This window comes from Lissotriton vulgaris, chromosome 2_1 (genome assembly GCF_964263255.1).
Source record: "Lissotriton vulgaris chromosome 2_1, aLisVul1.2, whole genome shotgun sequence".
Classification (NCBI taxonomy): Eukaryota; Metazoa; Chordata; class Amphibia; order Caudata; family Salamandridae; genus Lissotriton; species Lissotriton vulgaris.
In genome coordinates, this window is record NC_141687.1 from 1156931558 (window position 1) to 1157003646 (window position 72089).

Genomic DNA, 72089 nt, shown 5'->3' on the forward strand with positions numbered 1-72089 from the left:
TCGAATATGATTCCGACTAGTGCTTGCCTACATGAGGGCAAAAGGAGCGTCTGAGGTTCCGTGACAATTGTAAATGGTGTTTTCGACTCGCACGAATATGGTCGAGTCTGGTATCTATGAACCGCAAATGACGAGTTTAGTAAGTGTGCGCAGTTTCGCTGTGCTAACTTAAACCGTTTGTTTGTTATGTGGGTTTTTCATCTGTACCCACGGGTTCCATCTTAGATACGGCATCCATTTTGTCTCTTGCCCTCAAGTAGCCAGCGAACGGACGCTGTCCGCTTCGCGACCCTGGGACTCCCAAGATATTTGCGGAAGACACATGTCCTTTGTAAGTGTCTTTATGACGAGGGGGATGATACTGTAAGGCAGATGGCCCTGCTCGAGGCTCATCTCGCCGTGCTGGTTTATTGTCTCAGCCGTGCATCTCATTAGGCACGTCCCTTTGATGCCTGTATCTCGTGTTTCCCGATACCTCCCCTTTTACACCCTTTCCGATCTCCCCACTGTCTCCGTCTTCCTCTGCACCTGTCTTTGTTCCTATTTCGATCTGTTTTACTGTCGATTGGAATGCACTAATGTTGGGAAGATGGGTTTTTACAGTTGGGAACCGCCAAATGTTTCCGCACTTATGTCCCGGACCTTATGTGTATCAAAGTGACCAAAGCGACCCCTCTGGGGGATAATGGTGGGAACCGGGTTGTAAACCTTTGTGTGCCATGTTGTCTTATGGGTAAAAACTGTATAAAAGGAGCGATCCACAGAACCAATTTGAAGCAGTCTCCCCAAGTTGCACGAGTTGTACTTGTCGTGATATCTGTGTTCCCTGCAGCAAATAAACCTTGAATCTTTGACGCCGAAGGAAGTGTCCCGTGTCTCTGTCATTTGTACGCCGGAGCAGGTTACCCACGAAGGTTTCAGGTGTTGTGCCCTGGCACCGCTGGGTCTTAAAGAACCCAGTCCTTCACGTCGCTGTGCTCTCCAGATCAGTTAAGCAATTTTTTAAGTACTCATGGGGGCGCACCAAAATGAGAGTCCAAAAAGAATAAATAGAAAAATGTTCTTTATTTATCTTTTTTCAGAAAAAAAGCACGTCAATAAAACATGTAGCGAGATCAGCCAACGCGTTTCACTCCTACCAAGGAGTTTCTTCAGGGCTGAAAAAACAATAAAAGACAAAATATTCCCATCAATTGCCTGCATGGCCAAGTGTGTACATATTTACCCTTTTGACATTACATCAATGGTGACTCATTTAGGGTACATGGTTCCCTAGGAACCAGGAAAAACAAAGAAAAAACACAGTAGCCTATTGTCAGGGAAAGAATGAACAGCGAATATTTGTTAAATTTAAAACTTTAAAAACATCCCTTTCTAAGCGGTTACTCCCACGGAAGGGGGAGGGTTTTACGTGGAAGACCGGAAAGAAAGGTTCAAAACATCCTTAATGCAATATGTATATCCGTCTGCTGAGGTCCTACTTCTAATTTTAAACATCCCCAATTGGGGAGAAGAGTTAACCGCTGTCAGTAGGAGAAAGCATAATTTTCACTTCACAATAACACAATCACATTTAAATCTACCATCATCATTGCATAGTTGTGAATAGGTAATATTTGAGTAGTTTTCTTATTTTTACCTCATCGGTAGGATAGAATAAATCAAGAGTACAATTTGCTAGGTTTTTTAGTCCAGTTATACCATATGGTATGAGAGATTAGTAATATATGTATATAAGTATGACACAACACAACTAAGCACTCAACATCATATTTTCTCTCCTTTCTAGTATTTGCAAAAACAGACCTGCCCACTTTCAAAATAGACCATCCTCCTCTCCATTATATCTAATGAGATGTGATTTGTTGTCGAGGGGTATGGGAGGGAAAGGACAATAGTATTGTGAGACACAAAAAAACTTTAGCAGGAAAAGGTATACTGTCAAGGCTATGATTCTTACCGCTGCAAATATTTTGGTAAAATGTTTTGTAAGGTCCCTCTATAGTCACAGTGGTATATTTCGGTCGTTTTCTTATTCCAAACTGGTTCTAGTCAGTAAAGAGAGACAATGTTTTATATCCAATCTACATTTTATTGTAGTTTTCCTAAGGTGTCTTTTTTGTTGTGCATACCTTAAAATTCTTCTGGTGTACCTCTCTTCCCTTGTCTCTTCTTGTTAGCGTGGACTTTATAGGTCATGTCCAAAGAAGTAGTTCTGGTACTCCAAAGTTTACCCGTCCCTGGTCGATTTTGTATTGGGTGGGCAAGGCGCTAGATGGTAAGAAGAAGTAAATCAGTTTAGAAATCGACATTGAGTCTCGCATGTGTTCTTAGATCGACAGGCTGCTAGGGGCTTACATTTATGCAGTCTACCCTGCCTGATATTCCATAGTCATGGTCACCCATCTTCACAAGTGGTAAGACCATCATTGCGATGGGGATATGGAGTCAATTGCACATAGTATGTACATATACCTCAGTGCTCTATCGCTGTATTGGTTTATCATTTTATCCGTGCAGTTTCTTACCCTATCATGATGTTGCAAATAGTTTGCCAGAGGTCATCTTACCCAGGTATCAATGAGTCCCAGAAACACTAGTATATATCGACCTATGTTCCCAAAAGGAATCCATGTTGGAGGGCTAGAGAAACATATATTTATTCTAACCAACATAGCAAATTTAGATTTTAAAATTTAAAATTTAAAAAAGGGGGGGGGGGGCACCCTTCTCCTAGGATTTACAGAATTGTCTTTCCGTTTGGATAGTTAAGCTAATTTAATACACTTAGAGTAAAGAAGGGAAAACTTTGAAGTTTCCACAGTAATAATGGAAGATTACTTAGTTGTGTAGCAAGTGTATGTTATCACTGCTACTTTTCACCTATCCCTAGAATCCTAGCGCTTAAGAACCCAGTATATCTGTTCACTACCTTCCTGCCCCAGTCTCTTACCTGTAATGGCATTCGTCAGTTTCGGCGTCTCGGCATGGCTGGTTCCAGGCTGAGTTCGCCATTTCATAGAACCGCCTTATATACAAATAGGAGCTGGCCCATTGGCCGGTGTATTTTTGCCCCTGTAGTTATTAACAGTGGACAGGCTTTTTTTCTCGGGCGCCATCTTAGACTAGGCAAATTTGCATAGCGATTATGATATAAAGCGTTATATGTACATGTAGATGGATATTAGGTGCAGTATGGTTCAGATACGAAGTGTAGTTACCTTTCTATATATTATCGCTCGGTATCAGAGACCTCTCATGTTATCGATCCTTAATGTAAACCTAGCTCATCTAATTTCATATTACCATTGGTGTATCAAACTGTGACCAATTCGTCACTCAGTAGTCTCTTGGTCTTGAATATCATTCTTTTTTATTCTCTTTAGTTGTGTTATGTGTTAGGTCGCGCATGTCCTTATTTACCGCCCGCGCATTAGACGGGCGCCATTTTGGAATGGGTAACTGTCCTCAATTAGACCTATTTCTTGGTTAATGTTGCCATCGGTTTGCCGAAAAAACGACCAATTCGTCGCTCAGTAATCTCAAGACCCTTCTCTTTTATATTTGGTGGTAGATCGCGTTTGTACTAGTACAACACTTGCGTGTTAAGAGGGCGCCATCTTGAGATGGATAAAGCCCTCCAATACATTCTAGTCTCGAGTTTTTATTGCCATTAGTATGACGAGCTATGACTAATTGTACACTTAGTAGTATCATAGTCATGAGTATCAGGGCCCTTCTTTTTTATGTTAAGTAGTCGATTGCGTATACGTGTAGTTTGCAGCTTGCATGTTACACGGGCGCCATCTTGGATAGGGTAAATGACCTCCAAAAAGCCTATGTCTCGAGTATGGTTCGTTCAATCTTGAGGGTTTCTAAGACATATGCAGGTGTATTATTTCTCTATCCGAAACTGTCACCAGTGTGTGTCCTTAAAGGACAGGACATTATATCAGTGGTACCTAATTTTACTATATGGGGGAAAATATAGAGAAGAGGATGTGTCTATATTGAATTACAATCTAGACATACAGTTGGCACATTCATATTGCATTGTTGTTAATCCCCCAGATAGCGAGACATGCAAGGATGTAAGTACTAGACAGTTTTGATAATGTATTGGCTCCGAGCTTTACACAGTATGTTCACTCAGTTTTTTGGCAAAGTATTAGTTCTGAGCAATACATGTTATTATATCATCATAAAAAATGGTACATTTCACTGTCCAAGTTCATGCCATACTTTATACTTTGTAGTTTACATATCCATCTTGCCTCTCGCTGTCTAAGCAGTACCTCCCGGTTACCTCCTCTTAGGGGCAGTTGTACATGTTCCAAACCATGGAACCAAAAATCTGGTTTCCCACTATGTTTTTCCCAGAAGTGTTTCATATGGACGTATCTGGCATCTTTATTCAAAATTGCTCTCCTGTGCTCTTGGATTCTTATCCTGAGGTTGCGTTTCGTGCTGCCCACGTATATTAATCCGCAATTACAGCCCAAAATGTACACTACAAAGGTGGTCGCACAGTTTATAAAGGATAGAATTTCAAAATTTGGTGAGCCATTGAATGTAAAGTGCTTGGTTTTATCTTTGCCATATTCACAGATGTTACAGTCCCTGCATGTAAAGAAACCTTTCGGTTTCTGTGGCAGCCAGTTGGTGCCAATGTCTTTGTTTGGTTTGAGGTAGCTAGGGCATAGTTGGTTGCGTAGTGTTCTACCTCTACGGTATGTTACTGAAGGATTATTTCTCACATGTAGTTGCAGTCCTGGGATCTCTTTTAAAAGATGCCAGTTGTTTTTCAAAATTTTGGATATGCTGCTGTTATGCCTGGTATATTTTGTTATGAATCTAACATCTGTGTTTGTTTTGAGTTTCTTACGTGATTTGATTTTAAGAGTTTCGTCCCTAGGGATCTTATGTGTCCTGCTCTCTGCTCTGTGGATGACATCTTCACTGTATCCCCTAGCTTCAAAACGACTCTTAAGCGTTTGAAGATTGGTATCAAAGGATTCCGTTTCCGTGCAGTTCCGCTTTAGGCGTACCATTTCTCCAAATGGTATATTATTGATTGTGGAGCTGGCATGTGCACTACTTGCATGCAGAACCGCATTGCAAGCAGTGTCCTTGCGGTAAAGGGTGCTTTGGATTTTGTTGTTCCTGATATAGAACTTCAAGTCCAAAAAGTTTATATTCTCTCTACTATATTCCATCGTAAGTTTTACGTTCATGTAGTTCTTATTTAGATAATCAAAATAGTCCACAAGATCAGCTTCAGATCCAGACCAGAGACAGATGATATCGTCAATGTACCTCCCCCAAAACACGATGTTGTTGGTCCAGGGGGAGGCACTCTGGTTCCATGCATGCTCCCTTTCAAATTGTCCCATGAAAAGACAGGCATACGATGGTGCAAATTTGGTCCCCATCACGGTACCCCTCTTTTGGTGGTACCACATATCTTCAAACAAAAAATAATTTTTTGTCAGTACTGTCATGTGCTTATCTAGGTTCCTGATCGATACTGTGACCTTATGCCCCTATTCGGCTATAAAGCCCTTTATTCCCTATATTGGCATAACCGTTCAAGTGCGATTTTCTGTAAAGTCATCTCTGGCCTCACACGAGCAGAGCCACAGAGCCACATTCCAGCATGACTCTCTGCTACTTCCTTTGCGACCAATTAGTGCAATGACAGAGCAGCAGTCACTATCTGATATTCCTAGATAACACTCCGAGTTCTTCAACAAGATAAAAACTTAGCAAACCTGGAAATCCCCGCTTGCTATGTTTTGATTAGTAATGGAACTCTAATGAGCAACTGATAACTATCACTTCCTAGTGACATCTTTAATTGACGTCTTATGTCCAGCAAACTTGCGTCAAACCCGGCACCTGTCAGGTATAAATATTACCAACGTTGCCTTAAGCAAGGAGCGAACATGTTGCTGATGCCAGCTGCCTGCATGACCCCGTGTTGGTAACAACTAGCACTCTGTCGCTGCAGCCTGCTATCCTGTGGTGGTGAAGCTACTGATTACCATTATCGCCGCTACAGCGCGACCTATGGTGCAGTACGCTTGAGGAGCCGTGCAGCCGTCCTCTGCGAAGACATCCAGCCCAGCTGCCTGCGGACGCTGTCACCCCTCCTTCCTCGACGCGCTGAGAGAAGCCGCTGCCTTTCTCGTGCAGAGAAATCCAGTCCCGGCGCTTCCAGTTTACCCTCGCAGGTGACTGGGATATCGAGAGAGACCCCTGAAGGAGATACCAATCCTCCATCATTCTATTCAGAGGTATGGTGTTGACTAAACCCTTAGACGAGAATTCTTGAAACAAACCTTGGCAAAACCAACTTAACTTAAGCTACTTACTTACTCCCCCTTCTCACGTGTTAGGCTTAGGTCAGGCACACAGGGGTAGGCTTAGTTAGAAGCACCAGTTGAGTATGTTAGCCTAATGTATATATGACTGTATCTATGTTTTATTACTTTTAAACCATTGTATGGCTAAGAAACCATATCAATGCTTTTACAGTTCTATTTCGCTATTCTTATCTTACTGTACGTACTTTTTATAATAACAGTTATTGCAATTGTGGCAATACATTACTCTTGTATGAGAAGAAAGACTGTTCAATAAATGTTAACCCTTTATTGATAAACGCCCGTCTCTCTATTCTCTACATACCGTGAAAGTAAACTGCACTAGACTGACTGAGTGAAATCTATGTCTATTGTTTCACACGACCCTAGAGATTGACTCTTGATCTGAGGAGCAAAGTTGTCATGTTGCACGGTTGTTGGAAAGCTGAATCCCTTCTTGTCTGTGCCAAGGAAGCTGATCACTTCCTATGCAGAGAAGAAAGTTTCCAGTGACCTCTGAGCTAGTTGGTAACACAACCCAATTAAGTTTAGCATAGTCAGTGGAGGCCTGGAATATAGCCAGTTCCACGTCGATACTACTGTTTATGTTATTCCAATGCGCAGGGCCTAGTGGGAAACTAGGAACTACACTACATGGCGCCCAACGTTTGGTAAGGCGATAAACTAACGTAAGACTTGTAGAGTAACTCAGTCGTGCATATTTCACACCCTTTCTCCCGTAAATACTCCAATAGACGTCTGGAGTGGGTGAAAGGTTAAAATCCGCCCGACCTTAGTAGGAAGAGATTCCTATGTAAAGCTCTGGTTTATTCAACGTTGAAGGATACAGTGTTCCAAAATATTGTGCATCTAATCTTTGTCTCCTTGGAGACCTACTCTGCAAAGCCTGCATTTCTAAAGAAATGACAGACAGTGAAGAAGAAAGGGAAGCAGTTAGACTGGCATCCCAGCTAATGGAGGAAGACACAAGTCTCCTAGAAACAGACCCGGGTGCTATTATCATCCCGGTCCAGTTAAGAAGATCTATAACTTTAAAACTTATAGAAAACGGACTGCCACCTCAAGGTGGTACAGTAATTTTCGTGATAGAGGCTCACGAGTATCGGCAGACAGAGGTATTCTATTCATGGATAAACTTTCCAGCGGTAAACGCTATAACACAAGAGTTTCACTATTACAAAATAGAGGAACCTCCGGGAGAGTACGCTCCTTTCGAGGAGGTTGAAATCCCACTTAAATTTCAAGAGCACCTGCTCTGGTTTAATGGCGCCCTAAAACACAATGATCACATAACCAGGCTCGGTCCACTAGGTAGACCAGGAGCAACGTGGCCGGTTCTAGCCAGCTACACACCACATCCTGACATTGCAAAAATGTCTAGAGAAGAGCTGTTAACACAGCTAAACACATTAATAAAAATACATAGGCAATTAGTCCAATATGTAATACGGACTGCAACAGTCCAGCCAGCTGTTAATACTCCACAGCTGACCCCTCATCAGGGGAACACAAATAAAATTACACCACAGAACATACAGTCATGTCTTGGTAAAACACCCGTAAAACGGGAACAAATTCCTTTCTGGTTAGCCCAGAAAATCACTCAAATAGAGGCAGTATTTCCTGATACTACCCCTATTGAGAAACACAGAATCTTGACCATCTGCCTTCCTATGGGAATCGCACCACACGTGGAGGACTGCGACACTTGGGGTACAGTCTTTGCTTCCATTTACACAAAAACACACGGTGTTCCGTCTATGGCGGTAATACCAGACGTGCTAAAACAGATTCAAAATGAATTCGGTCCAGAGCCCGCTTTAAATCTAGGTATGAAATTACTGAAAGATTTCAAGCAGGTCACGGCTATATTATTAGCCAATGTAAAGGGAGAAGCAGCATCTGTGGCGATTCGCCAGAAGTTGAGGGAAACAGATATAAAAGATCCTGTTGAGCTTGCAAAAATCATAGAAAAATGCTATGAAGAATTAGGTAGAGACAGCTTGGGTGGAAAACCAGTTAAGCCCCAACTGCTCGAAAATCCAAAAAAATTATTTATTAAAAATAATTTAAACACTCCTAAAAAGAGCTGGGATGGAAATAAACAATCCACTCCCAAGGAAAAAGTTTTCCAGTCCAGAGGAAGGTCTCCTCGACGGAGGGAAAGAACTCCGACTCGAGAACGCCAGTCTCCCCAACGGGAGCCCTCTGAGAAAAGATATAACCTTAGAAATAGGGATAATATAAAAAAACCTGATAGATATCAAAGTATTGATACACGTCCCTCTCGATCTTTTCCACAGAATTCGGAAAGAAGAGGACGGTCAGACCCAGGAGAGCACACCAAGTCCAAAGACAAGGAACCTGCTCAAAATAAGAAATCTCAATTTCAGAAAAAGAAGGTAGCCAGTATTAGAGTAATCAACCATGCCGAGAATACTGAGGACACAGTTGAAAAACGGGGAGTGGGCATTGACAATGTTGGACAGTGCAGCAGAAATCAGTATAGCGCGCAAGATCTTGATGAGTCATCTGGAGACAGTGGACACGAATGAATACATTCAGGTTGAAACTGCCGACGCCAGGCTTAGCGAGCCCCATAAAATATACGAAATAACATTGCGTATAGAGGGTGATAAGACTAGGAAAATTAAGGGTCTATTTTGGGATAAGCTCTCAAAAGGCTATGATATTCTGTTAGCTGAAAAAGATTGGCCCCCAGAGTTTGTCAGGGAGTGCCCTCGTGGCGAAGAAGTGATTATGCCTGCCTTCTCGAATCACATACCGATTCACAAAAAATATACATATGCAAGGAAATGGGCAGTGGCCCAGGCACCTGCATTATATAAAAATCATGTAGGATGGGATGAGGATTCACCGCCTCACAAAATCCAACTAAAAAATGAACCAACTGCCCAACGGCAGTATCCCATAAAGCAAGAAGCTAAAAAACAAGTCAGGGAGATCTTAGATCAACTTGAGTATCAGGGGGTGATTGAAACCTGCACCTCTCAAATGAACAATCCTTTGTTTCCTGTCTCCAAGCCAGACAATTCATATTGTCTAGTTTTGGACTACAGACACCTTAATACATGTTGCAAAACTTTTGCAGTACAAAACTCGCATAGTGCAGCCCTAATGAATAACATAGTTAGGAAAAAATACAAAACAACATTAGACATTTCTAATGGTTTCTTTTGTCAAAACATTGCACCAGAAAGCAGATACTTGACCGCTTTCTCCGCATTTGGGTCACAGAAAAAATTCTGTCGACTCCCACAGGGGTTCAAGAACAGCCCAGGACTATTCTCAGCTAGGGTAACAGAGTTACTACAAATCTATGATGATGAAGCGTTATCTTACGTAGATGATATTTATCTCACAGACGACGACTTGGATACTCACTTGAAAAGAGTGAACACCATTATACTTGGGTTCGCAGCAGAGGGTTACAAATTCAACTTTAAAAAGTCTCGAATTGCCCATCTGACAGTACTGTTTTTAGGGTACGAATTATCAAGTGAAGGAAAAAGCCTAGCGGACAACTTCTTAGAGAAGTGCGCTGTACTCCAAGCTCTAAAAACGCTGAAGAATTTACAATCAATACTAGGTTTTCTGAATTTCGGAAGAACTTACATTCTAAATTACGCAGAGAGGGTTAAACCTCTCTACGAACTAATAAAACCTGATTTAAAACAAATCAATTGGACTCAAAAACACACAGAAATTTTGAGATCACTGCAAACAGACATGTTAGCAAAAACAAAATTAGATACACGTGACAACACACGTGATCTTGTAATCCGAGTCATCCCAGGAAGATGCGGATTCACGTACCTAACCTCTAATGAGGGAGAAAAGGTACCAATAGCTTACAAATCACATTTGTACACAAGGGCTGAAATAAAATTCAGTTCAACGGAAAAAATTCTAACTGCGGTTCAGACTGCTGTAGCGAAAGAAAGGCCCCTAGCACAAGGTAAACGAATAATAATCGTAACACCTATACCGGCTTTAGAAGCGGTAACTAAAGCAAGCATTCCTAATGCTAAAGCTTTGCATCCGAGATGGATTCAGTGGGTTAATTCTCTGGCTGCAACAGACGTAGTTTACGAATTTGATCCTAACTTAAAAACACAGGAATTTTTACAATATGAATACGAATGTCCTCTGCCAATTGAAATCCTGCCTCTCGAAGAATACGGAAGTATTATATATACTGACGGATCAGCACAACCCGCAGTTGGGGGTAAGCAAGCTTACAGTGCTGCGTGCGCGATTGTTAAAGGTCGCTGGCACAAAGGAAAATTTAGACCATTGGTCACTAAAACACAATCTCTAGGAGATTGCTCGGCTCAACGAGCTGAATTAGTAGCATTTAAGATGGCGCTAGAAAATACTGATCGCGAATTCCCCACACTAATAGTGTGCGATTCTTTTTATTGCGTACAATCTTATAACAAACTGCAGAGTTGGATCGAAAACGACTACAAAGATGACACAGGTGCCACAATAAAGCATAAAAAGCTCTGGAACGAGGTAGCTCTTTTACACAAAGAACTACAAAAGACTCACGTGATTCACGCACAGAGTCTTCAACGTGATGGCGTTCACGTTGCAGGGAATTCATTGGCTAATACAGCCACCACGGAAGCAACTAACCCGGCTTCCGTAGCCACAAAAAAGCGTACAGATAAGTATATAGGCGGGGAAACCATGCTGGCAGTAAAAACGACCGTAAAGGGCGACTGTGCAGCACTACCCGTAAACTATCCACTCAATTATGCATACATAATCGATGCAAACTCCGTTCCTTTTGCTCGAATCCCTGGAGTGGGGGATAGAGTAATTCCAAACACGAACAGGAGAATATTTTTAATAGCAGACGCACACATGGGTTTGGGTCTAAGGCACAGAGAGATCAAGGAATCACTGACTGAATTACAATCAGTATTCTGGTGGCCGGGAATGAGTGTAGAACACCAAATATATGCAAACAACTGTGAGAACTGTAATAGGGATCGCAGTAGCGAACGTTGCTACCGGCTACCAGTCAGAAAGAGCGTAACGCTGCCTACACCCCATCCTGCGTCCTATTAATAGTTAAGACGAAATACACTTAAAAAAAAAAATGAGGCCTCCAGCACTCGGCTGACGCTAGAACGGTTATAAAAGATTTGCGAGTCTATATCGGCACATACGCAATTACCACGTTCCAATCTGACCAGGGTCCTGCTTTCAGCTCTCGAGCCTATAAGGAGGCCATGGCCAGCATGGGAATTGGGTTGCGGTATTCTTGTCCGTCGCACAAGTGTGGTAGAAAGAAAAAACCGGGACATAAAGCAATCTATAACAGCGAAGGTATTAGGTTCAGGCGCTGGGTGGGTCAAACATTTAATAAGTGTCCAGACTAGTCTTAACAACATGCCAAGAAATTCTCTGAAAGGTTTCAGCCCATACGAACTATTGTTCGGAATTAGAATGAACGTTCAGGACCTCGATAGTCAGATGTCAGTGGTACAAGAAGAAACAAAGCAGTTTGAAGTAAAAGACCGTTTGGCTGTTTTACAGGAACTGAATGAAACAAGAAAATTATTAAGCAACATAAAGTTAAAGCAACAGCCAAATACCACTGACGAGGCACCACCCGCAACAGCCCCAGCAAGGCCTGTCTGGATTCCAAAGATTGGGGATCTAGTCAGAGAAAAGATCGCGGTTAAGAAGGAATTTGGGCCTTCTTACAGAAAAGCAGTACCTGTCTTAGCAGTCACCGGAACAAGATCAGTTGTGCTACCGCCCCTTGCTGGTAAAAAGGAGAACAGAGTCGTGTCCATCGACCTGGTAAAACCACAAGCATGTGGCCTATAATCAACAGTAGGCCCAGTGGACTCCCAAGAAACAACAGAATACCCAAACGTGCAACAATCCAAGAGGTTCAAACTGAAAGACTAATCACATTCGATCAGCCTGCAGTGCACAATGAAGGACTATGCAATAATGCCATGGAACTCGTGCCTCTTGAAACACAGATTGAAACAGTTCGTCAAGAAACAACACCAGTCTACAATAATGTGGCATCAGAAAGTGCTACCGAGAGACAGATTGAAAGAACAATCCCATCAATTGACAGAACTGCCTCTGGTTATTTCATCAACTTCGACAACTTCTCTGAAGATTTAAATGACCCCGAAGTGATGCCAGAAACAAAAAAGTCTTTTAAAGAAAAAGCAACGGAACTCTTTCATCAACTGAAGGAAATCTACCTCATTTCCCCTTGGCTAGAGTTCTGGTTCGGTCTAGGTGTATTTTTCCTCCTGCTTTGGCTCATCATGGTACTGTGTTTGGGAAAATTCATTGAAGGAAAATATATTACAATGGACACAGCAAGTCAGAACATCAACCTAGTCCTGAAACCACACAGATCATCCCACGTGAAGAAAAGAGAACTGTCAACAGTAAATGTCACAGCAATTCCAATACCTGGTGGGGTAGTATGGGAGAAAACAGACTATGAGATCTATGGTCCGGTCGAAATCCTGAAGTATCCTCATCAACTAAAGGTTTCCTTAAGTGACTTTGTGACACCAAGTACATTCTCTGATGATTGGGACTTTAACAGTATTAATGACATGATGTCTGATTTAGTAATGTCAGCTAGATTCACAGATCATGATTATTTACAAGGTTCATCCAGTTATGAGCAGTTATTCTGTTACACCCACTATGGGGATCATTACTTGCATAAATCTGCACAGCCTAGAAATGTTTTTTATGTATAATCAATGGGAACATTGTTCTACACCACCTAAAAGCAGTTCTAAAGCATTTTTTGAGAAATTCAAATATTTTTCAGGGTTTAACACCAGTGATGCAGAAACGTTTTATTATAAACTGTTAGATAAAACAGGAATGAAAACAATGCTGACAAATTCTAAATTGATATATTCAGAAGCATTTTATGACAAAATGATGACATTTGGTTTTGATTATTGGAAAAATAATATTGAAACGAAATCAATTTGGGGTACAAAAGATTGGCAGGTGCAAGGCATAGAAGCACTATTTAGAACCTGCATGATACCAGAACAAATGTTATTTTTAAATGACACTGTACACCAAACATCTTGTCTTGGCCTGGCTAAGAATAAAGAAATGAAAACACCGTCTATACCAAAGCCAATAGCTGAGAATACAACTGCAGATAATGAGTTAGACGTGTCACACATTTTACATTTCAACAGAACACATCCTGATTGGAAAAAATGGTTAATCTGGCCTACAGACACAAATAGCTGTCAAGATCGATTCCTGAATAAAACACAGGGGTTAAAAATGACCAGATTAGACTCGAGATATTCCCAGAGACAACATCCAGGAATTATAACCACATACAGTGTAGGCAAACTCTGCCTAGAATGGCTAACTACATCCACACTGGCTGAAATTAAGCAACACTTGTCTTTATTAAAAGATGGTGCTGATTTGCGCGACTTCATTCTTGGACCACGCAAACAGCGTCAAAAGCGTTTCATAGCGACCAGCATCTATGCTGCTTACAACGAGGCTTGGAAAGTAAAGCAAATTGAAACTGCTGAAAAGATACGAGAAATTGATCGTATTAATTTGGAAAAATCACTTTCTGTGGTAGACAATGGGTTAATGACTCTGTCTTCCAGAATATATTCTTTGGACAATATTGTATCCTCTGCCTTTGATGTGATAGACAGAGATTTGCTAATGTTACAACATGGCCAGTCTCAATTACGCTCTATTATAGAACTAGGCTGGACGCTGCAAAATCTTCGTTCAGGCTATGTGCCTTGGCGTCTGATAAACACAACGTCAGTATTTTCCATTTTTAACCTTACTGATAAACAGATCAGTTTGGCACAGAAAGGAGCAGACTATACAATCTTGAGCATCGAGAAACTCGAGAGATTACCATTGACAATGTCAGAGAGCCCTGTCATTGAATGGATAATACACGGAATTATCACAATTCCGATAACAACTTTCCGATTTCATAAATGCCTTGAGTACATACCTGCTGGCCAATATGAACAATTGGGTAAGGGATATGTAAAATCCGAATGGAAATTACCATACACTCATTCTTGCTATAGTGACAGCGACAAAAATGTATTTCTTAGTGGTGACAACTGTAAACACTCACTAAGCGGTATACTTTTGTGTCAGGGTATTAATTTACACGGAGCATGTGATGGCAATTCAAACAACCTCTCATGCCACCAGCTAGTCACACCTGCAACTCAGATAGAGCCCTTCTTTATGCAACTCGCAAACGGGAGTTACATTCTTAGAACGGATCACAGGTGCTGTGGCCTCGCGCCCGGAAAAAGTTATCTAGTACAAGTAACGTCCATGGTCAAATGTTGCATGCAAGCATTGTTCCCGAGCGGGCCTCCAGACATAGTGACTCCCCTCTGGCCTCGTCTGAATCTCTATTCTATACGAATTGATACATTAAGCAAAATGAAATCTGTGCTTTTACAGACAACAGTGCCTATAACGTCATCTAAAGAGACGTATGATCTTCTAGTCGCAAGGACGGCTACTGAGGTCCATGACCTTTTATCAACAAATTGCCCCGTGCATTTCGTAGAAATGTTCGACCAACTCCTTAACATGTCTAGTGCTACAAGCATCCCAGGCATATTTAAGACAGTCTTTACGGGACTGCTAACACCCTTCCAGGCAATTTTGGGAATCTTTCCTAATTTTGTGCACTCCATCTTTGGTGGTATTCCACTATTTTTTGGACTCATCGCAGGGATTCTATTTTTGACCCTTCTGCTACGTTATGGCAAGCCTCGGCTCAGACATAGCTCCCATGGGAATGGAAGAGACAATCCTAGCAATGCGCTACAGGGACAGGATAACTAACGTCCTCGGATTGGCCAGGCTGAGAGATCTAAACATGACCTGGTTCCTTTCATTCAGACCGATATGGCAAAATTGCATTTTACCTGTGCTACGGTGTATGCTTTGCGGCGATGAATGCGTGTTGGACATCTGTCTTTCACTTCCATCAGCAGTACCAATGGACGTCGATACTTTGCTAAGTCCAATAACGGCTCACGCATTGTGTTGTCCCCAGCGGCTACCAATCCTGATGACGGCATTCGTGGAGACTCCTGTACTACAGCCAAGTGGTAACAGTGGAGCGAGTGACAAAAGCAACATCATCCAGGTACAGCGTTCTGTGAGCAGTCCTGTCTTCGATGACAGCAATCATTCTCACACCTGCCAAGTTTCAGCGCTATCTAATTTGGTTGAACTATCACCTGATTTTGTAGACCAATTCTTTGCGAGCCTGTCTGATACGATGTTCTCACCCACAGAGAAACAATAACTTTTGAGAAGCTTTCCGACACACGGCGTTCCCATGAACTCTGAATTCGGCCTTCAGTTTTGATCAACAAAAACTGCCAGGAGCTTCGGTAAACTGATTTTTCTTTGAATTGGACAATTTTTCTAATATTGACCTTTTTTGGCACGAACAATTCTTTGCTTAACGTAAAAACTATTCTTAGAGAACAGAAGCTTCACACTTCTATTTCTAAACACATCTAGAGACATAACAACATAACACCAGCCTCTAGCACACATGTTATTACAATGCATTTTTATGTGATGATTTATCTCGCATTTCTTCTGTCAGAGATACTTCATGTGTAATTCTTATGCATAATCGTTCATTGATTTCATATGCAATAATTTTTTGAATGATTACTATGCTTTTAAAACTACGTACAGTACCTAAAATTCCATGTATTACAAGTACGCCTATTTCGAATGCATTTATGTATTTTGGGGTGGGCTATGTTACACAATGTTACACATGCATCTAATTGCTTAGTTTTAGTAATTTTGATGGACATGAATTCGTGGAGTGGGTGTCATGTGCTTATCTAGGTTCCTGATCGATACTGTGACCTTATGCCCCTATTCGGCTATAAAGCCCTTTATTCCCTATATTGGCATAACCGTTCAAGTGCGATTTTCTGTAAAGTCATCTCTGGCCTCACACGAGCAGAGCCACAGAGCCACATTCCAGCATGACTCTCTGCTACTTCCTTTGCGACCAATTAGTGCAATGACAGAGCAGCAGTCACTATCTGATATTCCTAGATAACACTCCGAGTTCTTCAACAAGAAAAAAACTTAGCAAACCTGGAAATCCCCGCTTGCTATGTTTTGATTAGTAATGGAACTCTAATGAGCAACTGATAACTATCACTTCCTAGTGACATCTTTAATTGACGTCTTATGTCCAGCAAACTTGCGTCAAACCCGGCACCTGTCAGGTATAAATATTACCAACGTTGCCTTAAGCAAGGAGCGAACATGTTGCTGATGCCAGCTGCCTGCATGACCCCGTGTTGGTAACAACTAGCACTCTGTCGCTGCAGCCTGCTATCCTGTGGTGGTGAAGCTACTGATTACCATTATCGCCGCTACAGCGCGACCTATGGTGCAGTACGCTTGAGGAGCCGTGCAGCCGTCCTCTGCGAAGACATCCAGCCCAGCTGCCCGCGGACGCTGTCACCCCTCCTTCCTCGACGCGCTGAGAGAAGCCGCTGCCTTTCTCGTGCAGAGAAATCCAGTCCCGGCGCTTCCAGTTTACCCTCGCAGGTGACTGGGATATCGAGAGAGACCCCTGAAGGAGATACCAATCCTCCATCATTCTATTCAGAGGTATGGTGTTGACTAAACCCTTAGACGAGAATTCTTGAAACAAACCTTGGCAAAACCAACTTAACTTAAGCTACTTACTTACTCCCCCTTCTCACGTGTTAGGCTTAGGTCAGGCACACAGGGGTAGGCTTAGTTAGAAGCACCAGTTGAGTATGTTAGCCTAATGTATATATGACTGTATCTATGTTTTATTACTTTTAAACCATTGTATGGCTAAGAAACCATATCAATGCTTTTACAGTTCTATTTCGCTATTCTTATCTTACTGTACGTACTTTTTATAATAACAGTTATTGCAATTGTGGCAATACATTACTCTTGTATGAGAAGAAAGACTGTTCAATAAATGTTAACCCTTTATTGATAAACGCCCGTCTCTCTATTCTCTACATACCGTGAAAGTAAACTGCACTAGACTGACTGAGTGAAATCTATGTCTATTGTTTCACACGACCCTAGAGATTGACTCTTGATCTGAGGAGCAAAGTTGTCATGTTGCACGGTTGTTGGAAAGCTGAATCCCTTCTTGTCTGTGCCAAGGAAGCTGATCACTTCCTATGCAGAGAAGAAAGTTTCCAGTGACCTCTGAGCTAGTTGGTAACACAACCCAATTAAGTTTAGCATAGTCAGTGGAGGCCTGGAATATAGCCAGTTCCACGTCGATACTACTGTTTATGTTATTCCAATGCGCAGGGCCTAGTGGGAAACTAGGAACTACACTACAGTACCAGTTTCATCATTTCTAGGACCATTTGGTTCTTATGGAGCAAGTCCGCCCCTTCTCTGTCTAAATAAAATTCACTAGCTTTGAGGCCAATGTCGTGTTGGATGGAAGTGTACAGGCTTGTAACGTCAAAAGTCACAAAAAGGAGATCATTTGACCATTCAAAATCTTGTAATTTGTTCAGGATATCCTTACTGTCTTGAATAAAAGATGGTAAGTTCAAGACATGTTTGTTAAGTTTCAAGTCTATATATTCTGATAGTTTCTCAGTTGGTGAGCCTATTCCCGAAATGATGGGACGGCCTGGCGGGAATGGCCCACCTTTGTGTACTTTGGGGAGAATATATATACAGGGGGATCTGGGGTTGGACACTAGTAGGTATTGATATTCCTGGTCACTGAGTAGTCCCATATCTTTCCAATCTAACAATTTGGAGTTGATTTCGATTGTTAGTAGCCCAATTGGGTTTTGTGTCACTTGCTCATAGCAGTCTTTATCAGCTAGCTGTCTCTCTATCTCATGTGTGTAGTCTTTTCTATTCATAACCACAATGTTTCCCCCTTTATCGGCCTCCTTGATTACTATGTTAGGGTCTTCCCGTAGTCTTTTGAGGGCATCTCTTTCCCCTTTAGTAAGGTTAGAGTCTTTAGAACGTTGTAACATACTTTCCCTCTCAAGTTTGTATAGGCCAGCAGAGACTCGCTCGTTAAATATATCAATGTTTTGATGGTATACATTGGGGAGAAACTTTGATTTAGGATGTAATCCACTATCATCAGACATGTTTTCTGTAATCCTACATTCAGAGCGAATAGTGTCTAAGTCAACTTCCGATTCCTCATTAAGTGAGGTTAGACATTGTAGACCCTTTATCTCAGCGATAGACATGTTCACAGGTTCTACTTCAAACCCCAAATTCCCAGGTAGTGAGTTACACATAGGTTTGTTGCAAAAAAATTCTTTTAATTTCAGTTGCCTTGTGAATTTAAACAGGTCCACATGTACATCAGAGAAATCACCCTCCTGCGTAGGACAAAACCCCAAGCCTTTACACAACAAATTCTTTTCATCAGAGTCCAAACATCTATCTGACAGATTGACTATTCTCAATTCTGAATGATTATTCATTTCTATGTCATCATCCTTTTCCTTATCATCTATTGCTTCGCTTGTTCTTTCGGTTTGTTCTTCCCTCTCTCTGATCTCCTCACTTGCTCCTCCCCCTCTTCTCTGGTTGGACCTTTGGTACCTCCTGCCACCTCTCCTTGTCTTTTTTGCTGTTGTACTTTTCTGGCCTGGTTCCCACTTATCCTTAGTTTCTCCATTTCCCTCTGGAAAGTGGAGGGGCCTGCTTCTAAAGGGAGCCCACCTGGGGCTGTTGCAGAGGATACGCTATCTAGCGAGGACAGAGAGGTAGTGCTCACTGATCTTAACTCTTCACTTTCCTCCCTCGTTCGTTTCCTTGTAGAGTCATCTGTATTTATGTTATCAAATTTTTTCGCAAAGGTGTATATACGACCATCGCGATAGTCTTTATCATCCCTCTTTATCTTTCTTAATTTCTTATCTTTTAGATACATTTGATGGTTGTCAATTACTTTTTTCAAGATCTCATAGTTTTTTTCAACTAAATCCCGGTTTTCACAGGCTTCAATTTCTTTTACTACATTTTCTATTTCTACCAATAGTTTTGCCCCCTTCTCTTCAGCATGTTTGATTAATATTTGCATCATTACACATGAGGCACCCTCCAAGTTGGTTTCCCAGTCTTTTAGTAATTCCTCACTCAGGTCTTCAAAAGTCGGAAAGATTAGGATGCGTAACCCTCTTGGTACCTTTTTCTGGTGGATGTATTGTTGTAAGGTTACGCCATCCCACCATCGTGATAGTTCTTGTCTCCTCAATCTTTCCAATTTTTGGAACAGTGCCTTCAATCCTCCAGTTATTGGCGCATTTGGTATATTAGAATTTGTACGAGAGTCTTTCCCAAATAGGTCCTGTGCCATTTCCTCGCGTTTGTCGTCAAATTTGGACATGTTCGTTGTCTTTCTATAGTTGGATGGCTGTTAGTGCTTGCTGGTCCAGGTAGCAATTAGGTATTTGTACGAAAAAGCAGCAGCGGACCTTGAAAGTGCCGCACCTAAACTCCAGTGCCAATGGTGTCTATAATCACGTCAGTTAGATATTTGTGCAGCCAACCCCGACACCAGCTGCTGTTTGGCGTCGCTGTGCTCTCCAGATCAGTTAAGCAATTTTTTAAGTACTCATGGGGGCGCACCAAAATGAGAGTCCAAAAAGAATAAATAGAAAAATGTTCTTTATTTATCTTTTTTCAGAAAAAAAGCACGTCAATAAAACATGTAGCGAGATCAGCCAACGCGTTTCACTCCTACCAAGGAGTTTCTTCAGGGCTGAAAAAACAATAAAAGACAAAATATTCCCATCAATTGCCTGCATGGCCAAGTGTGTACATATTTACCCTTTTGACATTACATCAATGGTGACTCATTTAGGGTACATGGTTCCCTAGGAACCAGGAAAAACAAAGAAAAAACACAGTAGCCTATTGTCAGGGAAAGAATGAACAGCGAATATTTGTTAAATTTAAAACTTTAAAAACATCCCTTTCTAAGCGGTTACTCCCACGGAAGGGGGAGGGTTTTACGTGGAAGACCGGAAAGAAAGGTTCAAAACATCCTTAATGCAATATGTATATCCGTCTGCTGAGGTCCTACTTCTAATTTTAAACATCCCCAATTGGGGAGAAGAGTTAACCGCTGTCAGTAGGAGAAAGCATGTTTTGCTGTGTTCGGTATGCTATGCTGTGTTTTGCTATGCTGTTATATGTTTTGTTATGTTTTGTTAAGCCATGCAATGTTTTGTTGTGTTTTGTTATGCTATGCTATGTTTTGTTGTGTTTTGCTAGGCTATGTTTTGTTATGTTTTGCTCTGCTATGCTTTGTTCTGCTATGCTTTGTTCTGCTATGTTTTGTTATGCTATGCTATGCTTTGTTGTGTTTGGTATGCTATGCTGTGTTTTGCTATGCTATGTTTTATTATTATGTGATGCTATGTTTTGCTGTGTTTGGTATGCTATGCTGTGTTTTGCTATGCTATTATATGTTTTGTTATGTTTTGTTAAGCCATGCTATGTTTTGTTGTGTTTTGTTATGCTACGCTATGTTTTGTTGTGTTTTGCTAGGCTATGCTTTGTTATGAGATGTTTTGTTATGCTATGCTTTGTTATGCTATGCTTTGTTTTGGTATGCTATGTTTTGTTATGCTATGCTTTGTTATGTTATGTTTTGTTATGCTATGTTTTGTTATGCTATGCTAAGCTTTGTTTTGTTATGCTATGCTATGTTGTGTTTTGTTATGCTATGATATGCTATGTTTTGTTATGTATGCTATGGTTTGTTGTGTTTTGCTATGTTTTGTTTTGCTATGTTTTGTTATGCTATGCTTTGTTATGCTATGCTTTGTTATGCTATGCTTTGTTGTGTTTTGCTATGTTTTGTTTTGCAATCCTATGCTTTGTTATACTATTCTATGTTTTGTTTTGCTGTGCTTTGTTTTGTTATGCTATGTTTTGTTATGCTATGGTATGTTTTGTTGTGTTTTGTTATGCTATGCTTTGTTATGCTATGTTATGTTTTCCTATCCTATGCTTTGTTTTGTTATGCTGGTGAGGGTGAGTGAGGGTGAGTGAGGGTGGGTGGGTGAGGGTGGGTGGGTGAGTGAGGGTGGGTGAGTGAGGGTGGGTGAGTGAGGGTGGGTGAGTGAGGGTGGGTGGGTGGGTGAGTGAGGGTGAGTGTGTTAGAGCGAGGGTGAAGGCGAGAGGGTTGTGAGGTTGTGTATCCTATGCTTTTTTTGTTATGCCATGCTATGTTTTGTTATGCTATGCTGATGAGGGTGTATGAGGGTGAGTGAGTGAGGGTGAGTGAGGGGGTGTGAGGGGGTGTGAGGGTGAGGGCGAGGGTGTGATGGTGTGTGAGGGTGAGAGGGTTGGGAGGGTGAGGGGGTGTGAGGGTGAGGGTGAGTGAGGGTGTTTGAGGGTGAGGGTGTGTGGGGGTGAGGGGGTGTGAGGGTGAGTGAGGGTGTGTGAGGGTGAGGGTGAGTGAGGGTGTGTGAGGGTGAGGGTGTGTGCGGGTGAGGGTGTGTGCGTGTGAGGGTGAGGGTGTGAGGGTAAGGGTGTGTGAGGGTTTGAAAGGGGGTTTAAGGGTGAGGGTGTGAGGTTGAGTGAGGGTGCGTGAGGGTGTGAGTGAGGGTGTGAGGATGTGAGGGTGTGTGATGGTGAGGAGGTGTGAGGTTGAGTGTGGGGGGTGAGGGTGTGTTAGGGTGGGTGAGGGTGTGTGAGGGTGAGAGGGTGTGAGGATGTTTGAGGGTGAGAGGGTGTGAGGATGTGTGAGGGTGAGAGGGTGAGTGAGGGTGAGGAGGGTGTGAGGGTGAGTGAGGGTGTGTGAGGGTGAGTGAGGATGGGTGAGGGTGAGTGAGGATGGGTGAGGGTGTGTGAGGGTGTGTGAGGGGTGAAGGTGAGTGAGGGTGTGAGGGTGAGTGAGGGTGTGCGAGGGTGAAAGGGTGTGTGAGTTGAGAGGTTGTGTGAGGGGGTGTGATGGTGAGTGAGGGTGTGTGAGGGGTGTGATGGTGAGTGAGGGTGTGAGGGGTGTGATGGTGGTGCGGGTGTGAGAGTGTGTGAGGATGCGGGGTTGAGGGTGTGAGGGTGAGGGGGTGTGAAGGTGGCTGAGGGTGTGAGGATGTGAGGGTGTGTGATGGTGAGGCTGGGTGACGGTGAGTGAGGCTGGGTGAGGGTGTGAGAGGGTGAGAGGTTGTGAGGATGTGTGAGGGTGAGTGAGGGTGGGTGAGGGGGTGAGGGAGGGTGGGTGAAGGTGTGTGGGAGTGAGGGTGAGTGAGGGTGTGTGAGGGTGTGAGGGTGTGTGAGGGGTGAAGGTGAGTGAGGGTGTGTGAGGGGTGAAGGTGAGTGAGGGTGTGAGGGTGAGTGAGGGTGTGTGAGGGGGGGAGAGGGTTTGAGGGTGTGTGAGGGTGAGGAGGTGTGAGGGTACCAAGTAAATAGTGGCAGGACAGACATCGTAAGAGAGAGAAACACAAATGTTAAGATAACAGTGCTCGAAGGGGTTGTGAGAAGGTGCATGCTGAAGTCAGACAATGAATCCTATATATGGAACCCATTTCTAGAAACCACAGATGCGGCCTTTCCTGTGTTAGAGGGGGCACAGGTTCCTACTAAGCCTGACGTCCTTGTGAAGACTTAACCCAACATGAAACAAGTTGACTAACACTTCTAGCATATTGATGCTCTGGGCCAATATTTTGCTCTCTACAAGTAGCTCACCCCATTCCATTCAGATGTCAAAGTGCTATTGGTGCTGTAGGATGAGTATGCAAGATGAAGGTTTGCATGGACTGTTGACATGTGGGTTGTGCTTCTCTTCAATCAATAAATCAATCAATCAGGTAATTGTAAACATGCTGCTCACCCGTGAGGATCCCAAGACACTTGTAGGGGTGGGGGGGGTCGATGCAGCCGAAGAGCCAGGTCTTCGGTGTAAGGATTGTTGCAGAAAGTAGCAGAGTTGATCTTTGAAAAAAATGTCATGTTTGCATTCTTACTCTGCTTAGGGTGGCCTGAAAGGAATTGAGCTCTGACAATATGGCGGCAGCTGTGAGTGATGTACCTGCAGGTTTGTAGAAGGCTAATCAGTCATTTCACCACTGTGGGCCTCGTGCTCCCTGGGAGGTGCTTGCAGGGAGTCTGATTGTCTAATGGGAATCCAGTGGAGTGTTCTTCGAGCTTCTTCCATCACAACAGCGTTTAACCAGAAAACACTCTTCATGTGGAAATCTGAATTTGTAAGAGTTTGTTTTGGCGCTTTTGCTTACGGTGTATGGAATTCGCATTCTGGTGGCTTGCCCTGGTTTGCCTGTAGTGACATCCGTGTTTGATCTGGGCGGCTGAGCAGCACTCGCCTCACTCCAGCCGAGTGAATCCAAGTTCTGACCACTTTGCAGGAAAGATTTATGGGTCTGAGTCCAGGGCTCTATTTTAATGAAGTCAGAAAGTAGGTTAATAGCCTGCTCATAGCTGATGAATGGACAGTGCTCATGTTACAGTGCAAAACTCTGCGGAGGAGGGGCGAAGCAGCAACATGGCTGAGCAGTTATATCAACCGAGGAGAGAAACCAGTGAGACGCACTCTGCAACATCGGGCACAGAGGCAGGCACTCGGGGCAGACGGGGACAAAGAGCGGCACAGACGGAAGGAAAAACGGAGTGAAAAATAGAGATGAAGAGGGAAATGGAAAGAGGGAGATGGAGACAAGCCCTGCTGTAAGGACGATAAATAGAGATGAAGAGAGAAATGGAAAGAGGGAGATGGAGACAAGCCCAATAAAAAAGGCGGGACATGGATTTGAAAAAAAGACACAAGGGCTTAGATTTCCTCAGCACAAGTGATGAGAGAAGGCCGTGACTAATCAGACTGTACAACCAATCAACATAATATCCCATTAATTTTGACAGGAATTGATTTCTCCAGCAGTAAGGCGATAAAAGTAACGAGGACGCAACATAGCTTAACCAGGAAGGGCTGTTGTAGACAACTCCAACGCATTTGACTCCCAAATTAGAACAAGGCAGCGCTGGGAGGGCGGCTGGGCACGAAAGAAGGAGAAATGTGAGTCACGGCGGCCGTGAAGTGTGAATCAGATCCCTTTGAAGCTCTCGTAGGCAGGAGCCAATGGTAAGGGGAGGAGGAATGCTGCTGGGGTGAATGCCTGAGGCCAAATCCGGATCGTAAAAGTCAGCTTTGTGGATGGACGGCATTAGGTCTCTCTCTACGAGACCTAAAAAAGGTCAAGGGAAAAGATGTGTTAACTGGGAACAGATATATAGCCCTAGCATATGCGGAGCAAGAGGAAGATGGGTGCCTTAGTGAAATTGATTGGGAATTTGGGACGTCACACAGCCTGGCTTTACTATCTTGGAATACAAATGGATACAAAAAAATAGCTCCCCAATAGAGTTTTAACAATATCCTTAACAGCTCTGACATCGTATGTTTACAGGAGACTTGGCTGTGTGACGAAACCCTAGTCACAGAGGGGTTTGCCCACCACCTGATAGCAGTAAGGAAGAACCCAATTGGTAGACCCTCAGGAGGACAAATGACGTTGGTATCCAGAAAAATTGCTGGAAAAATAGAATACCATGAACTAAAATGTCAGTGGGCGCTAGGTAGTAGCGTGCTGACACTGAATGATGACCCTTGTTATGAAGGAATATGTATTTTTAATGTATATATTCAGAAGGGAAAGGAAGAGGTTTACAAGGTGGACCTGGAAAATTTTAAAAAGGACATGGGGATTAAATGTGATATCTACCCGAAGGATGTGTTTCTGCTGATGGGCGACTTTAACCACAGATTAGACTGCTGTAGAACTGATTTATGGTGCAGTGATTTATTAACCCCTTCGATGCTCATGATGAGCTCAGCTCGTCATGCAGTACACTGGTCGTGTGCTCATGACGAGCTGAGCTCGTCATGAACAATGGGATTTTTGAAAGAGCAGCATCCGGGATGAATTGCTGCAGCATTCAATGTGTTAAGAGCATATAATATAGAGACTGCAAAGTTTCCCCCCGGTGACATTTCCCCCCAAGTTGTGGCTCTTGGTCAATTGCTGGGTTCCATTAGCTTGATATGTGTAAATGGTTGAACGGAAGCCGACAGGACGGCCAAGCGAGCATTTATTTTAGGGCAGCAACCACACCCGATAGACTACGTGTTTACACATGCTTGGAGCTTTGAATTATTCAAGCATTTTGAAGTATTAAAGGTGGAAGGTAGCGATCACTACCCCTTGTTGACTAAACTTTATGCAAAAAAGGGTAGCCAGAGGGAGACAGCCCTCCAAGTGCATGTAAAATACCCAAAGCGGCTCACAACCCATATTTCAGATGAGCATATTTGAAAATTAAGTTCTGTTCAGCAGAACCTCCCTTTAGAAAAAAATGACATCTGAGGATGATAACACGTGGTATGCAAACACAACAAGTCAACTAGTAAAATGCCGAAGGGTATAAATTAAAGGTGGTTAACCCGGGGCAGACATTAATAAAAGATTACACACCAAAAAAGTCCATGGTTTGATGAGGAATGTCGCAAAGCAAAAGCTAATATCAGGCAAAAGGAAAGAAAACTTGAGGAAGGTTTAATGAAGAACTGTTAACTAGCCTTGGGAAACTAAGGATAAAATATAAAACAATCATCAGGAATAAGAAAATAATTTATTAAGACAGATGCTGGGTATCCTTACTAGAGGGAATTGAAGACAAAAATGTGAAAGTTTTTTGGCGCCTGGTACAAGAAAGCACCAGTAAAGTGTCAAGGTCTCTGCAGTGCTTGGTTCCCTCAGGATAAATGGGTGGATTACCTGGAGGAAATCTATGGGAAGTGGCCAACAATAGATAAAATAAGTACAACAGCATGGCCAGGTGTGAGGGAGGAGTTAAAAGAACATTTGACCCCTAGCCACATTAGGAAGATAATATCTAGACTAAACTTGACCCGGGCAGCTGGCCCAGATAATTTGCTGGCAGTTATTATAAAAACTAAGCCAGAATGGTGGTCACAGTTTCTTGCGAATATGTTTGAGGGGATTCTGGAGACAGGAACTGTTCCAGATAACTGGAAAGGAGCTATCGTTAGACCAATCCACAAAATAGGCGACGTAAATGCCCCAAAAAACTATAGACTAATAAACCTACTAGACATAGGTGAAAAATTATTCGCTAAAGTAATTTTGGGATTACTTAAAGACTGGGTGGAAAAAAACAGATTATGCCCCCAGAACAGGGAGGGTTTAAAGAGGGACACTCAATGGTGGACTATTGCTTCGACCTCTGGGCAATTGCGTGGAAGTTGCTCAAGCAGAAGGGTAGCCTGTTTTGCTGCTTTGTGGACATCCGCACAACATTTGACCTGGTGGACAGGGAGCAGCTGTGGTTGACCTTGATAGTGTACAATATCCCGGGGGATCTACCGAGCTTGATTCCAGCCCTGCATATAGAAAATTGGGCCCAGATAATTTTGGATGTAGAGGGAAGTTTATCGCAGAAATTCCAAATTGGTAATAGGATAAGGCAGGGGTGCGTACTTTCCCCCTGCTCTTTTCCTTGATTATCACAGACTTGCCCCTAATCTTAGGAAACACAAAAGGTGCAAGACCAAAACAAGGTGGGAAATATACTTTGTGTTTACTTTACGCGAACAAATTGGTAATCATGGACCAGATGGAAATTGGTTTACAAAGGAAATTAAACATGTTTAAAGAAAACTGCCAGGTCAAAAGACTAGTGGTTAACATGGAGAAGACTAAGATCTTATGTTTGGGTAGAAGGAAAATAAGGTTTTCTTGGTATTTGGGGACTGAAAAGTTGGAAAAAGTAACAGAACATAGATACCTGGGGATGTGGTTTGAGAGAAGCTTGCAAATGCATACCCATCTCGATGCACTAAAACTGAGGACAGCGACCTCAGTGAAGGGTTTAAAAAGATTTAATAGTGTGTATGGTGAAATGGCCAACAGACAGGCTCTAAAAGCTTATTCTGCAAAGGTTCCACCCCAATTTTTGTATGGCGCAGAAGTTCTTTACTTGAATGGCAAAAATCGGTTGAAATCGGAGGAGGGAAATAGCTTGAAAAATCTATTCTCTCTTCCTAAATCATCAATGGTACAGGCAGCGAGGCTAGAACTGGGAATCACCTCATGGGGTATAACAGCTTGCATGGCACTACTACGCTTTTGACAACGTTTGGGTTTGGGTGATAAACACAAAACCTCACAATGGTTTAGGAATGAAATTGTAAGCAGTGAACTAAATTGGGCACAAGGGACCAGAGACATTGTCAAGAAAGCGTGTAGTATGTTAAAGCTTAAGCTGTGCCCCCAGTCCCTTCAATTCAAGATAGACAAGAGGGAACTTAGGATCCTGGGAAAAGAAACATCTCGAGTACAGGACCAAGATTACCTCTTGAGGAAAGCTCAGTTCTCCAAATGGCCACAGCTTGGCAAAAGGAAGTACACTTCCCCTATACTGACAGGCTACCTAGCTGCCCATTAAGGAGAGAGGTGTTAAGGCTATGAATTGGAGTAAACTCATGTCACGCGAACAAAGGGGTAAAAAGTTCCATGATAAATAATAAAGGAAAATGCACTTGCACCTAGGAACAACATGTGATATTATACATATTTTATTATATTTTCAGAAGGTTTTAGAAATTCGAAGAGAGCTTTTATGTCCGATTTTTTAAGAGTATGAAATTAAAATTAGAATGCAAGCAGTAAACCTTTTAGTGGAAATGATTAACTTAGACATAGCTTGTGCGATGGGTAAATATATGAAAAAAAGTTAAAGAGTTCCTTAAATTAATTGAGAATTGAGAGGACCAGGTGTTATATGTACGAGGAGAATGAGCCACTAAAGGATAGAAGCTATGTAGATAGAAACACAGTACTTGAGGATATTAAAATGAATTTGTGTGTTTTAGAAATGTGATTTTAAAATTGTATACATCTATTTTATTGAATGCTATGTTAATAATTTGTATACTTTTATGGTTGTAAAAGACCTAATAAAGTTTCTATTGAACTGAACTGACAATGGAAAAGAAACAAAGAGTAATTAAGGTATATCAATTAAAAATAACAAGAGTGTAATAAAAGTTATTGAACATTGTAAGTATAACTATAATACAATTGAAAAATATGGTACTAAACATTAAGAAATAAAGAACCAACTAAACATCTGGTAATGAAAAGGCAAAGGGAGAAAACTAAGGTGATGTCCATACATCATCTAATACATTTTTAGAAGCAACAATTGAAGAGGCAGTTACAGATAAATACGTTTTTACAGAAAGCCAGAGGAAATCCCTTTTGATTGCTAGAGAAATGGGAGATTCATAGTGTAAAGCCGATGATGGAAGCAAATAGCCATCCACCATGATCCAAAAGTGACTTTATCAGCTTGTTTCCAGTTTGAGGTTATTAGATGAAATGCAATAGCTAAAAATAAATCTAAAAGTTTTAAACTTAGTGGTGATTGAGGGCATTGAGGAGATAAGGTTCCTAGAAATATATTTGTGAAGGAAAAGGGGATCTGAACTTATCTTAATTTGGGACCAAACCGATTGCCAAAATTGAAGGATGGAGGGACATTCAAACAACATATGTTTTAGGTCTGCAGCAGGACAAGGACAAGTCCAACAGGAAGGCGGCGTTTCTGATGAAAAGCATGCTAGTGATACTGGGGAATATAGCAACCAATGATAAATGAGGTATTAGCAGCCAGAGAGGTTTTGTGAAGTTATTGCACATGTGGCAGTTTAACCCCCTGGCTGCGGCCGGAATTCTGCGCCTGTGCGTCACATTCCGATCGTGGGCGTGGTCATGACGGCTCCCGGCCGTCATCAGCACACGCCCATCATAACTCATGACGGCCGGGGGCCGTCATCAGCACTGAAGGGGTTAATAAACACAGAGGTTTAATGGTGCGCGCTAAGTTTCGTTCAGTAAAGAAGACAGAATCTTCGCGGTGCACAAGGTGAGGGAAATCCCTTGGCACCCGTAAATGTGGACCGAGGTCCTGACAAGTGCAAAATAAAGCCGGTGCATACGCTACAATGTTAAATGAAAGTTCAAATGCGTACATACTACAAAGATTAACTTGGTCTAAAGGCAATACAAAGACACCTTAACAAGAGAGCAGAAACATAGTGGCAGCACACCAACATGCTGATGTCAATGAAGGAACTGATTCTAGAGAATAATGTCTTCCTAATGTCTTCCTGTTTGTACAACATTGGTATAGACAGAAATGGGGAGTAGCCATTGGCTCCAAATTTTCGCCTTCCTTTGCGAACCTCTTCATGGGCGGTCTAAAGGAAGATTGGATCTGAGGTAACAAAGTTAGCCCTTACAGTGACTCCATCATTTTCTGGGGGCGCTACATTGACGATTGTCTCTTAATCTGGTCGGGCACTCAGAAGAAACTCATCCAATTTTGCGCATATCTTAACACCAATTCCTATGACATCAAGATCGCTCACACAATCAGTGAGGTTAGTGTCACTTTCTTAGATGTAGAACTATATGTTAGGGAGAATGCACTCCACAGCCGCCTTTTCCGCAAAGACACTGCCTGCAACGCCATCCTCCATGGCCCAAGTGCACACCCGCCACATCAGAACTTAGCCATCCCTTTTGGTGAATTCACCAGGGCCAGAAGGAACTGTGGTAATGATTATGACTTTGAGTCCTGCCTTGCAATCATTAAAGTAAGGCTTAAGAATAGGGGATACACACAACCTAACCTAGCGAGAGCAGAGAGCAGGATCAAGAAAACATGTAGGAAAGACCTAATCAAAAGCAGAGAACAGAAGGTTGTGGATAAGCATCCAGTCAGGCTAATCACAGACATCAGCAACCTTAGCACTGTCTTAAGCAAGAGCCTCAATAAACACTGCAGGTTACTCACAGCTGATAGCTCTCTTAAAGCCCGCATAACCAAACGACCACAGATCACAAATAGACGAGGTAGGACATTAAGAACTAGAATGATCCCAAGTTTCCCCACAGAAAAGAAGACTACGACTTGGCTAGCACAAAAATCACTAGTTTTTACAAATGCGGTTCCTGCAGTGTATGCAGGTGGGCCAAGAGCAACTTGAAAGATTTTGCTGGAACAAACAACAAAAACAATACCATTAGGTCTAACATCAACTGCGGTACCAAATATGTGATTTATGTACAAGAGTGTACATGCAAACATCTCTATGTAGGCAGCACCATCAGAACACTCAAAAAAAGAAGTAGCGAACATGTGAGAGCCATTAAACAGCAAGATTCCATGTACCCCATGGCACTTCACACAGCAGTCTGCCTAGCTCAAGGAACACACAAATGTTTTAGGTTTTATGGAATTATTGCATCCAACATCAGAGGTGGGAATATTGAACTGCGCTTTAGGCATATTGAGGCAACTGGATCATGCGTTTAAGTGGGGTTGAGCTAGGACTCAACAGCGACCACAAGTTGAATTATTTTTCAGGTGACTAATGTGTATGCTCATAATGCATCCGGTGTGTGTTCCCTTGCTTGGTACATTTCCAATTGTCAAACTGATTGCGGCAGGTCACCCCACCCCATTGATCCCTGATTACAGTTTTGACAACTGGCGTGGGGCATATGTGTATGTCATGTGCACCAACTGTGGACATATTATGCACATCTTAGTAGTATCCCTTTGTGAATTCTCTATCTTATATGGCTAATTCTACATGTTGCTACACTCCTTGCAGATCCCCTTGGGCTAACTGTTGGTTTCCTGCATTATGCAATACAGAATATTGTCTGTTTTCTGTTTAATCCTATCTAATTTGGTGTCAATTCAATTTTTGCATGCCCCTGCGCTCTACGCTGACACCAGGGCCTACATTTTGTATCATGTATCATCTTGCTAATGTCGCTGTATACACATAATTTTCCTAGGACTTGGGATTTGGGATTTTTCCGCTAAACACCGGTCTGCTTAATTTTACCCACATGTATCGCTGTCCTTATTTTTGTTTGGCTTGTGTTTAGCTGTTGGTTTTCACCTTCCATTCTTAATGTTGCGATACATTTGTTAACTTGAGTGCATACTCCATTAGAACTGCTCTGTTTTACTGTATTGACTCTCTTGTCATAATATGCCAACTGTGAATTTTATTACGTTACCCTGTGCGCACCGTCAACCATCACTAATGCACAATGTATGCATGCACACTCTTGAAACTATATTGTGATATCTGTTACTGGTGGTGTTCTGTCTCTCCTTTTTCTTTTCCTCACTGCTACACACACATCACAATGAGTTAACACTGCAATTACAATTAGCACATCAGTATTCTTAGAACGACCTATACTACTATTGTCATGGGGGTTGGGCCTTGCATTTACATTGTGTTAAGTTAGCATGAGCTTATTAGAAGTTTAAACGCCATTTTCCTTTCTGCTGCCTTTGCACACGGCACACCTTATTACAAATGTTTAGAGTCTAGAGGACTGTTTTGCTTCACACGAGAATAATATGTTTTTCTATACTAGCAGCTTGGCTTGGTAAGCTTTGGCTGAACAGTGAGTGCCGAGGCCTTCAAGGTCTGATCAGAGCACGTTCTAGACTTAACATATATGCAGCTGTGCTACCTCTGATTTTGGCGGGTATAATAATGCACTGCGCAGGCATGTTCAAACACACTTTGGAAAACATTTGCATGCAGAGGGCTGGTGTAGAAAATGATGTGATCCATTTCTACTATGACCAGAGGTATGGGGCCGCCCTTGTAAACCTAAGAGACCTTCTGTAGATATAAATTAACCTAATAGCAAGGGAGTGTGAAATCTAGGTGTAATCTAGTCTATTTCCATTTAGCATTTTAACATGCTTTCTCCTTTTGTATTTTATGGAATAGTAACTATGCTGAGAATAATGTTGCTTATAATATGTCTGCTTGTATTAGCTAAGATACTGCGCTTGAGAACACGGCATTAGAAATAAATATTTCAAACTTGCACGGGTCTTCATTTACTCCCCGTTTTGGATTAACATGAGTGTATAACGAAAGAGTGTTCATGTGTTCCACATTGCCTGAGGTATTCTAAGTTCCATGTTTCTGGGTTGTCTAATCATTGGGTGTATGGAAGAACCAATGAGACACTGATTGCTAGTCTGCTACTAAGGTGAGTTTTGGCACACCCTAATTCACTGAGGTTCCAAGTCTCTGTGCACAGTTCTGTGTAGAAGCAGAATCCCTGCTACATGGCACCCAACGCTGGTGGGCTTACTACATGACGCTTGAGTAGTACATCATTCAGTCCTTAACCCCTTCTCTATTGTTTCCGGATAACAGTGGTATTGGACAAACCTACCCAGGCCCGGACTGGCCATAGCGGGCACCGAGCAATCCCCCGGTGCGCCGCAAGGGTGGGAGCCGGTTTTGAGCCCCTGGGGGCCGATTTGTTACAGGGCCGTTTTTGCAGCAAAATCGGCCCTGCAACAAAATCGGCTGAAAACTGGCCCTAGCAAAGCACTCGGTGGCAGCTCCAACCCCCCGAGTGGGGAGAGGGGGCCGGCCGAGCACTTTGCCAGGGCCGGTTTTGGTTCCCAGTCCGGCCCTGCACCTACTGCTGCTAATCCCTCTGAGGCGGAAGCCGGAGGATATTTAGAACTATTAGTGTAACGCAAATGTGAGAATCATCGTTTTTTAAATATTGTATATATTTTAAAAAGTCTTTTTTAGAATATTTGCCCCCACCTCTAGGCGAGATTACTTCGCCGAGGACCTTGTATTGTGCCTCCCATAGCGCCACTGTTACCTGCGCTGGGAAGGCTTGAGCACCACTTTGGGCGCCATCTTGGAGAGGGAAGGCTGGCCGGCGAGCTCGGCGCCCCTCCCACCCTCCTGCCGCCCCCGCCACGATGTATATAAACAAGGGATCCGCCCGTCCGCGCCTGGCCCGGGCCTAGGGCCACCCCCCCTGGTGCATCATAGCCAGCTCAACGCCTTTGTTATTCCTCCACCCAACTCCAGCTCCTACGTCCCCCGACCAAACAGGCCTGCCTTATATGCAACCCCCACTCTCTGCTCATAAACCCTATCGCGCACTGCCCAGAGTGCAATGCTTCGCTACCCTTTATCCATCAACTGCGGACTGATAAGAAACACCCTAACAACAAAACCTATTCCATCGGACTCTCAAATGTCCGCTCACTGGGCAAGCATAACCAGGATATTCACGAGTTGATTCAGGATCATAAATTAGATCTCCTATTCATGACCGAAACATGGTTGGATCAGGTATCTGATCCAGATCTAGTTATCGCCCTTCCCTCTGGGTTCGCCATACATAGACTTGATAGGCAACTAAAGAAAAAAGGCGGTGGAATCGGCATTATTGCCCGCGACACCTTTTCGGTAAGAACAAAAATCATCCCTCTAACTTCCTGTGAAGCTCTAGAATTCGCGATTACACTATCCCCTTCCTACACCTTTAAAGGAATTCTTTTATACCGACCCCCTGGCTCCAGGAATGAATTTATTGTGGATTTCAGGACCACGCTGGAAGCATCCGCCCTTGACAACTCCATCACCATTTTGGGTGATTTTAATTTTCACTTCGATATCCCAGATAACCCTGACTCCGCCACTCTCCTAGCTGATATGTCCACATTTGGCCTCACCCCCCTGGTACATGCTCCTACACACGACGGGGGTCATATACTAGATGGCATCTTTACTAATGCCCCGGGTCTTCAAGTCACCCAAATCCTCCCTCTCACCTGGTCGGATCACCATTTTATTCTAGCCACTCTGTCAGCACAGGACACACTGCTCAATAAAACCAGCACCATATCTCCTCAACCCTATCTGGCATGGGACGATATTGATGCAACTAGGTTACAAACCCTGTTGGACGACACTTCTCCCGCTCTGTCTGCCGACCCAAACACTGCTACCCTTCAATTCTACAAATGGGTCAGCTCGGCAGCCACAGCTCTGGTTCAAACTAAACAACGTTCCCGTAACCGGCAAACCCCCTCGGCCCCATGGTACTCTGAGGCACTACGCACCCAAAAGCAACTATGCAGGCATAAAGAGAGACTATGGCGGAAAAACTACATTGATGAAGCCAAACTTAGCTATAAGGAGTCAGTTGCCACATATAAAACCATGATCTCCGAGGCAAAGAAAAAATACTACTGTGACAGGATAGAATCAGCTAAAAACTCTAACAAAACCCTCTATGAGACAACTAAACAATTAGCTGGTCTGTCCGTCGATCTCGCCCCTCCTCCCTCCCAGACGCTTTGCGACGCATTGTCCAACTTTTTCTTTTGCAAAGTTGATGATATTTATAGGGTTTTCACCAATATTTCTTCTACCCCCCCCCCCGGTAGCCACTACCTACCACCAGGGTCATACCCTCTCCCAGTTTCATGAGGTCACCCGTTTACAGGTACAGAATACAGTGTCATCTATTAAATCCGGATCAGCTCTAGACGCTTGTCCCCTGAAGGTGCTACGACCAATTATGGAAACAGTCATCCCTGCCATAACTGAAATCTGCAATTCTATGTTTTGCACCGGCATCTTCCCAGAGACACTGAAAAAGACCTTAATAAAACCCCTCCTTAAGAAGCCCACCCTTGATAAGGAAGAGCTGAAAAACTACCATCCTATTGCTAGTCTCCCATTGATGGCTAAAATAGTAGAGAAAATAATGAACCTCCACCTTTCGTCCTTTATCGAGGAACATAAACTCTTGGACGAATCACAGTTCGGGTTCCGCCAATTCCACGGCACGGAGACCGCTCTGGTCAAAGCGGCGGACGACATAAGATCCATCCGGGACGCCGGAGGTACAGCTGTTCTCATCTTGCTGGACCTATCGGCTGCCTTTGACACAGTCGACCACACCACCTTGGTCGACCGTGTCGAGAGCATTGGAATTCAAGGCAAGGCTAGGAGTCTCCTTGCCTCTTTCCTGGCAAATAGATCCCAGGTCGTTACTGTCGGACCTTTCGAATCCTCCCCCTTGTCTCTGCCATGTGGAGTTCCTCAAGGCTCATCCCTAAGTCCGACACTTTTTAACATTTATGTGTCGGACCTTGCTAAAGTCATCAGAGCACACGGGATGAGCCTAACTTCCTATGCAGATGACACTCAATTGGTCCTCGCAGTTAAGAATGACGGTCTCAAAATAGCGAACACCTTCAACCAAGGCATGTTGGCCATTGGAAGTTGGATGGCTCAAAACTGCCTGAAATTAAACTCTGATAAGTCAGAGGTGGTAATTTTTGGCAACCTATCCCCGCAATGGTCCCCCCTCTGGTGGCCATCATCTATGGGCCAACCCCCGGACCCAACAAACAAAGTGAGGAATTTGGGGAGTCCTTTTCGACGACCATCTAAATTTTCTGCCACATGCTAACCAAATCTCTTCCTCAGCCTTCCATAAACTGCGGCTCATTAAAAAAATCCTGCCTTTCCTGCCGGAAAGTGCCGGCAGAACACTGGTGAGTTCCCTCGTCTTGTCGACCCTAGATTACTGCAACGCACTGTTCCTAGGTGCCCAGGAGAGAGTGCTTTGGAAAATGCAGGCCATTCAGAATGCTGCTGCTAGGCTTTTAGGGCGCATCCCCAAACATCACTCGGCCGCACTCACCATAAGACAGCTGCACTGGCTGCCAGTGAGAAAGAGAGTCATGTTTAAGTCCCTCTGCCTGGTTTTCAAGGCTCTGAAAAATGTTGGACCGGCGTTCTTTGTCCAAAACCTTATCCCTTACCGTCCTCCAAGAACGCTACGCTCATCCTATCAGCATGATTTAGTGGTACCCCGAACCAAATTTGTTTCTTGGGGGGACAGAAGATTCATGGTAGCCGCACCTAAACTGTGGAATACATTACCAGAATCGATCAGAATTAGCCCCTCCCTCTGGATCTTTCGCAAGCAACTAAAAACCTGGCTCTTCAACCAATGAACTTCTGTCCTATGAGGCTTAACACACTGCAGTAACTCTAGCACCGAGATGCCCAAGGGCCGTCGTTCGCGCTCTATAAATGTTTTTATAAATAAATAAATAAATAAATACCTATAGTTATATAGGTCTTTTCAAGCTTGAATCTATTCAAAAAGTTTCCTTTCGAATTACTACCCAGTTGTGCTACTGAGTTTTACATTGTAGCTTATTGTTCTCTGTGTCACTATGGCTGACATTGTTATACCGCAGCACAGTCGCATTGCGGTTCGCAATATTTTGAAAGCATACAATGTTGGTTTGGAGGGCATGGCAGTGATTTTGGTAGTAAGTGCTGAGGTTACTTACCCGTTTGAGATATTCTACTCTTGGGTGACGTTTCCTGCAGTGGAAGCAGCTACGCAGGTTTTTCACACTTAGGCTGATACACAGGGCCCGGGTCGTTGGTTTCCTTTCATATAATGCTTTTTTAACTTTACATTGTTGATACACATTTTTTTAAGAATTTTATTCATTTCTACGTGTATGAATTTGTTATGTATTTCGAAATGCCCTATTTTATTGAGTGATTAGACATAGAACAAATGTTTTTAACCATTTTGAACTGAATACATTTGATCAGACACATATTTTAATTGCATTTGATCTGTTCCAAATCCATAAACGAGTGGTGTGTATGAGGTGTTACTATAGTGATCTAGTCCATAGGGAAACTTATTTTAACTAAACTACGTCCCTTATAGGACACAGGAAATTCCGAATTCTGTATGACAGCACCGTGTTTGATTTGATGGTGCCCTTCCCCATAGTGTAACGGCAGCTAGATTGGGTCCTTTGTCCATTCCAGGCCGGTTTTGGCTGGATTCACCCCGCATCCTCGTGCGTGGCAGGTCACTGTTGCTGAGTTACGGACCCTATATGACTCTTCTATTAGTATCATGCGGGCCCTAGTTCAATATATTACTCGCAATTTCCAGGGCGGGGCCCCTGGTGTTGCAGCCCCCCCCAGCTGGACCGAGCGGAATGAAGCTTAGTCCCGTGATGATCAATGCGGTGATGGGCAAGTGTCCCCAAGATAAGGATGATATGCCTTTTTGGCTTGTTGAGAAATTTGACCAGCTGGAGGCCGTTTTTCCTAATTTGAGTCCCGTGGAAAAACACATGATTCTTACAATTAGTTTACACAAGGATTTTGTTCCAGAAGCTGGTGACTGTGAGTCATGGGGTAGAATTTTTGCGGCAGTGTACACAAGGTGCTTCGGCACTCCGTCAATGGCTGTTCTTCTAATGGTCATTTACCGTGTTCAGGACGAACACGGACCGGAGGCTGCGGTGGAATTGGGAATGAGACTTGTGGGCTCATTTGATGTGGTTTACGATCTGGTCCTTTCTAATATAAAGGGTGCTGCGGTAAACTTGCAAGTGGCTAATGCCTTACGCGAGGTCCCCGATGCCAACAAACCCCGACAGTTACCGAGAATTATTACGGCTGCGTATAAAACCATTGGCCGCAATAGTTTAGGTGTCAAGCCCATTTCTGCTAAAGAAAAAAGCAAACCCAGGGTGCGAAGTCTGAAACAGACGTTCAACCCACAGCTCCAAAGAAAAATTGGAACAGAAATTAAAAACAGGGGAAACAGCAACAGAAACTGGAGTCCCGTCCTGCATCACCACTGCCTGAGTCTACTGAGCGTGTTTATAATTTGCGCGACCGCACTACGATTAAGTCGCCTGATCGCTTTCAGGTTCCTGATCAACTCTCTCCTCGTTTTTTACAGGACACATCAGCCTTATCGTCCGATGGTGGAGGTGGCGGCAGAGGTCGGGGTGGCCAGCAGAGTCGCAACCAACCCCGCCCGAAAGACGGAAAAGGCAAGCAGGACGATTCTTCACTGAAAAGACCCCAGTTTCAGAAAAAGAAAGTTACTGCATTAACAGCGAGATATGCCACAGATAGTGAGAACGTAGCTTCGTAATCAGACAAGGGTGCTGACATTGTTGGACAGCGCAGCGGAGATTACCATTGTGCGAGAGGCCCTACGTCCACTACTGAAGGTGACAGCGACTGACCGATATGTTGTTGTGGAGACAGCTGATGCCAGAGTAGCTCCCCCTGATAGACTTTATGAAATAGTCCTTTTGATTGAAGGTGACATACAACGTACCATAAAAGGGGTATTTTGGGAAAACCTATGACATTTTGTTAGCGGAGGCTGACTGGCCCCCACCTTTTGTTCTCGCAACCCCGAGAGGGGAGGAGGTGATCCTCCCTAGTTTTGCACACACGGTCTCGAAGGAGCATGCATTGAATTTGCAGAAGAGTGGGCTAAAGCCCTTGCGTCGGCTCTGTACCATACGCACTGTGGTTTGGATACATTTTCCCCACACCACGAGATTCCCTTATGGTCTCTGCCACAGCCTCAACCTCAATATCCCATACAACGTGAAGCTAAGGCTTCCGTTGCGGAAATCCTTGAATAATTGGTGTAAAGGTGTAACTGAAACTTGTGTGTCACCGATGAATAACTAACTTTTTACTGTAACCAAGCCAGACGGTATGTACCGTTTGGTATTGGATTACTGGCATTTAAACTCGCATTGCTGTACCTGTACAGTACAGAATACCCACTGCTCTGCTCTAGTGGATGGTCTTGTGCGAAACGGTTTAAGACCACACTTGACATATCCAATGTTTTTTTGCCCACGATTTGGATGGTCTAAGTTCCCAATGGACCAGTTTTACCTGTGGCGGCAAACAACACCAATTTAAACGCCTGGCGATGGGCTATAAGAATAGTCCAGGTGTGTTTGCAGCCCTTATTGTCTCTCTCTTGGAGAGAGTCGACCCAGATGCGTGTTCGTATGTGGATGGCATCTATCTCACAGACAACTAAATTTGGACGCATCTGTGTTGCGTTGACAGCATAATTTGTAACTTTACGGACTTCGGTTACAAATTTAACTTTGCAAAGTCTCACATTGCCGAGTACACAGTGTTGTTCCTGGGCTACGAGCTCAACAATGAAGGTCGAGGATTGGCTCCTCACTTCTTGGAGAAATGCGCACAGTTGCGCGCTCCTACAACACTGAAAAATTACAGTCCTTGCTTGGATTTTTGAATTACGGGCGAACTTACATTCCCGAATATGTCCAGTGTATCAAGCCTTTGTATGCTTTGATACAACCTACTTTCAACAAATCGTGCTGGCTGCCTGAGCATTCAGCCATTTTGTAATCTTTGCCGGCTGATCTTCTAGAATCTAAATTCTTACTGACTCGTGATAACCACACCAACCTGGTGATAAGAATCATCCCTGGGGCGGTGGGTTTCACTTACCTTACTTTTAATGAAAGAGACACAGTACCTATTGCTTACAAGTCACACTTGTACACTTCGGCAGAAATGCGGTTTTCCACTGTGGAAAAAGTTTTGACAGCAGTGCAAATGGCGATTCTTAAAGAACGTGCACTGTCGCAGGGAAAATGCATGTTGGTTGTTACCCCGTATCCTGCACTAGAGGCAGTGACGAAGGCCAGTGTATCAAATTCTAAAGCTTTGCACCCAAGGTGGATACAATGGGTAGCATCTTTGACGCCTCCGGATGTCACCTTCATTTTTGATGCCTCCTTACAGTCACAAGAGTTTTTGCAGTATGAGTTTGTTCATCCTGCACCGTTGACTATGCGACCTATGGAGGATTTCTATTGTATCATTTACACTGATGGTTCAGCGCAAGTTGCGCATGGGTCTAAGCACGCATACGTCTCAGCTGGCGCCATTGGGGTAGGTACCATGGTAAATGATGAATTCACGTCCAAAGTCGTGCACACGCAGACTTTAGGGGACTGTACCGCACAATTGGCAGAGCTCCGTGCTCTGATGCTCGCATTGGAGTACACTGATCCTAGTGTGACAACTCTGATTGTGAGTGATTCTTACTACTGTTATTGTTATTGTTATGTTGGATTTATATCGCGCCAATCACCTGCGGGTCTCTAGGCGCTCGGAAATCGATGGAATTCATACAATAACTACGTACCACACAAAAAGATAGTGCAGCAGCCAGCCTACATTGCACCCAGGACCCTCCCAAACAGCAATGTCTTTAGGGACTTTCTGAACCGCAGGAGATTCACCTCTCTGCGTGGCCCCTCAGGCAGCTTATTCCATAGCTGAGGGACCAACACAGAGAAGGCTCTCCCTCCCTTGGTTACCAGTTTGTACCGAGTGCAGATCAGCAACTGAGAATCAGAAGATCTAAGTGTTCTTTTTGGACTATACACTTCCAGACGGTCTCTAATATAAACAGGTGCATGGCCATAAATTGCCTTATGGCCCGTGCATAGACTCTTGAACTCTACCCTCTCTTTTATGGGGAGCCAATGTAAGCTCTGTAATAGGGGAGAAGCCTTGGTCCTTCTGGGGAGTCTAAAAATCAGTCGCGCCGCGTCGTTCATCACAACCTGCAATCTGTTCATCAGAGTTTTAGGGAGGCCTAAATAAAGGACATTCCCATAGTCCATTCTTGACATGATGGTCGCCGCTACAATTGTTCACAACATGGTCTGAGAAAGAACGGGTACTAGCTTACGAAACTGCCTGATGATGTTCGTGCAGCTCCCAACAACAGCGGAGATTTGGCTGCCCATTGACAGATCACAATCCAGCTTAATCCCCAAGCTCTTTACATTTGCACTTGGCTTCGGAGTTGACCCTAACTCCTGTGGCCAGTAAAGATCGCTCCAAGGTGAGGTGGTAGATGGAATTACCAATACCTCAGTCTTGTCTGGATTGATCTTCAGCAGATTTCTCGTCATCCACCCGACCGTATACCTCAGGATATTCTGCGCTTGAAGCTGCGTGGCCTCAGTGTTATCGATACTGAGTACAAGCTGAGTATCGTCAGCGTAATTAAAAACTCTGCAGCCCATACTGGCCAGAGACGCAATCAGAGGTTGAAGGTATAGATTAAACAGTAGTGGGGACAATGTGGAGCCCTGAGGCACCGACACTCTAAAGTCCCCACGTCTGATATCAAATCCCCCAGTTGTATCCTCTGTGTTCTTCCCAAAAGAAAGGATTTCAGCCAGTTAAAAGCTACGCCTTTAACCCCAAAGTTGTCTAGTCTTTCCAGGAGCAGGGCATGGCTGACGGTATCGAACGCCGCCGACAGATCTAAAAGAATCAAGGCGCTCGGTTTCTTAATATCATCCATGCCTCTTAATTCATCCAGCACCGAGAGCATCACCATCTCGGTGCTGTGATGTGCTCGAAACCCTGCCTGTCGCTCGTGGAGTAAACAATGAGACTCCACGTGAAGAGATAGAAACTTCAGGACATGCTACTCTAAAATCTTAGAAAGAAAGGGCAGCTGGGAGATTGGTCTATAGTTCTTCAAGACCGCAGGATCCGCGCTGGGTTTCTTCAGCAGGGGCCTAACTCGCGCTTCCTTAAATTCAACAGGTAGATACCCCGTTTCTAAAGATCTATTAAGGAGAGAAATGATACGCTCCTCCAAAATGGGACGTGCCACACGAAATACACTAGGGGGGCATGGGTCTGCTGGGGAACCAGATTTAGTTCTACCCATTAATTGCTCCAAGCTCAACACATCAATCTCTGGAAACTCCACGATAGTACAGTCCGTGGAATTATGGAGATCAAGGTGTAGGACAAGTCCATTCACCGTATTACTTTTCATTTCCGAGATTATGTTCTCCACTTTTTCTAGGAAATATCCCTGAAAGGTATTACAATCTATAGTAGTTTCTGAGCTTTCCGGTTTCTTGCTCAGCTCAGATAAAATTTTAAAAGTCTCTTTCTGGACATTCCCAGCCTTATTTAGGCGAGACTCATCGTGCTCCGCCTTTGCTTGCAATATAAGTTTTTTGTACCTATGAAGGGAGGCTTTATACTGATCCCTAGCTATATCATGTTTAGTTTTCCTCCAGGATCTCTCCAAAGCCCGAAGCTTCTGTTTGTGCTCCCTCAAGAGCGGGGTGAACCATGGAGCTCCTTTGCCTGGTTTTTGATGGGCTTGGTCCTTTCAGGTGCTATCAGATCGATAGCTTGACACAAGCTCCACGTTAAATCCATGTATTCCAGGTCCAGGTTGCTTCCAGCACCAAAGGGTCGGGCCACTTTCGGAAATGTCTTGGTCAGGGTTTTTAAATCAACCTTATCCCATTTACGGATTTTCCTGACTCCCCGAGACGATCACTTAAGTGTCCATCAATATGGACCTCACAGTTCACTAAATAGTGATCGGTCCATATGCATGGTAAAACACCTCTGAGAGTTACTTTTGGATCTGAGGTCCATACAAGATCGAGGGTATGACCCTTGATGTGCGTAGGTACTTCCACAAGTTGTTTGAGGCTCAAAGAGGACATTGTAGTATTCAGTTGGCGTGTAGCCAGATCCTTGTGAGGATTTTCCCAATGTAGATTAAAATCTCCAGCTACCACAATGTTTTTGTATCTCGTGCAGAGGTCAGACATAATGGGGGCAAATAGATCATTGAATAACGGGGTAGAATTAGGTGGGCGGTAGACCGACAAGACTACCAAGCAAGAGTTATTCAAGGTGATCTTTACCCCTAACAGATCGGATAAATCCACTGTTTCTGACAATAATCTTACTACTGACAGATTATTTTTGAACAGAATCGCTACTCCCACCCCACATGCACTTCCTGCACGGTTATGCCATATCGCGTCATAATTGATTGGGAGAGCCGCAATAATATCTGGCATGGAGTTATAATTCATCCAAGTATCTGATAGAGTCAGGACATCGATATCATTATCCTGAAGCAGGGTAAAAATCTCCACATAGTGTTTATGGAGTGACCTAGTATTTAGGCTAGCTAACTTTAACAGAGAGGACTAGGTACTAGGCTTGCCATTATCGAGACGTTTAATGGCATACTTATTCAGCTTTACTAAAACTGCAGGGTCTAATGGCTGCTCACCATTATCAAGTTGGAACAGCTCTTCCGACGAGTAAACTAGCTGATGGTCAGAAGTCCTGGCCCGAGCGCGGACGGGCGCAGACGGGCTGGACTCTGGCGTGACTCCGGCAATGCTCTGGCGAGCCCGCAGCGCGTGACCGCTGCGCGTCAGCATGACCGGTTTAAGTACCGGTCTAGCATCCTTGTGACGACTATACCGTGCGAAGCTTCTGTGCCATTCACCCCCCACCCAAGATGTCCGCCACAGTGCTGCTTGAGGGAGAAAGGACCCGCACCAAACACAGTGTACTTCAAATTTTACAGTGCAAGTAAGTGGGCGAATTAAAAGCAGGGTATAAAGCAGAAATTAGCACCAACAAAAATGACAAAACGGGGGTCTTTTAAAAAGCTTGCAATAGCTCCTATGAGCGCACTACGCTCTGCGCTTCTCCTTGTAGTTCAGGATAGTTTCCAATACAGACCGCCTAATTTACCCGGTTTAAGTACCGGTCTAGCGTCCTTGTGACGACTAGACCCTGCAAAGCTTCTGGGCCATTCACCCCCCACCCAAGATGTCCGCCGCAGTGCTGCTCGAGGGAGAAAGGACCCACACCAAACACGGTGTACTTCAAATTTTACAGTGCAAGTAAATGGGCGAATTAAAAGCAGGGTATAAAGCAGAAATTAGCACTAACAAAAATGACAAAACGGGGGTCTTTTAAAAAGCTTGCAATAGCTCCTATCAGCGCAGTACGCTCTGCGCTTCTTCTTGTAGTTCAGAATAGTTTCCAATGACAGGCCGCCTAATTTACCCGGTTTAAGTACCAGTCTAGCGTCCTTGTGACGACTAGACCGTGCAAAGCTTCTGGGCCACTCACCCCCCCACCCAAGATGTCCGCCGCAGTGCTGCTCGAGGGAGAAAGGACCCGCACCAAACACGGTGTACTTCAAATTTTACAGTGCAAGTAAGTGGGCGAATTAAAAGCAGGGTATAAGGCAGAAATTAGCACCAAGAGAAATGACAAAACGGGGATCTTTTAAAAAGCTTGCAATAGCTCCTATGAGCGCACTATGCTCTGCGCTGCTCCTTGTAGTTCAGGATAGTTTCCAATCTACTGTGTCCAGTCTTACAATGAGAACCTGTTCTTTTGGATTCAGAATTATTTTCGTGATGCCAAGGGTAACACAATAAAACATAAAATGATCTGGGTCAGAGTGGCTGAGCTTAAACAGCAGTTGCAACTCGTGTATGTAATTCACACTCTTGGTCATCAGCGCGTAAGAGTTCACTCTGTTGGCAATTCTTTTGCCGATGAAGCCGCAAAATCAGCAGTATCGACATATTTGGTTGCAGCAGTTACACGTTCCAAGAGTAAGATTGCTGATGATATCTTGGCGGCTGTAGCCACGAATTAAAAGGGAAGTAAATATCCTAAGGGGTTCCCTTCAAAGTATACATACCACTTAAGTCCTGATAAAGTTCCTTATGTGAAAATACTGGACGTTGGTGAAAGGTTAATTCCCAACGCGGACGGGAGGTCAACACTGATTACAGCTGCCCATGAGGGTGTTGCGTCTGCGCATGCGGGCGTTTCGGCTACTGTATCTCAGTTACAACAACGTTTTTGGTGGCGGGGACTGTACAAACAGCCGCGTGATTATGTCCTTCAATGTGACATTTGCCAGCAAATTAAACCTTCAACTGCTGCACGTCCGCCCCAGACACAGTTGTAAATTTCTAATAAACCACTTGGTTGTGTTTATTTAGATCACTGCAGTCATTTTTCTTCTGATAAAGCGTATAAGTACATCTTAGTAACAGTTGATTCATGCACACGCTTTGTGTGGGTGTGGCTACACCGCAGCGCTGATTCACGATCTGTCATAAGAGACTTGCGTGTCTTTGTAGGGATTTTTGCCTGTGGCACCATCCATTCGGATCAGGGTCCTGCTTTTGCCTCTAAGGCGTATAAGGATGCCATGGCTTCGTTGAGGGTCCAAGTCAAGTTTTCGTCTCCATACAGACCTGAGGTTAATAGTGTTGTGGAAAGAATGAACCGAGATTTAAAGCAGTCTTTGGCAGCTAGGGTTATAGGCACTGGCAGGAACTGGCTGGCCCACCTCAATAGCGTGCAGCGTGCCCTTAATAATCTTACTAGAAGGTCTCTGGGTGGGCGGACCCCATACGAAATGCTCTTTGGTATCAAGATGTTTGTCCCGGACATTGACGGTCTAGACCAGGCGGCAGTTGCTGCCTCCTTTGACGTAGATGAACATTGCAATATTTTACAAGATCTACAAAAGATGAGAGACAGTCTTGCAAAGGAACACTTGCCCTCCACATCTGATGATGCTTTGCTGATTCCGATAGTTTGCTGGCTACCCCAAGTTGGAGAACTGGTTCAAGAGAAGATCGAGAACAAGAAGGAGTTTGGTCCCTCGTATCGAGCCCCAGTTCCAGTGCTTGGCGTGAAGGGCACAAAATCAGTCATTTTACCACCGCTTCCAGGTCGTACAGAACAGAGGTATATCTCCATTGACAATGTCAAACTACAGAGAGTGGCCGATTCTTCCTAGTATGACTCCGGCGGTCTCATGTCCATTGATTTTGAGAAATTCTGCTTTGGCCCCGGCTACTAATTCCAGGCCTGATGTTGCCCTCGAGATGCCTGCAATTTCGAGTCCTTTATTGAGCTCATTACCTGGTGCTCACCTTGATGAGACTGAATATACTTACCCCACTGACTTATCGATGCCTGATTTGCAAACTTGTTTGGCTACAGTAACCAGATTTTCATTTGACACTGACTCTCACACATCGAAGACCCCTTCCAAGGTTTCTGTTCTTGGAACACTGTTTAAAAAACATTTTTTGATTCCTCCTTGGACCTACATTTGGTTGGTGCTTTTTTTGATTTACCTGTTCATGTCTATTGGAATTGTGGTGTATTTTTTCCGCCTTGTCAACGGACACTATGTTGAAGAAAGAACATGCATTCGACATATTAATGAAACATTAGCTCCCCATTCCTCATCACACAGATTGAAGAGGGACCTGGCTTTTGTTAATATCACTGCTTGGCCCGTCTTAGAAGGGATTGTGTGGGATGCTGTTAGATTTCAAATCCATGGGCCCACTGAGGTTATAAATGTCCCAAATGTTCTAAGAGTTTCTATGGGGAATGTAATTAAACAAAATATACATTCTGATGATTGGGATGTTCAGGCCGTTGAAGCTTTGTTTTCTGATTTGAAATATTATGCTGCTTTTGATGCTGATGATTTGTATCTTGATTCCGCAAATTATGGTGATTTGTTTTGTTATCAACATTTTGGAAATCACTACCTGCATAAAGCAAATACCAGGAGGAATACTGTTAATTATACCCAGTGGGAGCCTTGTCCCACTCCTGTAGAAGGCAGTTCCACTTCCTTTTTAAAGAGATTCACTTACTTCACTGATTTTAATCAGTCAAATCATAATGCATTTTATTTTAAAATGACTGAAAAGTCCACTTCCAAGGTTAGACTTACCCACACAAAATGATTGTATTCCAAGTCCTTTTTAGACCAATTGGCCGTAGGGGGCTATGAGCTGTGGAAAGATACTATCGATCTTAAATCTGTTTGGGTTCTAAAAGTTGGCAAGTGCAAGGCACGGAGGCTTTGCATCGTGCATGCCTCATCCCGAACCATATATTGTTTTTGAATTTTACAATTTCACAAACAACTTGCTTTGGATTGGCTACTACAAAAAATTAAATGCCCCTTCCTTTCCTCAGTTAGAAGAATATTCCGGTTGGAATAATAATACCACGTTTTCTATCAGAGAATTATAGACTCTGTTACTGAATTCTTCCTTTAGCATATCCAGTTTGGATCCTAAGGTTTGGTTGCTTGCTGTGGCACAAAAGTGCTGATTCATGCCAACATCGTTTTCTGGGTTTAGCTCCAGGCTACACACAGGTCAGGGTGGATCCCCGTTTTGAAAGTGGCCATTCTGTGACTACCTATTCTGTAGGCAAATTATGTCAGAGTTGGCTCAAACATTCCACTTTGGCGTCAGTTAAGCTGCACTTATCTAAATTGACTGACGAAGTTTATCTGAATGATTTCGTGAAAGGCCCGGCTTACGGTAGATCTAAAAGATGGATATATGCTATTTACAACGAACTCTGGAAACTGTCCCAAATTGAAGCGGCTTCCCGCATTAGAGCTATAGATCAAGCGAATTTAGAGAAAATGCTAGCAGTTGTAGATAACAGCATTAACACGCTTTCTTCCCGCATTTACACGTAAGATAATAATGTATCATCTGTTGTTGGTTTTGTGCAGGATGAGGTGTCTGTTTTGTATCATGGTCAAAATCAATTGCGTTCTATTATGCATTTTGCATGGACCTTGCAAACTCTGAAAGCTGGAAAAGGGCCATGGCATTACGTGAATACGTCATCATTATTTGCTCCATTTAATTTGACTGAAAAGCAACGTTTCATGTCAATGAAAGATGCAACTTTTTCTATGTTACACGTTGAAAAGTTAGAACCATTACCATTTTCTTTAGCTGAGACCAATTCGGCAACTTGGATTATCCACAGGTTAATAACTCTACCTTTTCCTCTTTTCAAATTCCAGGCGTGTATGAAGTACTATGCAAGTGGCATATATGAACCTCTGGGCACCGCTTATCTCCATGAGGCTTGGTTGCTACCATTTACCTATAGATGCCTTGGGGATGGGAAAGAGGTTTTCTTGAATGGTGAGGATTGTACTACAATGCCTGATCATTCACTACTGTGTAGGAATATCAAATTGCATGGCTCTTGTAATTAGAACAAGCCGAATGTAGCCTGTATTTTGAAAGGCACACCAGCAACTGCAATCATACCAACATTCACATTACTGGCAAACGGGAGTTATTTACTTTTAAATAATGAGGATTGTTGTGGGATGGTTGCCGGAATTTCTTATCTGGTTATGGTCAGTGAGCGTGTGGTTTGCTGTAAAAATGTAATGCTCCCGCCTCCGCATAGGAAGCTTGATGTTTCCATCTGGCCAACGATTCCGACCTTTACAGCAGAGTTCAACAAGATGAGCCGTGTAAGAGCTCTATTGTCCCAAAAAGAAGTCGCCCTCACTTCTGTTCGTGAAACATTTGTCCTTCATGTGGCAAACACCCGCACAGAGGTACATGCTTTGTTAAATAGTGATTTGCCCTTGCATTTCAGTGAGTTAATCCACACTATCTTTAATGCATCCTCCACCACAGGGCTGGCGCACTTTTAAAAAGTTGTTAGCAGTGATCTTGTAACTTCTTTTCAAACTATATTTGGTGTATTGCCGGCATTTTTTCATTCGATTTTTTTCCAGCCTATTTGGTGGATTTCCCTTATTGCTAGCTCTGGCTGCAGGCATACTTCTGTTGTTTTGTTTATTTCAAAATGGATGCACGTCCTGTGTTGCGAGAAGGTCTCTGACGACTGTTGCTACTCCGCAACCGAATGCTTGAGTATTGTGGAGCTACATTGAGTGCAGCTTATGGATTATCGTTTTGATTTTCCTTCTCTACATGCGTTCAGCCTGTCTTTCATTGCCTGAGTTGCGATTTCGACTGGGCCCTGAATTTGTGTCTCTGCAATACGGTGTCTCCCAATGCAGAATGTGATCAGCTTATGAGCCCCTTAGTTGCTCATGAATTGCTTTGTTCTGGCAAAGGGATTATGGCCTTTGCAGCGATGCATGGAGTCCTGGGACATTGGAATGTTTTCGCAGCGGCGCAAGATTTCTTAGCGCGCAGCTTCGTTGAAGAAATACTGAGTTGCCCTCTGATGGTGCTAGAGGCTCCGGTAATTGAGGAACATGTATGTTCTTTCCCTTTGCTGAATTGGATGGCTGACATGTTTTTGGATGAGAACAGTGACTTCCTACTGGAGGCTGTTGCTAAATTTTCTGCATATACATTGTTGGATTGAATGGCTTCTCTCTTTCTTCCATGACCGAGGTCAAGAGTTGGACGTCGGATATATATATTTTTTTCTCTCTCTTCTGTCAGTTTCAAATTTTTTTCTGCCCAGACCTATTGACTTTACCATGTCAATGGCTAGAATTATTTGATTTGAAGTACATTCAAATTATGAAGTTGTTTGTTCCTGTTTTTCCCTGTGGCTATTTGAGCTTGGTTCTGACAGTCGTCCTTGAACTCTGCTTTCCAAATTTGCCTTGTGTCTTACCCATGCTCGGATAAAGGGAGGGTGTCATGGGGGTTGGGCCTTTCATTTACACTGTGTTAAGTTAGCATGAGCTTATTAGAAGTTTAAACACCATTTTCCTTTCTGCTGCCTTTGCACACCTTATTACAAATGTTTAGAGTCTAGAGGACTGTTTTGCTTCACACGAGCATAATATGTTTTTCTATACTAGCAGCTTGGCCTGGTAAGCTTTGTCTGAACAGTGAGTGCCGAGTCCTTCAAGGTTATTTCAACACAGTGGTTGTTGTTCGGTCTGATCAGTGCACATTCTAGACTTAACATATATGCAGCTGTGGCCACCTCTGATTTTGGCGCGTATAATATGCACTGCGCAGGCATGCTCAAACACACTTTGGAGAACATTTGCATGCAGAGAGCTGGTGTAGAAAATGATGTGATCCATTTCTACTAGGACCAGAGGTATGGGGCCTCCCTTGTAAACCCAAGAGACCTGCTGTAGATGTAAAATTACCTAATAGCAAGGGAGTGTGAAATCTAGGTGTAATCTAGTCTATTTCCATTTAGCATTTTAACATGCTTTCTCCTTTTGTATTTTATGGAATAGTAACTATGCTGAGAATCTTGTTGCTTATAATATGTCTGCTTGTATTAGCTAAGATACTGCGCTTGAGAACACAGCTTTAGAAATAAATATTTCAAACTTGCACGTGTCTTCATTTACTCCCCGTTTTGGACTAACATGAGTGTATAACGAAAAAATGTGTTCATGTGTTCCACATTGCCTGAGGTATTCTAAGTTCCATGTTCTGGGTTGTCTAATCGTTGGGGATATGGAAGAACCAATGAGACACTGATTGCTAGTCTGGTAGGGGATTTTGGCTACTAAGGTGAGTTTTGGCACACCCTAATTCACTGAGGTTCCAAGTCTCTATGCACAGTTCTGTGTAGGAGCAGAATCCCTGCTACACTATCTCCAATTTTGCTTATCTTGTGACCTATGTTTCCTGTAGACATATTTTCACCTTGCGTTCTAGAGCTTTATGAGATGAACAGTATATAAGCACTTCAGGGTCTTTTCCCAAACAGCATCCGGTCTCTACGCGTTCCCAGGAGTGCTTGGTTTATGGTCATAGGTACATTTTGCAGTCTTTTTCAGTCAGTAGTTCTGGCTTTCCCGTTTGTTTAATACTTTAGTGCAATATAACTGTTTGTCCATTCCTACAGAATGACAGACTTCATAGGCATATTCCGGCCTCTATACTCTTCCGCCTGACTTTTGACTTTCAACCCACATCGGGTCGCATTAAAATAGATGAGGCCCTTTTACATTTAAAGGTAAGGGGACATGGGGTTTTCACTCTCATAATATGACCAAATAAAATCAGACCTGATGTGTTAACTTTTGTTTGCAATAATCAGCATCGACAGATCGTACTCTTTATAATTACAGATTCATGAAGCTACTTCGGAAGATTCATTTAGAGCTCTCCGATGCCCTGCCGGGTTGGAATTATCACCGGCTTTTAGGTGAGGTATTTACCGTTCCAAAGTGACCTCTCGTTACCTCACTCTAAGCCCTCTTGTTTTATTCTCCAGAAATAGGTTAAATTTATACCTCCAGATTCACGGAGTCCATACTACAAAGATCCTCTTGGATTTGACTGTGACCGGCCGGGTTAGAATCATCACCGACTTTTAGGTGAGGATTACCTTTGGGCAATACTCTATAGTACGTCCCTCACCTAATGTTTTCAGCATATGAATTAGTCCTTTTGCATCTAATCTTCCCAGGTCTAAGTCATTCCGTTCATGTGACAGGCATGCGTCCTCCTTGCCGTTTACAGTCCCTTTTTAACTCATTTTCAGTCTGTTCTCTTACGTTTAGGTTATCAAGCTATGGTTGCTTCCTTTGCATGTCTGTTCTGCCATCTTGACTTGATAGCAGTGAGTCCTATTTCCACAGTGACATTGACTATCTATCATCAACCAATGACTCAGGAGCATGCATAGCTAGGTATGTAGGTGGAAAAACAGAAAAGGTTGGCTGGTCAGGATGATTAACAGAAATTTCTGGAACCACGCAGCCAATATGTACTATGTGACCAATGGAATTGTATTCCAAGAAAATGTATTTTCATTTAAACTTAGATTTCATAAGTTTCAAAAACAACAGACAAAAACGGGAGACTGTCAGTACAAATAGTTCAGCAACATGCAATCGTGTATACAATATCTACAAATATACAAATTTACAAATGTACAAACACTTAAGGCGAAGAATCAAACAAAACACATATTATCACACCAAAAACAATAGAACACATACTATTCCAAGTTAATTGCAAAGTACAAAATGCTATTAGAAACAGTGCATTGTTCATGCATGGAAAAAGAAAAACCGGGAATCCAGTCCTTAGAACTAAAAACCAAAAGACAGGCGGAACTGAGGTGGAAAAAGGGTGCCTGCCTGTCTCACAAGACCTGTGGTCGAATGTTTTGTAGGATTACACTGCTAGAGCCCAATGGAGTGGTATGATTTACACCCTAGCTGCACCCTTTGGTCTTGCCACAGGTTGGGGATGTCAACGCGTTTCGAACCTTTGATGTTATAGGTTCTCCTCAGGACAGGGACGGTTTAATCTGCACAGCGGGCACGGAGGTTGCCGTAGTGTAGGTGTACCGCAGTTCAAAATGAAGGTCTGTGCTTCACAAAGTAATAGACTGAAGACGCGATGCCCGCAACTCGGTGCACACTCAGGTGGGAGGGCAGCTCACATCTTTTGGCGCTGGTGTTGTTGGCTGTGTTTGAAAAAGAATACTGGGGGCGTCTGGTCAATGAACCAAATTCAAGCCAGCGAGCGGGGACCATTCAACCTGCCGCTCCAAGGAAAGTTCAGTCAGGGGCTGACCCACTGACTGAACTTTCCTTGGAGCGGCAGAGCTACTTCTTATACACGACGGGTTGCGGTTGAATGGTCCCCGCTCGCTGGCTTGAATTTGGTTCATTGACCAGACGCCCCCAGTATTCTTTTTCAAACACAGCCAACAACACCAGCGCCAAAACATGTGAGCTGCCCTCCCACCTGAGTGTGCACCGCGTTGCGGGCATCGCGTCTTCAGTCTATTACTTTGTGAAGCACAGACCTTCATTTCGAACTGCGGCAACCTAATCCTACAAAAAATTCGACCACAGGTCTTGTGAGACAGGCAGGCACCCTTTTTCCACCTCAGTTCCGCCTGTCTTTTGGTTTTTAGTTCTAAGGACTGGATTCCCTGTTTTTCTTTTTCCATGCACGAACAATGCACTGTTTCTAATAGCATTTTGTACTTTGCAATTAACTTGGAATAGTATGTGTTCTATTGTTTTTGGTGTGATAATATGTGTTTTGTTTGATTCTTCGCCTTAAGTGTTTGTACATTTGTAAATTTGTATATTTGTAAATATTGTATACACGATTGCATGTTGCTGAACTAACTGTACTGACAGTCTCCCGTTTTTGTCTGTTGTTTTTGAAACTTATGAAATCTAAGTTTAAATGAAAATAAATTTTCTTGGAATACAATTCCATTGGTCACGTAGTACATATTGGCTGCGTGGTTCCAGAATTTTCTGTTAATCATCCTGACCAGCCAACCTTTTCTGTTTTTCCACTTGTTGAGATCCGGGCTGGTCAGATGTAGGATCCAATACCTTCACTGTTCCACAGATAGCTAGATATGTAGGCACTAGCATACACACATTATTTCACGCATGCTCCCACAATACCAACAATGCGACACAAACGCGCATTGCATATTCTTTCTTCTCCTTTCTCCCACGCTAATCACTTGGCCTTTTGCTCACGCCATTTTTCAAAGTCCGTGCAATGAAGTTTTTTGCACTGGGTGACGACGTCCACCAAGTTGACTGAACTGTGAAATATAAAACACACGTTTGTCACCTAATCTTTGTGTATGATCTTGCTCATTTCCATGTTACCTACACAACGTTTCAGACATTAATGTAAAGTGCGATTGTTTTTAATGACTTGCAGCTCTGAAGACGCCCAGGGTCACTACCCTTAGGACAAAACACATGTGTGCTGGACCCTGTGTTTTCTCATCGAATTAAAACAAGAAGAATATCTTACAAGACTTCATTCGCTTGCATCTTTGTCATATGTATACATTTGAACTTTCATTTAACATTGTAGCTTGTGCATAGGCTTTATTGTAGGTTTTGTGAAGTTTAGACCATAATTTATCCCATGGGTTAGTTGACCATTCTTGTGATAAATCTTTTTCCCATGCCTGTTCAATCTTTGATTTTTGCCTATCTGTTGGAAGTTGTAATGTTTTGTAAATTATGGATGCAGAGGGTGACTTATCTAATATGGAGGATAGATTTCTATAATTTACAGAAAAGTTAGTGTTGCCTGGTAAATTATGGAGAAATTGGATAAAAGAAGGATAAAGAAGATTATATTGGGATCTAGATGTCGAAGGTAAAGAAACTTTATATTGGAGATCAGAGAAAGTGAGGGGTTGGGAGTTAAATATAAGCTGAGAAATCCACTTTAAAACTCTAGAGTGACAGGTTTTCCAGTATATAGAACGATTAAGGACCCTTAACAATTTAATATGCCAAATATGTAGTTGATGAAAGGAACTAGCAGAAGGGTATGATGAAGATAGAAAAGAAGTCTAAAGTTTACGAGAATGAGAAATGACAGAGAGAGCATGGAAGCAGTGTTGGAGGTAAATGATAAAAATTCTTGAAAATCGAAAGGGGCAATAAGAGGGTTCTCAATTTTTAACCAAAGAGGAGGATATAAAGGAAGAGCAGTAGATAACCATTGAGCAGCTTGTTTTAGTGAAAAAGTGGAATGATTAGTTGACAAAATCAGGAAATATAAGACCTCCCTTAGGTCTATCTTTCTTTAAAGAGGGCAAGGTTATACGAGATGGTTTACCCTTTCATAGGAATTTTATCAAAGTGGAATCAATTTTCTTAAAATAATACTCAGCAATGTGAATAGGGATCATAGAGATAGTATATAATACAAGAGGGGAGAGCATCATCTTAATTGAGTCTAAACGACCCCACCAAGAAAGGAAAAGGGGGTGCCAACAACTAACAGTATTGTTTAATGTTTTAGTAATATAATCAAAATTTAGCTTTAATATTTTAGGTATTGAAGGTGCAAACCACAAGCCTAAATATTTGATTTTAATTGGTTGCCAAGAAAACCCGGAATTTTCGAAAAGATGTTTCTGACATAAGATGTTCAAAGGCAAAATTTCACATTTATCAGCATTTAGACGATAACCTGAGCGCTGTGAAAAAGAGGCTGCCTGCTGAAGAAAGGTAGTAAGAGAAGTTTCAGGGTTGGAACAATATAGAAGAATGTCATCCGCATAAACTGACATTTTAACTTAAAGTTCCTATATTCAAAAGCTTCAGATGTGATATTTTATCAAAATTCAAATGACAAGTATAAGAATAAGAGTCCAAATTCTCATCCAATAATTCTCATCCAATAGGTAGTCAGACACCCGAATCTTGAAGTACGATGATACCTATTTTGATTCCAAATTTCAAAGTTCAATCCAAATTCTCAAGTTCTTTGTTCAATCAAGCCGTATTTTATTCCAGATTTCAAAGTTCATTTCAGATTCTCAAAATCAATCCCAAATTTCACAAGTTGGAAGAGATATACACTGAAACTTTGAAATGGGAAATAGACCTGGTTACTTAATAAACGAACGAAATTGACATTACGGGAGCGGAGCGTTTGACGCTTATGCACCGAGATATAGATCCTACGAGCAACATATCTATCGCTGTTGTATAACTAATAAGCGTGGGAGTGAAGAAGTGGAGAGATAAAATTCTCTTGATAAACGCCCGCTGGAAGGAACTTGATATTGAAGGATAGCTTATTGTGATCTAGCCCTGAGGAAGTTGGTTGGCATGAGATAAATGCCCAACGAAACACGTGTTGGCTGCTGTGAATGTTCTTTTGAAACTTGTGAAATTTGGGATTTGATTTTGAGAATCTGAAATGAACTTTGAAATCTGGAATAAAATACGGCTTGATTGAACAAAGAACTTGAGAATTTGGATTGAACTTTGAAATTTGGAATCAAAATACGGATCATCGTACTTCAAGATTCGGGTGTCTGACTACCTATTGGATGAGAATTATTGGATGAGAATTTGGACTCTTATTCTTATACTTGTCATTTGAATTTTGATAAAATATCACATCTGAAGCTTTTGAATATAGGAACTTGATATTAGATTGCTCGGCAGGGATACAGAATTAGTTTTACATCTTGGACCCTTCCAGGATAATTAAGGAAGTTTGGTAACCTTCCTTTCCAGCCTAGTAGCAATCGTTTGGAATTAGTTAGAACTTCAACATTAGCCATACTCACAGCTGTGCGCCCCTTATCCATGTTACCATTCTTGTTTGTTTATTTGACATTTTAACTTGATGAGTTCCAAAATGGAACCCTGTAATGAGGGCATCCTGTCTAATCTTAGTTAAAAAAGGTTCCAGCATAATAAATAATAAGGGAGATAAAGGGCAATCCTGTCTTACCCCCCTATGTAAGGGGAAATAATCAGAAGTTTTGAAGCATGGTGACCTGAATATAGTAAAGAAATGAAAGCAATGAAATTGGGAGGAAAGCCAGACCATTTCAAAGCATGAAACATAAAATCCCAACCAATCCTATCAAATGCTTTTTCAGCATCTAAGGTGATCGCGGCAATCGGATGAGCCAAGGAAGAAGACTTGCTTAGAACATTAAAAAAGACCGAGAATTTTCAGAAGCAAGTATCCCTTTAATGAAATCTGATTGTTCAGGGCCAATAAGATCAGGCAGAATAGGATCAATAGGAAGAGACAAAATCTTAGCAAAGATCTTATAGTCTGTGTTAACTAAAGAGATAGCCCGATAGTTTTTACAGAGAGAATGGTCCTTGTCCTCCTTAGGAATTAAGCAGATCAACGCTTCTTGAAATGAGCCCCAGAAGAGCCTTCATCAGAAAAATATTGGAATAAAAGTAAGAGATTAGACAAAATAAGTTTCTCAAAATTATTATAAAATTCAATGATAAAGCCATCTGGTCCGGGTGCCTTCCCACGTCGTAGAACTGAGATAGTATGGGATATGTAAATGTAAATGTAGGTGTACTTATATAGCGCAACCTGTCACCCAAAGGGCATCTTGGCGCTTGCTTAGGGAACCCATCCTGGTATTCCCCTGTGAGAGGCCCCGGCAGGGTGTCCACAGGGTGAAAGCCAGGCATCCCACCGCGAGGGGCCGTAGTGGAGATTAAGCAAGCTATTGCCCAGAGTTGCAGAGTGAGACCCCGTGAGTCGAGTAGGCACCGGAGCGAGAATTGGCGAGACTGTGGAATTTTTGAGCCAGAGGCCCGCTGAGGCGGGAATCGAACCCTGGTCCACAGTCGATCTCAGCTTCCGGGTCTGCCACCTCTAACCACTGAGCCACACTTCCTATACCTGATAGAGAAATATCAACTCCTAAAGACTCATAGTCAATGTGATTAGCGGGGGGAGAGAGGATGGAACGAAAGTAGCTAAGAATGTCAGATTGATCTGATGAAGATTCAGAAGTATATAGTTTCTTGTAAAAGGAAACAAATTCATTCAAGACATCTTCATCCTTAAAGATGGGAGTACCGGCAGAACCTTTTAAAGACTCTATTATTGTTCTTTCCTTTCCTACTTTCAAGTAGTTAGCTAGTAATTTCCCAATTTATTTTGGCCCCCATAATAGCGAGAGATACTTTTGAGTAGGTAGTTGGAAGCAGCTTCCTTAGATAATTTTTAAAAGTAATTTTAGCCTCAATAAGGTTTTTCAAAGAGGACTCATTATTAGAATGATAATATGTATAGTCTAATTGTTTAATTTTATTAAGAAATTGAGAGGATTGGATTTCTAAGGCTTTTATCTTTTGTGAAACAAAATTTATAATAAAACCTCTGGTCGCTGTTTAAAGGAATTGCATACCATAACAAAGGGAGAATCTGGGGAATTTTTAATAGTAAAAACTTAGAGGCAAAGAAATTGAATTTTTGACAGAAATTAGGGTCAAAGAGTAGGGAATTGTTAAAATGCCATCTACCCGGGTGAGGTAAAAGGGATGAGATCAATATCAACAAGTACGGGGACGTGGTCTGAGATTAGGATTGAACCAATTTCAGATTGAATGGCATGTTGGGCCAGGGGGTTGCTGAAGAAAAGGTCATCAATATGAGATTGTGAATGATGTGGGGCCGAATAAAACCCTTCTCAACAAGTTTGCTTTTTGGACTTGACAGCAGACAGAACTTGTAGAAGATCAGTGTATTGCAGGAATAACATGATGCCAACACAAGGTTTCACCAAAGTTTTAGGTCCATGTCTGTGTGCTCTTTGAATGTTAAGAGGAGGAGAAGCAGGTAAGTCTACACGCATAAGCAAAAATGACTGAAAAAAGATGGTTGGGTTGGAACCCTCAATATTTTCAGGGAGAAATTGTGAGATTGTTCCTGCACTTTCGATTTTCTAAGTCCTCAGCTTTTTTTTGAAGTAATGAGACTTGAAGGGATTCTGTTCGTTGATCCACAATGAACACTCATGAGTCTAATGCAGACCATTTGTCATTCAAAAATTGTAAAGTCTTGTTAGTTTCCTCCATCAAAGGTTTTAAAGCACGATTTCCTCAAGGATTAGATCCATGGAGGTTGAGGAAGAGTTCACTGGAGAAGGAGGGTCCTTTTTTGGCTCTTTGGTAGAAACCGCAGGTAATTTGCTTGAGAAGTGCGTTTTAGGAATGGTGCTTGATGAGTGATCAGATTTCTGAGTAGAAGAGTCATCCATTTAGTTGAAGTTGGAGCCTGAGTCTGAGCACGCAGTGACCTTGGAAGAGGCAGTGAGTTTAAGGTTCTTCAATCTTCCCCATATAGGGACGGTGGAGTTTAGTGAGTAAAAACTGAAACTAAACTCTTAAAGGTGTACTCCTCCATTGGTAGAGTCCCTGCATGATACTGAAGCAAGATGAAATGGCCAAATAAAGAAGAAATCACAGGCTCTACAGTTAATGATATAGAACAGTGGCTCAAAATACTGTGACTTGGAATCAAAACATTTAAAATGTAAAAGACCTTGTTTTAAAGGAACAAACTGTTATTTAAGAAAAGGCTATGTAGTATAACATCAGTTGAAGTTGCATAGTGAAGACCATCTATACTGTGCGAGTCGAGTAGAGCATAAAATGGCGGCTGACTCAGATTAGGTAGGTTGTTCCACTCACTTGACAAAAATAAAAGTTAAAAGAAGTAGAGTTCCAGCATGCATGAAGAAATTATTTGCTCATCAAAACAGTTCAAAGCATAGGTGTTCCATAAATGTAGAAAAAATTAAGCATTATGAGGTTTTCAGGCAGAGCGGCGATCGAGACATGGAGAATTCAAAATGGCAGCCGTTTTTGAGAGGCAACGAGTCACGCCGTCAAAGTAGCTGAAAATTTATGAAAAACGGCAATTCAATTACACAAAAGCTCACAGCTATGCTAAGGATCAGGAATTCAACATTGTTTGAAGGAAATGTAGGACTTGTCTCCCGTATAGAAAATGTGACCAGAACAGTGGTGCGGAGCTCCACAGCTACGCCGCCATCTTGTTTGGCATCTTGGTCACTCCCCCTACAGTATCAATTTTTTTTAATGTATTTTACTTACTTCTACCTATTAGACACATACACCTATAGGTACCATTACATGCATATATCTATGACTGATTACACACTATTTTAGCTACCTTAGAGTCTTAATAAGCTACTATAAACCACAAAAAATGTGGCAGTTGTAATTTAATAAGAAATCATAGGATGGGTTTGAAGTTAACGATATGAACTAAATGAAAGAATATGAAGTATACTTCAGTGATGTGACTGAAATGTGTTTAAGTAGTCTGATTTAAAGTCTATGTACACCAGCTCAGGAAGAATTTAATAAAATATGTGACACTGGATTTCATATTGACTTTGATTTTTATTGCATGGTAGGAATATAGACGATGTTTGTAGTTAAAAACTTTAAAAAAATATATAGATATATATATATATTTTTAAGTTTAATAAAGCGCTATAGAGGATTGACACTCCTCAACAGGCCCCGATACGTGAGGCTAGGCAGGCTTGTGTGTCACAGTTAATTTGGATACATTACAGATGGGCTGCCCGCCGGCTGACATAGGAGGGAGATGGAATGAATGGAGCAGGACTTCTGTTGTAAGGTTTGGTCAAGAATTTCAGAACAATATGTGTACTCAGCTAGGATTTACAGGGAATTGGATACCTATACTCTGTGCCTGGGTGGAAGAAATGATGGCAGACAAGCTTTTTTTCACCAAAGGTTTGCCAGCGTAGGCCATGACTATGTTTTGAAGTGCTGTAGTTTAATCTCCGCCATACATGGATTTATTTCTTTAAAGGCACAAAAGAGACTACTGAACCAAACTTACAGACAAAGGATTGAAGGTATGAAAACTCAGAGACGACTGGGACACGTGTACTTGTTTTGCTAAAATAAGGCATTGTGGGAACTGTGGTTCAGTAATACACATGAGAAATTATAAGCATTGCGCAAATTAATAATGATGCAAAATAAGAACTATCATGGATTTATCCTTACATCTAATATCAAGAAATAATAATGACTGCTTATGTTTGCAATGCTTATCGGAACTTACCTATGAATTGCAGTCACACCTTGCGCCTTTTGAATTGCCGTTTGAAAGTGTGTACTTTGTCCCTCGTCACTTTCTTTGAATACCGGACATAAATTAGATCTCAGTGGAGTCGAAACACGTAATGCTACTACTCCACATTAAAGAATTTTTTCAACCAAACACAGTGGTTTGGCCTGATTACACATTCCAGGAGGTCGAGTGCATTTTTATATATACATTTATATATATTATATACGTACATATATATATATATAATATATTTAAAGTAAAATATAAAACATCAGTGGGTAGCTAGCGTAGGAGGTATCTAAATGCTTCAGGCAATTTCTTCTCATTTCTCACATCACTTTCATTATCTAACACATTCTTTGTAGAGAAGTGTGGCTCACTGGTTAGAAGCGGCAGACCCTGAAGCAGAGATCAGGCCCGGGACCGGGGTTCAATTCCCGACGCGGCATGGTCTTGGACTCAATGTCAGCGGACTCGATAATTCTGTCGCCTCGGCGCCTACTCTAATCATGGGTCCCATGCTGCAACTCTGGGCAATAGCTTGCTTAATCTCCACAACGGCCCGAACAACGCTGGGATGCCTGGCTTCACCTTGGGGGTGCCCAGGAGGGGCATCTCACAGGGAGAGCCAGGAAGGGTTCCACAGTGTTATACAGTGCTGGGACGCCCCGTTGCTGGGGCAGCTGTGCGCTTTACAAGTATTTTACATTTACATTTGTTATGCAGTTACAATAGTATGTTGACGTAGCAAAGCAGTATATTTCATGAGAGGATTAGAACACTGAAAGCCCGATGTGGGTCGGTCGGTAACGGCCGAAAATCGGTATTTTCGGCCGTTACCGACCGGTATACCTGAAATGGTATGTAGGGGCTCAATTTTACAGAATCGGTAAATTTACAGATTCGGTAAATTTACAGATTCTGTAAAATACCGAATCGGTATTTTTACCGATTCGGTAATTCTCCGATGTAGGTGGGACTCTTCAGAGTCCCAGGAGCCTTAACGAATCGGTATTTTACCATCAAATCCAATTTGATGGTAAAATACCGATTCAGGTGTGCATGCACATGTGTGCATGCACACCTACGCCATGTGACAGGCAGACCTGCCCTTAGGGCAGGTATGCCTGCCACATGGCACCCGTGCCTGTTTTGGGGGTGCCAGAGGGTGTCAAAGTGACACCCCCTGCACCCTTGTGTGAATCGGTATTTACCGATTCTGTAAATACCGAATCGGTAATGCCCATTCATTCCTATGGGCTTTGAAGCCCATAGGAATGAATGGGCATTACCGATTCTGTATTTACAGAATCGGTAAATACCGATAGTTAAAGATTCGGTATTTCAACATCTGGATATACCTACATATCCACACTTTATATTTACCGATTTTTAATTACCGAATCGGTAAAATTCGGTAATTAAAAATCGGTAAATCTAATTTACCTACATCTGGCCCTTAGTGCTACCAGTAGGAACCAGGAGTAGGGTCTGATAGTCGTATTGATGACGCAGTATCACCATCACTTATTTGTGCTTAATGACATGTCAATCTGTAACCTGGCTAGCGTGGTTTGCTCGTTCTTATACACCATGACACTTTGCACCAGGACGGCCAAGCCTTATAAGCACTGGGTGGCTTTTTAGAATATAGACTATGTCTGGTTAACAGGGTATGCTTGCATGCTCTATGAGCATTTTTCCATTATCTTGCATCTCCACATCTATTTACTTCTGCTGCATTAGCTCTCAGCACTGCAGAGCAACATTGAATATTATTGGATCACTGTCCCCCAATATGGTGTTCCATAATATTGCATTTTGATATATATGTAAGGGTATTTGCACTGGTGTATGGCAGATTTTGGAAACTTGATTAAATAAATGGTGTGGCACATCGCACTTGATACCCAAGTCCTAAGCAGAACTCACTTGAACTTGCACTTACCGGTTAGTAGAACATTAGGTGGACTATCAAGCTTGGAATTCACAATCTAGCCAATGCTTGCATTATCCTTCGACACCATGGTAGACTGACCTTATGCTTTTTTTAAATTTGAATTACTGAGGCACCCCTAAGAAACTGTGGGGTTGTTCTAGATGTTACCTGAAATCGCTTGTGTTGATGAACTTTCAGACCACCCTTATGAAACATGGAGGTTAAGGTTCCAAAGGGAGCCTTTCTGGTGCTAAAATGCTGCTGGATTATTATTTTTTTGTGCGGAATTTCATGTTGCTCATTTTAAAAACAGATATATTTTAATGCAACCATGTTTTGTAAAGATTTTAAGTAATCACACAATAAAGTTTTATCATTATCATGACACAACCTCCTCAGTGGTAGTAAGCACTATATAAACACAATTTCAAAGAAATACAATTGCTAATGCCATTGACTTCATCGTTGTGTTGAGTAAGCGGAGTGTGCATGTACCCGTTTATGTGATATCTCTATAGACCGAACGTAGCGCAAAGGTTAGAGACTACAATAAAGCGCAAACATCTCTGCAGACACAGGTTTGGAAACCCTCACGTGAAAGCAGTCAGCCAACGGACAGTAAGCCAGTCTAAGAATTAACCTCTCCTTTAAAATTACTGCCTTTTAAGGAGAGATATAAAGCACCTTTCAGGCAAGTGCGTCTCGAGGCTCAGCACGAATTATGGGAAAGCACTTTACTACCCAAGCATCTATCAACCTGCCACGGGCGCACAGAAGAGCAGCGACCCCCCATACCCCCTCCCCAAATCCATCACTGCAGGCGAGTCAAGTTGAGAGGCTCAGCTCCTCGCGCTCGGATTCCTGTGATAGGCTCGCAGCTTTATTTAACTATTACAGGATTATAAAACACAAACGTTGCAGATGATGGCAACAACAGAATAAATCTAGTGTTCAAAATTATTATATGCGAACCCAATTAACGATATTACAAGACCCTGGGACAAAGACACAGAGTTAATTAGTTAGAGCAAGTAGGTCAGGAGCGACCCCCGTGGGGGATACAGGAACAGAATCCCATGCGCACGTCACGCAGCCCGCGCGCTGACGTATCGCTTCCACCGACACTAAATTGGCCGTTATATCCTGTCCCCACCCAACCTACGCCTATTCCCACGCGCCCCTGCTCCGGCTCCAGTCTACGCCCCTTCCTTGTTGAGCGGCATATGGTCGTGGGCAGAGGGAGCTAGTTTGGGTTGCAGCCACATCCCCGGTGGTTTGATTTATAGAGTGTGCGACAAGGTGCCAGCGTTAGTAAGAGGGAGGTTGGAAGTGAATGAAACTGCCACGAGGATTTGCAAGCATGGTTAAGGAGCAGCTGTCTGAGATGACTAGGCAGCGGCATGACACGATGGAGTGTGTGCTGCTGGCAGGAGCTTTACAGCATGGAATTTTAGTGGCACAGAGGAAAGCAGCAAGCAGCTAAAACATTCTTTGGTGTGCATGATCCACTATCCCATAAACAGACGGCAAGCATTGCTAAAGCCAGTAGGCCTGGGTACATTGTGCTAACACATGTAGAGTAAGCTCGTTAAACCCCGACAGTGAACTGTAGAGAAGGCTCCATTGACATTGATTAAGTCCAGTTGAAAGTGGAAAAATAAAATGATAATAACACAGCATTATTATCATTTTATTTCTCCTACTGGAGTGCCTCAGTTGGGGCAGAGCTGGGTTCTGTGGTGCCAGAGCACTTCAGGGGGAGGAGTGGTGAGTGCACTCCGTAAGTGCGCATGACACTTTGGCCGGTCCTCTCGGGCTGGCCAAAGCGTCCTGCAAAGCCGCTGCAGGTAGGAGTGGTGGGGCCAGGTGAGGGGGGATTTTGAGAAACAACCACAAGGGAAAATTAATACATTTTTCCTTGTGGGCGTCTCTCGAAATCCCCCCTCACCTGACCCCACCGCTGTTACCTGCAGCGGCCTTGGCTGGTCATGCACACTTTGCATGTTTGCCACTCAGGCTGCATTACAGCTTGGGTGGAGAACATACCAAGGCCCCAGCCTCTGTCTGAGTGCGGAACCACAGCTCTCAGATCAATCACAACTCTGCATTGCAGCATTGTGATTGGCTGTGGGGAGCCCGGGTGCTTCCTGCTGCAGGACTTGAGGTAGATAAAGAGGACCAGATAAAGGCGGTGGCTGGCACGATTCCAGGTAAGTGCGTTTTTTTAAAACAAACATCTTTTCCATCCCCGCCCACAAGTTCTGTCTAGTAGCAGCCGCTGTTGCTTACCACCTGACTTTCTTGAACTGTAAAAACAAAAAAGGAAATGTATTGAAGGCTGGGGAACTTTCAATATAGCCTATCTTTTGTATGTAGCAGAAAATGAGGGAAAACATTTCTAGTCCCGGAAGTTCTATTGAAAAGCCACCAGGAGACAAAAATGCAAAAGATGAAGGCGGAGGGGGGAGGGGCGGAATGCAAGAAAGTAGATGGCTGGCTGGCATGCATACGTGGCTTGCGAGGAGCACATGGGGAAAAAGTGTTGAGTAGGAATGCAAGGAAAGGGGCTGAGGTGGAGGTTATGAGAAGCAATGGTGAAAACACAAGAGTGTGTAATGTTGCCCGGGATCGGGCAAGCCCATGTTGAAGTGTCTCGGGGGGATGTTTGGCCACACCCCCTACCAGCGTGACCAAAGTGGGCTGACCCTGCGTCCGTGCGGGCCGGCACGCAGGAGTATTAATAAATAGCCCAGGGCTCTGGGCGTGGTTTCAGTGAAGATCTGTCCACCAGTTAAGCGACCTGTTTGAGCGTCCAGATGTTGACCCAGGGCCTATCCACAATATTACACTGGCGACGAGTTGGTCTAGCCACCCTGCTGTGCCCACTCGTGCCACCTGCTGTGACCCCAGTGGCTTACTTCATCCGCCCGGACCCCCGGCACCTCCCACGCAGTGCTGTGGCCCGGCTTCACGGGTCCGTTGGGCCCTCCACTCCTCCTGCTCTGGCAAGGTCCTGTCACGGAGCGCTGCCTGCCCACCAGCAGCGCTCGGCCTCATCCTGCCCGCGTCACGGGGGTACATGAAATAGGGACTTCTTGGGGACGATAAACCGGTGCCATACCTCACGCATCTTGCGTGGTTATAGAACACCGCCCTGGCCTGCAGCACAAGCACCCTGAGCACTTTTTCAGGTGTCCCTGGTTGGAGGGACCTACGGCACGCCCACCTGCGGTGGCCCCCACGCCTTTGCACCCTCTGAAGAGGGAAGTCTCTCCCTAATCGCCCATGCCAGGATCCTGCAACCATGACCACGGTGCCCCCCCTGGAGCCCTTCACTGTCTCCAGCCCTCCCCCATCGCAAGCTGCAAGGTGGAAGAAATGGGTTGAGCGGCTTGAGAACTTCTTTGAAGCAGCAGAAATTGCGGCTCCACGGCTGCTTGCCATGCTGCTACACCTAGGAGGCGCAGACATCCATGAGATCTCCAAGGACGTGAAGGAGGGCGGCCCTCCCAGAAACTACGCTACAATGCGCAACGCGATCACCGCATACTTTGAACCCTTCGCAAGCGCCGACTACGAGCGGTTCCTACTCCGCCAAGCCCACCAACTCCCAGAAGAGTCTGTCAATGTCTTCTACGTGAGGTTAAACAGATTGGCCTGCACGTGCACCCTCCGTGATACAGATGATGAAATCCGTCCCCAGTTCATCCAGGGCTGTGCATCTTCGAAACTGCGTGAAAGAGTATTGCAGGAAGACATCATGCCTATGCGAGACATCCTCACGCTCGGGCGCTCAAAGTAATTATCCAAGGACAGAGCTGCGCATATGGAGGCCAAGCCTGCCGTCGCAATCAAGACAGATCTAGTGTGTGCCTTACAGACGGACGCCCCAAGCCTGCCCTGTGTATGGTGCGGAGGCCCCACGCCCCACAACAGAGCCTGCCCGGCGCAGGGCAAGACCTGTAGGGCCTGCGGAAAAGTCAATCACTTCGCAAGTGTGTGCCGGTCGACGCTGAGGAAGAAACAGAATGGCCCACCCCGGAGAGTAAGGATGGTGGAGCAAACCCCCCGCAGACCAGCCAGCAGCGATATGGATGACAGCAAGGCTGACGCCGCCTCTGTCCATGTAGTCCGGATGCTAAACAACCTTGCAGCCACGCCGACTGCAGCGCCCATGTGCACCATCAACGTGCAGGACCAAGCAGTAGCAGCCCTGATCGATACAGGGACGACAATCAACTTGATGGCGGCCAGCGTGCACCGGACACTGGTAGACGCCTCAACACTCCATCCCACCAGGGTGCAAGTGTACGCCTATGGCACCAGACGCCCGCTTCGCCTGTGCGGGATGTTCCGGACGGACCTATCACACGACACCACCCGCCAGCAGACCAAGATCTATGTGTCTCAAGAAGGCTCAGGATTCCTATTGGGGTGCAGAACAGCGCAGGACCTCGGGTTAATCCAGTTTGCCCTCACGGTCCAAGCCCACGGCCTCGACCATCTGATGCAAGAATTCTCAACCCTATTCAATGGCATTGGACGCCTGAAGGGACCAGCCATTCACCTACATGTAGACAAATCAGTCGCCCCCGTAGCCCTCTGGCACCGATGCATCGCATTCCACCTATGGCCTAAAGTTGAAGCGGAGCTCCGCCTGCTGAAAAGGGCAGGAATCATCGAGAGAGTAAGCGGCCCCACCCCGTGGGTGTCGCCCATTGTGTTAGAAAAAAACCCAAAGCAGCCCGACACCGTCCGAATATACGTGGACATGCGCATGCCAAACCTCGCCATTAAGCGGGAACGCCACCTGACGCCAACCATAGATGACATCATTGGGGAGCTGTCCGACTCGAAGTGGTTCTCAAAGATGGACCTACGGTCGGGGTATCACCAAATCCCACTCCACCCGGATTCGCGCCCGATCACCGCCTTCTCCGCTCACGCCGGGCTGTGGCGATACATCCGGCTCAACTTCGGAATATCAAGCGCTGCGGAGGTATTCCAGAACATCATCCAGATCGTCCTGCAGGGGCTAGAGGGTGTCCTAAATGTCAGTGATGATATTCTAGTTCACGCACCCACACTAGGCGAACACATCAAACGCCTCCACACAGTGTTTGCCCGTCTTCAAGACCGAGGCCTCACCCTCCACGGGGAGAAGTGCGAGTTCCTGCGCAAGGACATTAGCTTCTTCGGCTACTATTTCTCTGACCAAGGGATAGGCCCACATCCAGACAAAGTCAAGGACACCCACGATGCCCCTGCTCCAACATCAGTGACAGCCATCCACAGTTTCCTTGGGATGGTCACATACTGCGGGCGATAGTGACAGCCATCCGCAGTTCCCTTGGGATGGTCACATACTGCGGGCGGTTCATCAAAGACCTGTCAGACCTCACTGGCCCCCTTTGAGACCTAACCAAAGCATCAAGCACCTGGGAGTGGGGCCTGGAGCAACAAGAATCATTCCGGAGAACCAAAGCTGCGCTCTCCGCGGACACGACCCTGGCCTACTTTGACCCCCGGAACGAGTCACAACTGGTGGTGGACGCTAGCCCAATAAGCCTTGGGGCCGTTTTAGCTCAACAACAAGCCTATGGAGAGTGGGCCCCCGTTGCCTACGTGAGCAGAACCCTCACGCCAAAGGAACAGTGCTACTCGCAGATAGAAAAAGAGGCCATCGCCATCTTGTGGGGGTGCACGCACTTCCACATCTACCTGTACGGACACCCGTTTGTGGTGATAACCGACCACAAGCCTCTAGTCCCGCTGTTCCAGGGCTGCTCCACGCGCCCTCCACCCCGAATCGAGAAGTGGGTGCTCCAGCTCCAAAAATTCCAGTTCACCGTTGAGTACCGGCCCAGCACCCAAAACCCGGCAGACTTCCTGTCATGGCATGCCCGCCCAGTTACCGAGGCGGAGGCGGCTGAAGCTGCCGCCACAGAGGAATTTGTCCGGATGATTGTAGAGAGATCCAGGCCACTCCCGATCTCCCTGGACAAAGTAGTGAGAGCCACCCAAGACAACAACAGCCTTCAAATAGCCATTCAAGTCCTCGCATCAGGGAACTGGAGGCCTCTTAAAAGGCCGACATCATTCCGCACTCCCAAAGCTCAAGCCACGTTGAAGGCACTATACCAGGTCCGCAGCGAACTGTCCGTCTCCACGGAAGGTTGCCTCTTTAGGGGCCTTTGCCTCGTGCTACCAGAATGCCTCACTCACCAAGCGGCCCTCCTTGCGCACGGCGCACATCAAAGCATTGTAAAGTTGAAAAATCGTCTTCGGAGCAAACTCTGGTTCCCAGGCCTGGACCGGATCGTAGAAGCCGTAGTCCATCGGTGCCCCGTCTGTCTGGCAACCAGCCTGCCATGTCACCCGGCGTCAGTGATCAATGAGGATGGACCGACGTCTACATGGGAACGAGCCAGTTCTGACTTTGGTAGTCTCCCAGGCGGGAGGTACATGTTCGTAGTGGTGGACGACTTCTCACGGTATCCCGAAGTGGAAATCCTGTCCTCTACTGCAGCCTCAGAGGTCATACCGAAGCTGGAGAAGATAATCGCCACCCATGGCCTCATCGGCGAACTGCGAACTCACAATGGCCCACCTTTCAACGGCACCGAACTTGACTAGTATCTGTTGTCCCGCCGAATCAAACACCGCAGAATAACCCCAAGGTGGCCCCAGGCAAACAGGGAGGTGGAGAGGCTGATGCGGACATTGAACAAGACCATTCAAATAGCTTTGGCGGACGGCCAAGGTCTAGAACTAGCCCTCTACCAGTTTTGGCGAGAATATCGTCTGACCCCCCACTGCACCACCGGAGTCCCACCAAGCCGCCTTTGCTTCGGCAGGGTAGTAACGGACACCATCCCACACCACCCTACGTGGGCAGCATCACCGGCCCCTCCGAACCAGTCCATGGAACGGAGAACAAAGACGAACATGGACGCATCCCGAAGAAGGAAGGCGGTGGACAGCCCAATTGGTGTTGGTGACAGAGTGCTGGTACGGGACCGTCACCCAGGAGGAAAGTTCAGCTTACCTTTTGAGTTGGATCCCTGGACCGTGACAAGAGTCAAGGGCACCATGATCACCGCGTCCTGAGGAGAAGAGAGAGTCACTAGGAACGTGTCGTTCTTCAAAAGAGCCCCGATGGACGACTGGGAAGAATTTCAAGAACTAGGAGCAGCCGACCTGGACACCTCTTGAGACTCAGTGGAAACAGCCGAAGAGGACACCCCTCCACTGGCCTCAGGCGAAAGGAGCGACCGAACCACTCAGGACCCTGGAGGTCTCCCGTCGCAAGGGGCGCAGAGCAGCCGAGACCTGTCTGAGACTGACTGTTCCGAGGACTTGTTCCAAACCCTGCCAGACAGGAGTGACCAGGGCAGGTATCACCTGCGTCCCCATCCGAGACCATCACAGAGGTATCAAGACTTTGTTGCCCGTCGCCAGCTATAGAAGAGGGACGAACCTGAGCACCCGGGAGAACCAAGTAAGACTGTTCCAACTGTTTAACAAGCTTTGCAGAGACTGTAATGTGCTATGTAGTCATTGATGCATCATTCTATGGTTTTGAAACGTTTTGCATTTTTATTTATTTATTTATTTATTTCTAAATTTCTAAAGCGCGAACAAATACCATAAATGGTGTCTCGGCGCTGGGCAGACAAGGAGGCACCTCCTGTGCATTATTGAGTGAATAGCCATGTCTTCACTTGCCTTCTGAAGAGCAATAGTGAGGGGCTGGTTTTTATGTGATGGGGCAAGGAGTTCCAGAGCCTCGAGGCGGCCACCATGAAGCGTCTGTCTCCCCAGGTGACTGTTCTCACTCGTTGAATGCATAGTGAAGCGGATGCGGCTGATCTTAGCGCTCTTTTGGGAACGTACAGCTGCAGTGATTCCCTAAAGAAGTTGGGTCCTTGGCTGTTCAGTGCTCTGTATATAATGCACAGAGCCTTGAATTTGGTTCTCTTTTTTATTGGGAGCCAGTGCAGTTGGTAAATGACTGATGAAATCGGTGCAAACTTGGGTGTTCTGGTCAGGATTCGCGCCGCGGCGTTCTGCACCATTTGTAGCTTTTTGAGGACCTGCTCCTGGGCGTTCAGCAGAAGCCTGTTGCAGTAGTCCACCTTGGATAACACCAAGGAGGACATCAGGGTTTTCCCTGCAGACAGTGGTAGGTAGGGTAGTAGCTTTTTCACCTTCCGTAGCGTGAAGAAGGAAGAGGAGACCACTGCGTTGGCGTGATTGGTGAAACTTAGTTTGTTGTCGAACAACACTCCTAGGTTTCTGACCTTAGAAACTGGAATAGGTGGATTGCCCATTTCCGATGGCCACCAGATCGGAGACCAAGATGGTTTTAGGTCTCCAAACACCATTACCTCGGCCTTATCGGTGTTTAGTTTTAGACAATTATTGTCCATCCAGTGACTAATGGCTCTCATACCGGTCTGAAAGTTGGCTGCCACTTCAATCCCGTTCTTATGTACTGCCAACACCAACTGGGTATCGTCGGCGTACGAAGTCACTCCCATTCCATGGGTTTTAATGATCCTCGCCAGGTCCGACACATAGATGTTGAAAAGTGTCGGACTCAGCGAGGATCCCTGGGGGACTCCGCATGGCAGCACGAACGTTGGTGAATAGAAGTTCCCCATCTTCACTGACTGTTCTCTATTGGCTAGGAAAGAGGTCAGAAGTTCCACAGCCCTGCCCTTTATGCCCATAGCTTTGACACGGTCGATCAGGATGTTATGATCGACCGTGTCAAAGGCCGCTGATAGATCTAGCAGGATCAGAACAGCCGAACCGCCCTGGTCCATGATCTGTCTGATCTCTTCAGAGGCCTTGATGAGCGCTGTCTCTGTTCCATGTCCTCTTCTGAACCCGAACTGGGTGTTATCCAACAGGTTATTTTGATCAATGTAGTTGGCCAGCTGTTTGTTTATGGCTTTTTCAAGAATTTTTGATGGGTAAGGGAGAGCTGCTATAGGGCGGTAATTTTTTAATTCCAAGGTGTTAAGAGTTGGTTTCTTTAATAGAGGCTTTATTATTGCAGTTTTCCAATTTTGGGGATATTTTCCTGTCTCACAAATGGTGCTGCAGATGTTCTCCAGGATTGGTGCTACTACATCAGATGTTAGTTTGATAATGGTTGGTGGGCATGGATCAAGAGGGGATCCTGACATAGTGGTTTTAATGAGGTCTTTTATTTCTGTTAGTGATGGGGGGATAAATTCGTTCAGAGATGAGGACGTGAGTTCTATGTTCTTGGTGTCGTCTGACAATTCCTCATTCGTGATGTTGTTAAATTTATCGAAAATTTCAGTTACCTTGGTCCTGAAGAAGTCGGCCATTTTATTGCAAAGGTCTTGGGAGGTTTCAGTGATATTGGCTGTTGGTATCGTTGTTAATGTAGCCACAGTCTGGTATAGTTGCTTACTGGAATTCTGTGCTCTTTCTATCTGTTCACAGAAATATTTGCTTTTTTCCTGTCTTAGCGTTTTCCTGTAGTCTGATAGCGCTTGTTTGTATCTTTCTTTGTCGTTGTTGTCATAGTTAACTCGCCAATGCCTTTCTAGATTGCGGCATTTCTGTCTCTCTATTCTTAGCAGTTCGGAGAACCATGGGGCTGATGGTGTTGCACGATTAGACCGCACTCTTTTTAGAGGCGCTACTTGATTTAAGGTATCTGTAAGCCATTGGTTATAATTATTTGCCGCTAGTTGAGGGTCAGATACTGGGGGTGGTTTAGTGTTTCCGAGAGTTTCGGCTAAGGTGATCGTTTCTATATT

The 72089-nt window shown here is 44.0% G+C and overlaps 1 pseudogene; it reads right to left on the minus strand.

Annotated features, from left to right (window-relative positions):
* Positions 1 to 20335: 20335 nt before the first annotated feature.
* LOC147731734 (uncharacterized) lies at positions 20336 to 42929 on the minus strand (annotated as a pseudogene).
* Between the last annotated feature and the right edge of the window lie 29160 nt (positions 42930 to 72089).